This window comes from Mustela erminea, chromosome 9 (genome assembly GCF_009829155.1).
Source record: "Mustela erminea isolate mMusErm1 chromosome 9, mMusErm1.Pri, whole genome shotgun sequence".
In the NCBI taxonomy this organism is placed as follows: domain Eukaryota; kingdom Metazoa; phylum Chordata; class Mammalia; order Carnivora; family Mustelidae; genus Mustela; species Mustela erminea.
Window position 1 is genome coordinate 109,988,705 of NC_045622.1, and position 67,713 is coordinate 110,056,417.

At 61.8% G+C, this 67,713-nt stretch overlaps 1 protein-coding gene across 12 annotated transcripts; it reads left to right on the plus strand.

Annotated features, from left to right (window-relative positions):
• Window positions 1-7,798: 7,798 nt before the first annotated feature.
• TPCN2 (two pore segment channel 2) lies at window positions 7,799-43,023 on the plus strand. 12 transcript variants are annotated; one of them, XR_004289137.1, is made up of 27 exons: window positions 8,255-8,768; window positions 11,123-11,187; window positions 11,898-11,974; window positions 12,344-12,521; window positions 14,303-14,419; window positions 18,448-18,554; window positions 19,109-19,181; window positions 20,357-20,459; window positions 21,371-21,436; window positions 22,050-22,198; window positions 22,581-22,681; window positions 23,245-23,326; window positions 23,526-23,612; window positions 24,369-24,488; window positions 24,611-24,670; window positions 26,550-26,678; window positions 27,445-27,494; window positions 28,860-28,959; window positions 30,769-30,840; window positions 31,179-31,252; window positions 31,738-31,819; window positions 31,908-31,990; window positions 32,436-32,517; window positions 32,880-32,974; window positions 40,916-41,483; window positions 41,828-41,993; window positions 42,079-42,935. XR_004289137.1 is itself a non-coding variant. In XM_032357865.1 (26 exons), exons 1-26 carry the CDS (start codon window positions 8,444-8,446, stop codon window positions 33,812-33,814), a joined length of 2,682 nt encoding a protein of 893 aa, XP_032213756.1. In that variant the 5' UTR covers window positions 8,254-8,443; the 3' UTR covers window positions 33,815-34,247. The 12 variants fall into 12 exon arrangements, 10 of the variants coding, with proteins under 10 accessions (XP_032213760.1, XP_032213761.1, XP_032213756.1 ...); XM_032357865.1 differs by lacking the exons at window positions 40,916-41,483; window positions 41,828-41,993; window positions 42,079-42,935 and adding exons at window positions 33,455-33,622; window positions 33,778-34,247 and having other exon boundaries at window positions 8,254-8,768; XM_032357863.1 differs by lacking the exons at window positions 40,916-41,483; window positions 41,828-41,993; window positions 42,079-42,935 and adding exons at window positions 33,455-33,611; window positions 33,778-34,247 and having other exon boundaries at window positions 8,254-8,768.
• The last annotated feature ends 24,690 nt before the right edge of the window (window positions 43,024-67,713 follow it).

Sequence of the window (67,713 nt, forward strand, 5' to 3'; positions counted from 1 at the left end):
CTCGTCTGTGCTACTTGTTGGCTCATCTCGGTTCCTTTCTGATTCAGCTCTCACTTCTTAGATTCCTCTCTGGTTTTAATTCTTTTTGGTTCTGCCACCTCCTTCCAGATTTTCCTATTTCCACTTGCTTCACTTTTGCGTTTGTTCTCATTCTTGCTCAGGCTGTCTGTCCATCACAATATTTCTTTCTCTCTAAAATAACAGACATTGTTCAGCCATAAAACAAAACAAAAAAACAAAGCGGAATCCTGCCAGTTACGACAGTGTGGATGGACCTGGAGGACGTTAGGCTGAGTGACATCAGTCAGGCAGAGAGAGACAAATTAAGATGTGATCTCGTCTACCTGCAGAATTGTAAGAACAACAAAGTCGCAGAAACCGAACGGAATGATGGTCGCCAGAGGTGGGGGAAGGAGGGCAGGGGACATGGCAGAAGGGGTTAAAGTAGAGACTTCCAGTGAGAAGATCAGCTAAGCTCTGGGCATGTAAAACTTTTGAAATAGCAAATGTATAGTTTTTATCTGTTCAGAGGGCATGTGTTTGCAGCGTGTCTTCCGGGGGTTATCACTTTTCCTCACCCTCTCTTTAATACAGTGTTTTTCTGTGTGTGTTTTAAAGACTTTATTTATTTATTTGAGAGAGAGGGTGAGAGAGAGAGAGAGAGAACAGTGGGAGAGAGAGAGGCAGACTCCCTGCTGAGCAGGGAGCCCGAGGTGGGGCTCGATCTCAGGACCCCGGGATCCTGACCTGAGCCAAAGGCAGACGCTTAACCGACTGAGCCCCCCAGGCGTTCCCCGTGTGGGTTTTGACTACAGTTCTTTTCTGCTGCTCAGGTTTCTCCCAGGGAGATGAGTTTTTATGAATATTCAGAAGAGGTGGGCTGTAAACTGTGCCTCTTCTCTGGGCCTCTGCTTCACTCTCCCCCATCCCTGTCCGTTGGAAGCTTTCCCTGGCAGTTTCTTCTCAGTGCAGGGCTTTGTCCTGTAAGGAGGTTTCACTTCATTAGCCCCAGAGTTCACGGGGCCCGGACTGCTCCAGCACCGGGCCCCTGCTCCTGCTTCCTTGCACTCACTGCAGATGGAAGCCTGTGTGTCCGCCTCTAGTTACTGACTCCTCTCCTGCAGCTGATGGGGCCACCAAGCTCGCCAGTGAGTATCTCTCAGGGACCCGGAGGTCCTCCACTTCTCAGGCCCAGCAGGCCTGGCTGACCCCCCTCCCTGGCCTCTCCTGCCATGGCTGATGGCACGTCGGGTTGCGGCCCTTGGCGCTCTGTCCCTACCCACTTGCACGTTCTGGGTGCCTAGCTGCCTAGTTGCACTGCGGCTGGTGTCCGTGAGTTTTGAGTTTTGCTATCTTAGGCGCTCTGTGCATTTTTAATGGGGCATTTTGGGAGATCAGAATACTATAGCCTCAGCATTCCTTCTTCCCCAAAATGCCTTCAGGCCCTACTGGCTAAGCAGCAGCAGAAACATCTGCTCGGGAGTCAAAGGGTTGACGATAGCTCCCAGCCGATCATTCTTTAAGGCGAACAAGCAGAGCCAAAGATCAGAAAAACGAAATGCTTGGGGGTCTTGGTCTTTCTAGGCCCCCATTGCCAGACTGCAGAGGCCAGAAGAGAGCAGCAAGGAGGACCACCATGTACTGTTGCTGGGTTGTACACTGCTTCACTGTTTGATGCAGGGTGAGTGTCTCCAGGGTGGCACGCCCAGCCAGCTCTGAGCCACTGCTTGGGTCCAGCTGCCGGGATGCTGCTGACTTTCTGAGGGGCTTGTACGGTCCATTGATTGGTCACTGGAGATGGATGAGGGCTTCTCCTCTACCCCACAAAGCAAATCTTGACCATGAACCTCCAGGTCCTCTAGCCTGGCTTGGATTCTTGCAGGTCAAGGCAGGACCAGCCCTCTCCAGCCTGGATGACCGCAAGTGCCTCCTTGGCCTGGAGTCCAGGGACCTGCCCTTCGAGACCCCAAGCATTGGGTTTCCTGGTTCTGGGCTCCGCCCCTTGGTCCTGGGACCAGCTGAGGCTGGCCTGGCTGCGAGCTGAGTCCAAGCTGTTTTCCAGGTGGTTGTGGGGTCTGCCTCCACCCCTGCCCCACGGTCTCTTGCTCATCCACTTTCGCCTTCCCTGCAGCCCCGAGGTGGGCTTCTGCAGCGCTCCATTTCTGTGCTGTGGCACCCCCAGCCTTTTCTCTCTCTGCCTAGGATTCATCATCGAAGGGCAGGGATGCAGATGTCCACCCAGAACGGGGTTTCCCACCCACAGCCCTCTTAAGGCCCAGGAGTGAGAACACATTCGTGCCAGGAAGCCCCCAGCACTAGTCCCAAGTGATTCCCAGGAGGCCTCTGGTCTCCTGATGTTGGTTGTGGGGGGCCTGCCTCCTGCTCCCTCTAATCCACCACCCCAACGCCAGCCCACCACCCTTCAAAAGCACAAACCCCATGGAGTCTCTCTCCCCTGCTTAGATCCTCCAGCAGCCTGCCTTGCTTTTAGAGTGAGATCTGTACCCCTCAGTATGGACGCCCGGCCAGGCGGGTCTGCTGCTTCCCCCTCACTTTGCCTCAGACCCCTCCTCTCAAGGTCCCTGTCCTCAGCCTGCTGTCACCTACGTGCTGCGCCACCTCCTGCCCCACTCTGTGACCAGCTCCTTCTCCTTCAGAACTCAACTAAAATGTCACCTCCCAGAAGCCCTCCCTGATCATCTCATCTAAAGATGGCCCCACTATGGGTGTGCTTTCTAGAATGGAGATATAATTCACCTACTCTAAAATTGACCCTTTAATTTATTTCTTTTGAGAGGGAGAGAGCAAGAGCAGGGGGAGGGTTGCAGAGGGAGGGAGAGAATCTCAGGTGCGGGGCTTGATCTCCTGATCCCAAGACCATGACCAGAGCCCAGACCAAGAGTCAGATGCTTAACTGATTGAGCCACCACCAAGCACCCTTTTAAAGGCATAGAGTTTGGCGGTTTTTAGTATATTCACACGGTTGAGCAGCTACCACAGCTGACTGGTTCCGGAACGCTTTCATCGCCCCAAAAGAAACTTCGAGCCCATTAGCAGTCCGTGTCCACCCTCCCTCTTCCAGGCTTTGACTCCCCTAACCTGTCTCCGTGCACTTTCCTGTCCTGGGCATTCCCACAAGTGGACCTGGCTTCTTGCCCTGAGCGGGCTTGGCATTTCATCTCCTCCTACGGCTGAGGCCCATCCCCCGGCTCCCGCACGCTCCTGTGTGTTCTCCGTCCTTCGCCCCTTTGTGCAGAATGCCCTGTGGGCTCCTGACATCCCCGGGCTCTCCTCGTTGCCCATCTCCTTGATGGGACACCCCTCCGGGAGAGAGAGGGCCTGGCCTGGGTGCTGCTGGCTGCACCCGGAGCCGGCACACGGGGTGCCCAGCGAGCAGGGGTGTGCGTGCCCATCACAGCGGCTGCCAGTGGGGTGGTAGCATCCGGGCTCCCGGATCTAAGCAGGCTGGTGCCTCCAGGACCGCGCCCTCGAGCGGCCCCAGCCAACGGCCAGTGTTGCGGGGCAGTTGTGGGAACACCCGGCTTCCTCACCCCTAGAGGGGCTTCTGGTTCGAGGTTCCCACCGGAACCGAGCCCGTTGCTGTCAGCTGGGAATGTGCCTTCTATGGCTTCTTTCCCGTCCCCGACCTGCTTCTCCACTCGCATCTGGACAAGCTACTCCAACTCCATGCCAGGGACTGCACCCCGGGCTCCCCTCAGGCCTTCACTGCAACCCTGCGCTCCAGGCGTGGCCTTCAGCTCCACGCTCGCCTGCCCCTGCCCCTGCCCCACTGACCCTCAGCCCCCCCCCCATCCCTCCCTTGGCTGCCACCCCAGGCAATTCAGTTCCCAACAGGACAGATGATCTGGGTCTCCCCGGATTCTTGTTGCTTGGGTCACATGTGAGAGAACTGAAAATAGCAGGGGCAGCCTGGCCTGGGAAGTATCTGGTTTTTCCAGAGGGGGTTGTCCCCAGGGCGCTGCGGAGGGGTTAGCTCACCAGCGCCCCTGCAGATGGCCCCAGGCTCGGCTCTCCCTGGCTCTGGCCAGCCTTGGCAGCCCCTGTGTCCCACCCACCGTGTGACCGCGGACGGAACGCGTGGCCTCTCTGAGCCTCAGTTTCCCCACGTACACCAGGGAGATAATTGCTGCCTTGTCCTCAGCGGTAGTTTTGAGACGAAGAGCGACACGGGCCTTGGGAGTCCTTCGTGACCTTCCGACGCTGTCGTTTCTCACAGACGTGCACTACAGGGACGTTGGGGGAAGAGGAGGAACGGGGCCTGAGGCCCTGTTGTGCGTCCCTTCTCCCTGCACTCCTGGGAGCCTGCACTGTCTCGCTGACCCCACGTTACGCGTGCAGAAACCGAGGCCCAGCAAGGCGCCACTGAGCTCACGAGGTCGGAGCTGTGGAGGGATTCGAGGTCAGACGTGAACGAGCGCCGAGCACCTTCGGTGTTCCTGGATGGTGCCCAGGCCCGTCCTGCATGTGTCCGTGCTCCGTAGGAGGGATGAGTGAACGGATGCAGCAAAGCCACCTCTAGAAAGACTGATGTGGGCGCATGCTCACTGCCCGTGTGGCTAATGGGGAGCCCCGCCCCGTGGTGGGTGGTGGGCCGGAGGTAGCCAGGAAAGCAAGGAACATGACTCAGAAGCATCTAGAGCAGGCCCAGGGAGTCCGACCTGTGATGGAGGGTGTCTCCAGGCTGCAAGGACATTTGGGCCCCTCTTGGGATCTCCCCTACACCCCTGCAGCCTCACCAGGAAGTTCCCATTAATCTCCCTGTGAAATCAGTTGCCTGACACCTTGCCCAAAGTCACAGAGCACCCCCTCTACTCCCCGGCACGTGTTTGGGAACCGAGGGGACATTTCTGACATTCAAACCAAGTTTCAAGCCACCCCCGGTTGGGGGTCTTGGGAGAAAATGCTCTCTGTTGTTGGCGTAAGCCTCCAACAGCGGCCCTGGTGTGAGAGGCGTGAAGCGATCCTTGGGCTGAGCCCGAGTCAGTGTCCCCACCAAGAGGACGCTTTCTCCACTGCAGCTTCCGGGGAGCACTGGCAACAAAGAGACGTTGGAAACACAGCTGTGTGCTGGTGGGTGGGCTTTTCAACTCCGTGAGTGGACGGGGAGCAGGGAGTGAGGAGGCCGCTGTCCTGGTGAATCTCAGGTTTGTTTTCTTGCCTGGAGTTGGGCCAGGCCCTCCGTTTCTCCTCTACTCTGCACACTACCGGCTCTGACTTTGCCCGGTGCTGCCTCGGGGTAGGTCTCGTTTTACAATCCCAGCCGTGCCAGGGCCCAGCACAGCCTTGCCCCAGGCCTGGTGTGCTGTGGCCTGCCCACCCGCTACTCCTTCCTCTCCTGCCTGGGGTTCCTGTGCTCAGGGACGGAGTGAATGGCTGGTCAGGGCTGTGTTCAGACATGGAGCTTCTAGCCCACTGGGTGAAGCCACCTCAGGAGGAATGCCACTGGGCACCCCCCCTTCATCCGCCAGCGAGGGGCAGTGACAGCTGTCTTGGCGCACAGGATGGACATGAGGACAGATAATTGTGGTGTGGGAGATGACCTTACGGGCACAGGAATTAATGTTAAAGCCTTGTCACCTATTGCGGCAGGCATCCTTATTTTTAGAGAGAGAGAGAGGGAGCGTGAGAGTGAGCGGAGGGGCAGAGGAGAGGGAGAGAATCTCTAAGAAGACTCTGCGCTGAGCCAGAGCCCAGCTTGGGGCTTGCTCCCAGGCCCTCAAGACCACAACCCCAGCTGAAGTCAAGAGTCAGTCACTTAACTGAGTGAGACAGCCAGGCACCCCGGCAGGCATCCATCTAAGATGACCCCCACAGAGCCCCTCCCCTTGAAGGTGGGCTGACCCCGGTGACTCGCATCTCAGCAGTGAACACGGCAAGGGTGAAGGGACTGGGCTAGACGGGATATGACTTCTACCTGGTTAGTCCTCTCTCTCTCTCTCTTTCTCCGGCTTTTCTCTCTTGCCTGCTCTGATGAAGCTGGCTGCCCTGGCGTGAGCTGCCCCAGGGAGAGGACCATATGGCAGGGAACCAAGGCCCTCGGTCCAACAGCTCCCGAGGAACTGAATCCAGCTGACAGCCACTGACTGAGCCTCGAGATGGGTGCAGCCCTGACGGACCCCTCAACTGCAGCCTGCAGGAGACTCAGTCTTGGAGGCCCCTGGCCAAGCTGCATTTAGGTTCCAGTCTAAGAAAAAGTGAGAGGTCACTGATGTTCTTTTAAATCAAGAAGTTTGGGGATTATTTGTTACGCAGCAGTAGACGACCAACACGTATTTACTTTAAAGGGCTTTAGAAAAAAAGCGTAAGTAGCCCATCGTTTGGGTTTGCAGACATTTATTGATTGATTGCAATGAAACTCAGGAAATGGGTCTGTTTTAATCAGCTGGAAGAAAACCCAAGATAAATAAAAGAGTAAAAATAATAGATAAGAGTGAATGGAGGGGATAGACAATGACCAAATTTTGACAAGAATTAAGATACTGATGGGACAATAATTTCAAGTCCCACCTAAGAAGGATGTAATCTTTTTCTTAAAAAATTTTTTTTAAAAAATAATGATTTTATTTATTTATTTTCTAGAGAGAGCGAGCGAGCGCACAAGCTCAAGCAAAGGGAGAGGCAGGCAGAAGGAGTAGCAGGCTCCCTGCTGAGCAAGGAGCTCGATGTGGGACTCGATCCCAGGACCCTGGGATCATGACCTGAGCTGAGCCACCGATCAGCTTTTCTTCCTGATTTTTAAGAGCTCTGTGGGAGGCCGAATTCTGGTTCCTGGTACCTTCAACCTCCCAGCATTGCACGGGTGGTTAAGGTACGATAGCTGGCAAAAGGGATTTGCAGATGTAACCAAAGTTACTAATCAGCTGATCTTAAAATAAGAGTGTCCTGGGTAATCTGATGCATCCAGTATACTCACAGGAGCCCTTACAGGGCAAGAGATATGGCGGAGGGAGAAGCTGGAGAGGTTGGAAGCATCTGGCTGCCTTTTGAAGAGTCTCACTGGAAGCAGGAGAGAGGTTCAGTGCGCCCTTGCTGGCTTTGATGAGGGACGGGGCCACGAGGGAAGGAATGTGGTGGTCTCTAGGAGCTGAGAAACAGGGACTGCAGCCCTAGCCAGCCCATGAGTGAGCCTGGCCCTGACAACTTGACTTTGGCCTTGTGAGGCCCCGATGTGAGGACCCAGTCTAGCCGCTGGACTTCTGACCCCCGGGACTGAGAGATGATACGTCGAGGGTGTTTTTGATAAATTTGCGGTAATGCGTTACTGCAGCAATGGAAAACAGCTGTTTATGTGCTAATGTTGGAAACACTTCATGTGAATGTTGCAAATATTTCTTTTTCAATTGTGTGTGTGTCAATTGTCTTTAAACCTTACCCTTAATTATATTGACTCTTACATAGTTCATTACCAGAGGGTAAACTCAAGTTCCATTTTTTGGGGGGTGTCCTTTGATCGTGACCCCCATGTACCTAGTGCTTACAAGCAAAACACAGATTCCTGGGCTCTGTCCGGAGTTCCTGATTCAGCAGGGCGGGGAGGGCCCAGGAATCTGCCTTTCTAACCAGGACCCAGGAGCTGCTGACGCGGGTCTTTGAGAAGGCGGTCCTCCCACCCCCACCGAGTCCTTAGAACCCCTCCCTGCCGGTACGAACCTGAGCCCCACCCCTTGGGAGGCAGGGCCCGGAGAGCCCCGCCTCCGCGCGAACCCTCCGTTCTTATTGGCTGGTGGAGAGGGGGCATTCCCTAACGTCACAGCGCCGTCAGCTCCTCCTCCGACCTCCAGGGGCGGGGCCGCCACGCCTGCGCAGTGGAGCTCGTGCTGGGCATCCGGCGCTCCCGGCCGGGTCCGAGCGGCGCGCGGCGGTTCCATGGCGGACCCCCGCGCCGAGTCGGAGCCCCTTCTGAGCCGGGCCCGGGGCGACGGCGGCCGCGACTGCCCGGCGGGCTCAGCCTCTTGCCGCCCTGGTGAGCGGCTGCCTGGGAAGGGGAGCGGGCCGCGGGGGTGGCGCACGGGGTCCTGTCGGCTCCGCGCCGTTCGCCGTCGCCGCTGCGGTCGCGCCCCACGGGCCAGGGTCCGAGCGGGCGCGGGGAGCGAGGGCAGCCGTGCTCCGGGGGACGGGGGCTGCGCCCTGCGGAGTAGCGGGCGCCCGGGCCGGCCACGCGCCGCAGGGTCGCGCCCTGCCTCCGACCCGCCGGCCCGAGAGGCGTCGCCTAGCCGGCCGGCCGCGCCCCGCAGAACCTCGGGCGGACCCAGGCCTCGGTGATCGCCTTGGGGGCCCCTAGGAGGCTGCACTTCCGTTTTCTTCCCGGTTATGATGGGGGAAACTGAGGCACAGAGCGGGGCGCTCCCCTGCCCCAGCAAGGTCACACAGCCGGAAAGTGGCTGGGCCCGGGTTCGAGCCCTCCTGGGGGTAGACTGGGCAGATGTGGCAGTCTCCTCTCTCAGTCTCGGTGCTGGACTGTCCCCAGAGGCTGGTCCCCCTTCAGCTTGGGGTTCGAGGGTGGGGGCAGGCCTCCCCAGCCCAGCCCAGCCCAGGGAAGCTTCCTCCCTTTGCCCTCCGCAGCTCCCTCTTGCCCTTCCTGTTTACCACGGGCGCTGCTGAATCCCGAGGCGGCTGGGCCCGAGGGAGGAGTCCATCTGTCTCCTGCAGAAGTCCGGGGTTGGGTGCTCTGTTAGGGGTGGAAGGGCCTCAGCCTCATTTGCTGAGGAGAAAACCAAGGCTCAGAGCATCTCTGGGACCTGTCCAAGGTCAGCGCTGGGCTGCCCTGGGGCTGCTGCTGGTATATTACTGGGTGTTCCTTCCGGGAGAACTTTCCTTTTCTGGCTTGCGTGCTTTCTCTGTCCTGGAGGGGCCCATAGCGTGGGGGCCGGGAATGGCTGGCCTGCCCTCACCTCCCACGGGGGCTCTTAGGTGGGGCTCTGTGCACCGGGTGTTCGAGCCCTGCAGTTGGATCCTCCTCCTCACGGGTCGGGGCACTGTGCTGCAGTCAGGTCCTTCTGACCCAGCCTCTCCTCATCTGCCCCAGGGGACAGTCGCTGTTTCCTCTTCTCATTCCTGGTCGGGGAGTCACCCTCTTTCTGGTCATGGAGAAGTTAAGGACGAGGGAACGCCACACTGTGGAAGGGGCTTCTGGAGTAAAAGCATCGGGAGCTACAGCGGCCCAAGCAGTCTGCACAGCCGTCAGGTTGTGTCTGACCTGGGAGGGGGAACTGAGGCCCAGAGGGGAAGCGGCCTGCCCAGAGTCATCAGGGAGCTCGTCTGGGCTCCAGGCAGGTCGTGCAGGGTGGAGTCTGGAACAGGAAGGAGAGGGGGCTCGGGGCAGAGACTGGGCTGCTGGGAGACACAGTGTTTGAACCCCTGTTGTCCTCTGCTGTCTTCGGCAGACGTTCTGCCCTGATGCTCTGACCGGGTGTGCCCGCTGATCCCTGCTTAGGGGACATAGTCCTCCTGGTAGGGCCACCAGCCTGAGCCAGGGCTTGGGGTCTTGGGAGAACTTGGCCTTGGCAGAGCCACGTGGAGGGCTTAGGGTGAGGCTTCAGCAGAACGAGCCGTGGGTGGGTGAGGTGGGCACCGTAGTGCCAGCTGGAGGCAGTGTGGACTTTGTCCAGGAGCACTGGGGACTTGTGGGAAGCTGTGACGTGCTCACGACTGAGGGTTTGTGACAGGGTTCCTCTGGCCTGCTGCTGTCAGAGTGTGCGAAGCAGGTAGGGAGGCCTTTCTGAGGTTTGGGGCCCCGAGGCCCAGGCCAGAGGTTTGATGTGTGCGGGCAGTTCCCAGGGCGCCTGACACCCCTGGCCGGCTACGGCTTGCCTGGACCTGGGCCCCTTCAGCAGCACCCTGGGTCTGCGCCTAGAGCGAGCCCACAGGCTTTTCTTGTCCAAGAAGCTTGTGTGCTTAGATCTCTCCAGGTGGCGATCTCATCTTATCATCTGGGGTTTGGGTAACTCCAGGCCCCTTCTGGGCCCTCAGACCACCCTGCCCTGTAGCCTCCCCTCAGGGCCATTCACTCACACCATAAGGAAGCTTTGAGGACACTCTGTGCTGACCCCTGCATGGTCCCGGGTTCTGTGGGTACAGCAGGGAGTGGACCAGTGGGCCGACGGATCCCAGTTCCCGGGATGCTGTCAGGGGAAGCAGGGTTCGCATCCTCACAGCCTCCCTGGGAAAACTTATGGGGCTCCTCAGGGTGAGTGCGGGGGTTGTACGTGGGGGGAAACTGAGGCATATAGAGGTGGGTGTTTGCTGTGATGGCAGAGCCAGGCTGGAGTCATGCCTCCTACTTCTGTCCAGGGTCCCCTGTCTCCTGATTGCCAACTCCCCCACCCCCCTCCGCCAGGAGCCCTGAGGATGGGGGCAGCTGCTTCCCCGGGGATGGGGGCGGAGTAGATAGTGGCCTGCCGCCTGCCCTGCGTCTGGCTTCAGTAGCTCTGCTCTAGAGGCGTGCATGAAGCTGCTTCTCCCTGTCCAGAGCTGCTGGCGCAGAAGGACCAGAGGCGACAGGAGGATGTTCAACAGAAACAGATGCCTGGTTTCGAAGCCCCGCCCTGGGAGCTGCTGGGGGCTGTGTGCTGGCTCCCCTGACCTCCCCCAGGGCCTGGGCTGTCTGGGTTGCCCCCTCTCTCCTGGACCGCAGGCCGTGTGGGGTTCTTCTGTTGCAGAGGTGGCACTTGGCCGTGAGCAGTGGCTGCATCCCAAGGCTGCAAGGACTGACCTCGCAGCCTTTGGCTCCTTGATGGGCCAGGGGTGGGGATGCTGGGATGAGGCTTCAAGCCGCCCAACTTGTCCCAAAGGCTTCTCGTAGTCGGGAGCCTGTGGGGGCCCCTGTGGGGCACATCCATCCTCCTGTGCCCTGACACCCCCCCGCTGCTGGGGGGTGAAGACGGCAGGAGGGGGCCACAGTGGCCCGCTCACGGAGCACGCTGTGTGTGCTGGGCCAGGCCTGGGGCCGCTCCTGTGCGGACTTGCTGCTGGGCGAAAGGCGTCTCACTGCAGATTCTGGGGAAAGAATGCCTGGAGGTTCTTTCCTCGGTCTCCGTGGTCTTGTAGCAGGCGAGCATCCTGTGGTCCACGTTGTCACCCAGTGTGGCTTCTCTGCCCGCAGGTGCTGCGTCTTGGCGGGACCTCTGCTTTGACCAGGCTGCTGTCTTCATCGAAGATGCGATCCAGGTGGGCGGCACCCGCTCCCAGTGGCTGGGTCTGGGCTGGTCTCCAGGTGTTTGTGGGCACTGGGTGATGGCCGCCCTGCTGATTCCCACCTTGCTGTCCTGGGGCAGGGACCTTGGTGGCTGAACCATGTGGTCATCATAGCCGTGACAATGGGGCCTTTGGGGATGGGTCGCTTGGAATCCTCCCTAAAGTAGGTGGGCGCCAGGTCCTAGAAACGATCACTTGTTTTGTTGAGTTCCCTCCTGCTGAGAGCCTGGCCTGTGCCAGCCTCTCCCAGGGCCTACAGAAGACGCCCAGGGGTGGTCAGACCATGCCCCCTGCTGGAAAACAACATCCAGGCTCGATTTCGGAAATAGGATATGGAAGGGGCCATGTGGGGGGCTAGGCGGGTGGGGGGGGCAGCCTGGAGAGTGACACAGCGGGGGGCCTTGCAGAGCAGAGTGGGGACCCTCACAGGCAGGCAGCGGGCGCAGCTGTACGTTAGGAAGTGGGCGTCTGGGCGGGGCCGTGGGGCTTCGGGTGCCCTGCGGGGTCACGAGACAGCCCTTTGTCCACGCGTGCCACTGAAGTAGACTCTGGCCTGCAGCACGTCTCTCTGCCTCAGGGCTTGTCGTGGGGCCAGTGGGCGCCCAGTCTGTGGCTGGCCATGCGTGCGGCTCCGAGGGGACCCCCGCTCACGCCCCCCACCCCCATGTGATGTTCACTTTCAGTATCGCTCCATTAACCACCGCATGGATGTCAGGTCGATGTGGCTTTACCGGTTGTATTACTCGAACGCGTGCCAATGGTGAGAAGGCCCACGCGTGCGGCCTGGCCGGGTGCGGGGAGGCCGGTCTCAGGGTCCACGCGGGTTCCCCTCCCTATGGTGGAAAAGGAGCCGCTTTCCCCACCTTCTGGGAACAGACCCCCGCCCGGGGAAAGAGGGGCTCTCCCGGGGGTGAGCTCCAGGCCTGGCCTTCGAGCTGTGACCCGAGCACTGGATGTGACCGTGTGAGAGCGGGCACAGACCGGGAGGCGTGGGCTCTGCCTGTTGAAGCTGTGGAGTCTGTCCTTGCTTCCCAGGCATCCTGCCTGCAGATCTAGTTTTGGCCCAGAGCCCTGCTGGTGCACGCATTTTAATTAGTTTTTGTTGGTTTTTCTTCTGTTTTTTTTTCAGGATATTGAGCTTCACCATTTTCTTGATCCTGTTTTTGGCCTTTATCGAGAGCCCTTCCTCGCTCACTAGCACCGCGGACGTCCGCTACCGCTCGGCCCCCTGGGATCCACCCTGCGGCCTGACCGAGGGCGTCGAGGTGCTCTGCCTGCTGGTCTTTGTGGCCGACGTCTCTGTGAAGGTGAGGTGGGCGCCGTCAGGGGCCAAAGCCCAGGGGTCAGCGCCCTCCCGGCCTGTCCGCTGCTTTCCTGGTTCATTTACCCTCCAGCTGCCTTTTTATCCGACGGCACTTTGACCCCCTGAGCGGAGGCCTGGGTGGTGGAGAGTTCTGGTCGCTGAAACAGGGGCTCTGTCTGCTTCCGCCCTCTCCAGACCAGACTTAGTCTGGGCTCTGCCTGTCGGGCGCACAATCTTGCAGGACCTCCGGGGGTGGCCGAGGGTCTGGCGGTGCCCTTGTGAGGAGAGACTCCAGTAGAGCGAGGCAGGGCCAGTGGTCTCTCTCTTGCCCAGCCTCCCACCCCCAAGAGAAGAGGAACACGGGAGGAGGTGGGCGTGGGGCGGAAGGGGGCCTGTTGCCACGTGGTGTGGGTCTGAGTCTAGATTCTGTCTGACCCGAGTCCTTCCAGAAGCTGGAGGTGGGCCCAGCCTCGCTCCTTTGAGGTTCTGAGCCGTGTCGAAGGGTGAGAGCCCTAATGGTTTCCCTGTGAGAGGACAGGGGCCGGGAGGCCAGGTCTGGCTGCGGGTCTCGTGCTGCTTTTATCAGACAGCTCTGGGGCTGGGCCCTCGGGACACCGCTGGCCACACAGTGCGTGGGGCTGTCCCCAGAGGCCGGGCTGCCTTTGCCTGGCCCCTGCTGGGCTGTCCCACAGCTGACGCTGAGGCCGTGGGCAGCTTTGCCTTGTTTCTTCAGCCCGTGATGTGTTGAGGGAGCTTGGGGGGTTTTTAAAGCTGGAACTGAAAGTGGTGAGACATTCTCATTAGTGTTTTTGAACGGCTGGTGCGTTTGGGAAGTCTCAAAAGTCAGAGCAAGCGTACATTTTCATCTGCGCGCAGTGACATCTGGGTGGCCTGCCGCCCGTGACGCGGCTGGCCAGTTGGCCACAGAGAGAGACCTCCGGCCTGGTTGATTTTTACTGGTTTATTTAACATTTTTTAAAGAAATATTTTATTTATTTGTGAGAGGAAGTGAGTGCACAAACAGGGAGGGGCAGAGGGAGATGCAGGCTCCCTGCCGAGTGGGGAGCCTGATGTGGGGCTCAATCCCAGGACCCAGGATCGTGACCTGAGTCGAAGAAGACAGGTGTGACCGACTGAGCCGCCCAGGTGCCCCTCAGGCCTGGTTTACAGACGGTTCTGGGTGTGGGCTGGCTCTAACCAGAAGTGGACCATGGGTGGTGTTACAGCCCCTTTTTCAGAATGGTTCTTTTTTTTTTTTTTTTTTTTTTAAAGATTTTGTTTATTTATTTGACAGAGATCACAAGCAGGCAGAGAGGCAGGTAGAGAGACAGAGGAGGAAGCAGGCTCCCCGCTGAGCAGAGAGCCTATACGGGGCTCGATCCCAGAACCCCAGGACCATGACCTGAGCTGAAGGCAGAGGCTTTAACCCACTGAGCCACCCAGGCGCCCCACCAGAATAGTTCTTTTCCAGAGTGGCTCTTGGGCATAAGCTAAGCTGACGGTTGGGATGGGCAGGACGGCTCGGCTCCCGTTACCGACGTGGAAGCAGGCAGGCGTGGTTAATTGCTGAGCCCAGGATCACTGGCTGTCCGAGGTCACCGGCAGGCTGGGCGGGAAGCTCAGCTTCTTGCTCCCTGCGTCACGTGGAGGCCACACTGGCCGCCAAAGCGCCCCTGCTCTGGCTGCCCCGGCCTCACCTGTGTGTGCCGGCAGGCTGGGGCTGGCTGCGGGGCTGGTGTCTGCGGGGCCGCCTGCTCGCCCGCTCACCCCCTGCCCCTCTTGCAGAGCTACCTGGTTGGGTGGGCCCAGTTCCGGACGAACCCCTGGCTGCTGGCCTACCTCGTGGTGCTGGTCGTGTCTCTCACGGACTGGATCGTGTCGCTGAGTCTGCTTTGCCAGGAGGTAGGTGGTGCGGTGGCTCGGGGTGGGGAGCGGGGAGCTCTGGGCGGCCTGCTCCCTGCCCAGCTCTGCCCGCCCTCGCAGCCCTCCAGTCAGCCATCGGGCCATGGGGCCGTGTCCCATCTTGCAGAAGGAGGCACTGAGGCCTGGGGAGGGCACAAGGACCCCTGATTCCTGCCTCGCCATTTTCCAGCTCAGCTCCTCCACTGGCTGGGTCCCCTGCCGCCCCGGGGCCTTGCCCTGGCCACGTGCCCAGACCTCTGGGAGTGCCGCAGTGGGAGAGTCCATGTAGCCGAGTGCCCCATCCTGCCCCCACCCAGATGCACTGCCCGGTGACCGGATAGGACAGAAGCCGGGACACTTGGTATGGGGACACCCGTGTCCATCAGGAACAGTTGGGCACACGAGCCTGTCAGGTGCTTTAGCCAAGAGAGTTTGTATAGAAGCTTACACAGGCGTTGAGTAACCGACAGAGCAGAACGGGGGTGGGGCGGAAGCTGCAGGAAGCTCAGGGGAGGGGCCCCCAGAACTGGGGCCCCGCCCTCCAGGCCCTGGAGCCGGGCAGAACACCCAGACCCTTCCGGAGACTGCAGGAAAGGGAGGCTGGCAGCCCCCGGCATGGGCACTGCCCTAGGGCCAGCAAGGAGACGGAGGGCAGTGGCGTGTTCCCCTCTGGCCTCCCAGCCTCTCCCTGGTGCCCTCACTGGCAGGAGTGAGCGGGCTGCCGAAGGGGAACAGAGCTGCCGGCAGGATGGCCGCTCAGTGTCCGCCTCCCACTTCCTCGCAGGAAAGAGCTCCGTGAACGTGCAAACCCACGTCTGTGCAACAGGCAGGGGAGGCCGCGTGCAGCCTCTCGGGTTTGTGTTGTTGCTGGTTGTGGCCCTGACGGATCCTTCTGGGTTCCTCCTGCTCAGGCTCCCCGTGCCCTTGGCTGCAGCCAGCTCCCTGCTCCTGTGGCTTCTTCCCCTCGAACAGGGACCCAGACCTTCGTACCTGGCCGGTCTGTGGCTTCAGGGGTCCTGTTTTTGGAGTCCTGGAGTTTTCCGATAGTCTTTCTCCTGGCTGTGCCTCGAGCCCCGACCCAGACCTCCCCGCGCCTCATGCAGCCGCACTGTCCTTGGCAGTGGGAGTGGTGCTCCCCCCGCCACCGGCATCCCACCGTGCTTTTCGTGACTCTTACGGCACGTCTGTCCACGGGGTGGCCATTTCCAGAGCAGCAGGGCACTGGACTGTGGCTGCGGAGTGGAGGATGGCCGTTCTGTTCTGTCCTGGTGCTCGGAGCCTCTGGTGCACATCCTGGGGCCACCGGGCACTGCCTCCCAGGGCTGGTGTCCCTGAGCCCACCTCATGCCATCAAACCCTTCGGGGTGGGGCGGTGTAAGCCGGGGAGTGCCGTGGGCTGGTCAGAAGCCGCATGGCCCCTGAGACTCAAGTAGTGGTCTTGGGGCACTCCCAGGCAGGGCCCTAACCCGCATGCCTGGCTGTGCAGTGAGGACAGATCGGCGCCCTGCCCAGGGAAGGGGCCCATTGCGGTCACCTGCCCAGCTGCCGCGGCCACATCGGGGTGGGTGAGCAGAACTGGGCTCTGCTTCTAGAGGGCAGGCCGTCCGTGGTGGCCTTCGGGGCAAAGGCTCGGACATTACAGGACATGTCGTTCTGTCTTGTGGGCGTTCCCTCTGTCCGTCCACGCACACACTTCTCAGACCTTTCCCCACTGTTCAGGTCTGTTCTTTCTGTGCCCTGACCACCCCACGGGAGTTGTTATCTTTCTCAGTACAGACAGGCTGGACCCCAACCCGCTGAAATGCTTTCTCTTCAGCACCCCCTGTGGCGGTTTCTCCTGATGGAGGCCATAGCGCCACACACGGTCCCCTTCTGGGTGGGGTCAGCATGTCACCCAGAACCGTCCATGGACCAGGTCTGCGGTCCTTCCCTGTGGCCAGCTGGCCGGTCCTAAGGAACTCATCACGGGCACCAGGGGAGGGAGGGTGCAGACGGACTGGGGGCCTCCCCCCGGCTCCAGCCTAGTCTCTCTGTTTCTACCTTGTGGCCCGGAGGTCAGATCACGTGGGGTCTACCGGTCACTGGGTAGGCCGTGGTCACGACTCTTTTCTCGTGGGAGGCGAGGCATTTGCCGGTTCGTTGGCGGGCTGTGACTCTGGAGGCCTCGTCAGGGGCTTCCCTGGCGCTGGGCCAGCTGCTCATCAGTGTTGAGTCCTGCGGCTGTCCCTCCCCGTCCTTCATAAAGGTCACACATCCCTGTGTCCGTGACCCTGATGTGGCTCCAGCATGGGGAGGGCTGTTGGGAGGTGCGAGCTGCACCCTGGTCTGTGATTACAGGCGAGGGTCCAAGACCTTGGGTGCGGGTGCCAGTAGGACCTTCAGCTGCCGCTTGGCCTAGGGAGGTGGCCGAGACTCAGGATATGGGTGCTGAGACAAGGTTCCGTCCAGGGGCCGTGCGCAGGTCATGGGTGAGCTGGGGACGCTGGTTCCTCAGCCCACGGGCACAGGGGGGCAGTGGCCGGAGCCCGGAGTGTCCGTTTATTGATGTTTCCTGGGGCTTTCTGGTCCTGTGCTGAGAGTGGGGCCCCCTTCTGACCATGTGTGTAGCGCAGGGAGGTTGAGTCAGGCCTCGGGCTCCCGTATCCTGTGGACGACCTGGAGGGTCTGCCATGTGCCCGTGCTGGTGCGACCTCGTTCTCTTGAGAGAGAGCCCTCTAGAATGAGGAAACCCCGGGTACGTCGTGGCATCTGGAGGGCCATGGGTGCCATGCTGGAGGGTGTGGCGTTTGCGCTGGCCTGGGACGGACGAGGACAGTCCGCTCGCTGAGCAGGGGGTGGCCCGAGGGCCGCAGGCAGCGGGATGGCGGTGGCGGCCCCGGACGGGCCAGAGTGGGCCTGTGGGCCAGTCCTTCGGCCTTGGGCAGGGAGGGGACGCGGTCAGCTGGGCTTCTACGACAAGATGCGCGGAGATTTAATGTGACACTTAAAACCACGTGGCCGAGGCGATGGGGTGATTGCGAGAGAGGTGTTAACGCCTTCGTATGGAAGGGACGAATCGCCAAAAAATCACAAAAAGCAAATAACCACGTGGCTTGACAAGTTCCCCAAGGCGAGAGGCCACAGAGGGGAGGAAGGGGCGCTGGGGGTCAGCACTCGGGGGTCAGGTATGGGGAGCCGGCCGGAGGCATAGGGCAGACCCAGGCCCAGAGGTCACTGAGGCTGGGGCCAGCTTCCCGGACAGGAGGACCGGCTGCGGCAGGGGTGGGGGCGTGGGGGGCAGGGTCTTAGAATGGGTGCTGTTTTGGCTGGTGGAGGAGGAGGGGCGCCCGAGGGAAGCGCCTGAGAGGGCTGGGGTGTCCTGCGGACAGTGGGCGTGGGAGGGCCTCCCCTGCTTCTGACCGGAAGGAGGCCACCGGGGCGTGTGCGTGTGTGTGTGCGTGAGCGTGTGCGTGTGCCTGCCTGCGTGTGCGTCCGTGCGTGTGCGCGTGTGCGTGCGTGTGCCTGCGTGCGTGTGCGTGTGCCTGCCTGCGTGTGCGTGTGCGCCCGGGCGTGTGTGTGTGTGTGCCTGCATGCGTGTGCGTGTGCGTGGAGGTGTGTGCGTGCAGGGCATGCCCGCAGGGCGTGTGTGCTTGTGGAGGGCGTGTGTGTGTGTGTGTGTGTGTGTGTGTGCTGGGGCTGCAGGGTGCAGGGTGCAGCCTGGTGGCCGTGTGTGCGGGAGGGAGCGGGGCCGCAGAGCGGGGGTGGGGCGGGGGAGGAGCCAGGAGCGTGGAGCAGTCCCCCACCTCCACCCCGTGGGACAGACAGCTTTGTGGGGCGGTGTGGAGCCCCCCATGGCGCTGCAGGGCTGATGGGAGCTGGGTGGCCCGTTGGCAGGGGTGGGGGGAGGCTGCGAAGTGGGAGTTGGGGAGCACGGAGGCGGGGGGCTGGGGCCTGGAGCGGCTGGCCGGGGGGTCCGAGCGGGTCCGGGGGGCCCCTCGGCAGGTCGGGTCTCGGGCCTGGGTGCAGAGCCGCTTCCCGCTGTCTTGCAGCGGCTGCGGGTCCGCAGGCTCCTGCGGCCGTTCTTCCTGATGCAGAACTCGTCCATGATGAAGAAGACGCTCAAGTGTATCCGGTCGTCGCTGCCAGAGGTGGCCAGGTGGGCGCTCCGAGCCGGCGCTCCCGGTGCTGCCGTCGGGGGCGCTGGGACTGCGGCCTGGGGCACGACTGGCCCCAGCCTTAGAGCCGGGGGTGGGGTGTCTGGGGGCCTCCTGGCAGCCCCTCCGCGGTCTGGGACCCTCTGCCTGACGGCTGCAGGGCCCTGCGGGTGCTCCCCGGCCATCCCCGCTGGGGCCGTGACCACCTCCCCCCAACTCTCTTCCCATCCCCCCCGCCCACAACCTGCCTCCGTTCTCTGTCCCCTGGCCTCTCTCTGCCTCCGGTCCGCTTCCCCCGGTGGCTGGCCCTCGCTCTCCAGCCCAGATGGCTGGATGTGGCCGTCCCCTCTGAGAGTCCAGGGGTCCTTGGATCCCCAGACCCGAGGGTACCGATGGTCCCTGCCGGGGAAAGCGCTCCCTAAGGACAGGACTGGTAGTGAGCACAGGTCAGGCTCCGGGGCAGGGAGCTCCCTGAGTGCTCGGGCGGCTGTCCCTAGACCCCGGCCCGCTGGGTGTGCGGGGCGTGGGTCCCGTCTGAGTGCCTGCGCCTCCCCAGTGTCCTGCTGCTGCTGGCGCTGCACCTGTGCGTCTTCACCATGTCCGGGATGCTGCTCTTCACAGGCGAGAAGGTACCGTGTTCCGCTCTGTCCGCGCCGGGATCCCAGGGCTTTGATGGACGGGTTGGCCTTGTCCTCCAGGTAGCTGTTGGGCCTGCAGAGCTGGTGGACTGGTTAGGCCGCCTGCCCTGGCCTCGTAACGGGGGTCGGTGGTGGTCCACCTAGACCCCAGGTGTCTCTTCAAAGGGCCAGTCTTCAAGTGCCTGTCCCCATGGCCTCACGGGCTCAGGGCTGGATGGCCTGGCTGCTGCTCCCTCTCTCCTCTCTCCTCCCCTCCCTGCCCTGTTGCTGACCCAGACTTCTCTATACCCGTTAGGTGGAGGCCCCCTCAGACTGGTGCTGGGGGCCACTGGGTGGACTGTGCCACCGTCCGCCCCACGGCGCCCGTCTCCCTTCTCCGGCTGCGGGCTTTTGTCCACCCCCAGACCCCCTTCCCTTCCCACTGCTGCTTCTCGGCCCCCCAGTGGCTTGTTGCCGTGTGGAGGTGTCTGCCGCCTCCCACCCCGGTCCCCGCACGCCGTGCGTCTGTGGTCCAGTGTGTCTTTCCTCATGGCCTGGCTAGGGTCACGGTCGTCCTCGGGGTGGAGCTGTGCCGCATCTCTGTCCTGGGTGTGGCCGAGGGTCAGCTAAGGCCAGTTTCTGTGGAGTTTGTGGCGGTATTCAGGGGCTCAGACTGTCCTGTCCGTGAGGACTGGAGACTGTCCTGCTTCTGGGAGAGCTGGAGCTCCTGTGTGTGCGCACGCGCGTGTGTGCGTGTTTGCACGCGCCTGTGTCCATAAGTATCTTTTGAGTGTGTCTGTGTTTGTGTAATTGTGTGTGCTGTGTGTCTATCTGGTGTGTGCTGTGTGTGTGTGTGTGTGTGTGTGTGTGTGTGGTCATGTCGTTAACCAGGTGTGCCGTGTCTCTGTGTGTGCTCCAGCCGGGGTGGCTGAAGGCTTTTCCCCGTGGTTCTGAGCAGCCCGGCTTCGTGGGCCCATGGCCTGTGGATATGCAGCCGCCCTGGGCACTGGCTCTTGGGCCCAGAGGCCCTGAGTTAGGCTCCGTCTGGCCACGAGTGCAGAGTCTGCTGGGAGATGACGGGAGGTGCAGGTCAGGGTGCACCCCAGGTGGAGCTCTGCCGGCCGCAGGCCGTGGCTTTTGGGGGACAGAGGCCCGACGGCCCACACAGCTGCCCCGTTTGCTCTCAGCAGGGCGATGGGCAGGACCGGGAGAGGCTGATCTACTTTCGCAACCTGCCGGAGGCTCTGACCTCCCTCCTGGTGCTGCTGACCACGGCCAACAACCCCGACGGTGTGTGGGGGGGCGCGGCCGGGGGGATGAGGTGAACCCGGAGCCTCGGCGCGGGGCTCTGCGAGGCCGGAGCGCATCGGGCTTCTCTGACGCTGGGCGGAGCGTGGAAGGGTCGTCGGGTTCTGTCTCTCGCTCATGCCTGGTTTTTCTTTCCGTTTGTCTTTCCTTCTCCTTCCGTCTCTTCCCTCCTCCTCCCACTTCAGCTCCTTGCTCGCTCCCTCTGCCTCCCGCTCTGCTCCCTGCACCTTGTCTTCCCCGACTCCTGTCTCCACGGAGAAGCTGAGAATGAGCGCGGTGACAAGTGCCGTGCTTGGCGGGTTCCCTGGTGGCTTCCTCTTTGAGGCCCAGCCACTGTCCCTGTCGCCACTCAGGCGTGGCTCTGGGGTACAGCTCATCCCTGAGGTGACAGGCCCTGGGTGTTTGGTGGCTGTGGTGCTCACGTTTGGGGCTGCTGCTGGGGCACGGGCGGTGGCCAGGATGGGGTGCTGCGGGCCTCTAGGGCCTGGCTGTGGCCTGGCCGCCCTGGCCGGTGACTTCCGTCTTGAGCTGATGCCCCTGTCACGGAGCCCTTCCCGGGAGGGCAGCCCCCAGCTTCCACGCCCAGGGAGAGCTGTGCGGCGGGACCCTGAGCGTTGTCCCCCCATGTCCTGTGAGTCGTAGCAAGTCACCCAAGGGAGAGCTGAGCTTCCGCGAGTGGGGAGTTCCCAGGGAAGCGGGTTTCAGCTTCGTGGAGGGGAGGAGCAGCCTCGGAAAGGAGCGCGGTCCCCGCTGCAGCGGTGTGTGCGCAGAGGTTGGCGTTCGGAGGGGAGCCAGAGCCCCCCGTCTGCTGAGGGCATGTGGTGGGGCCGTGATGGGGTCAGAGCGGAGGCCGAGCTTGTGAGCGTGTTTCTGTTTCTCCGTTTTCTTCCCAGTTATGATTCCTGCATATTCCAAGAACCGGGCCTACGCCATCTTTTTCATAGTCTTCACCCTGATAGGTGAGTTCGGACAGATCTGCGGGGTCACTCGGGATGAGATCCTGTCCCTCGTGGCAAGATCCCGAGTGCCCTCCCGAGTGTAGCATTCCCAGCCCTGTGTGCCCTCCCGACCCTGAGTCTTCGCCTCAGTGTGTCGTCTCTGACCACGTGACTTCACCTGAGCGTGTCCTCCTGTGACTTCTCTTCAGCCGCCTTCATTGCTGACCTTGCTTTAGTTTGCCTTCCCGACCCTGTGACTTTACCTCAGCCCTCCCTGCTGACCGCACTTCAGCGCCCTCCCGACCCTGTGACCCTGTGCTCTCTGACCTGTGACTTCTCCTCAGCGTGGCCCACCTCGTGGTTTTCAGTCGTGACCATGGATGGCCTCTGTCCTCGGTGCCCGTGGCTGGGCAGGCCCGATGGCTGCATGTTCATTAGACGGGGACGGGGAGGCCCGCGTGTTGACTGGCGCGCCCCAGGCCCCTGGCAGGAGTGGTGGCCTCTCCCTGCCCTGGGCCCCTGGGTGTCACCCCCCCCCCCCGCCGCCCTGGGCGGCAGCTGCAGCTGCTGCTCCTTCCAGACTCGCCACCCCCGTCGGTGGTGGTCCCCACTGACTGGCTTTTTCCACTCGAAGGGAGCTTGTTTCTGATGAACCTGCTGACGGCCATCATCTACAATCAGTTCCGGGGCTACCTCATGGTGAGCCGGGCTGCTGTCCCTGCGGCTCCGGGAGGAGCGGCCCCCGGAGGCCAGGCAGGCCACGACCAGCAGGGTGGCCCCGCGGTGAGGGGTGGCCGGGTGGCGGCCGGGCCCCTGGGGTGCCGGGGTGCGCTGTGGTGTCCAGTGGTGTCCGGCTCCCTCCTGTGGGGGGAGCCGGAGCCGCGGCCCGTCCTCCGTCCCCGGGGCCTCGCTGTCGCCGCAGCCCTCCAGGGCCACTTCCCTGCTGTAGCCGCTCCAGGGCAGGCGGCCCCGAGCCCCCCGTGCGGGAGAGCAGGGGTCCCCGGCATGCAGAGAGGAAACACATCCCAGCGAGGCCCTGGGCCGTGAAGCGTCGGGCTGTTCCCCTGGGGCCTGCGGGGGCGAGGGCTGCTCCCTCGGGGCACGGGGCGGGGGTGAGTGGCCAGGGCTGGCCCGGCCCCGCCGCTCAGAGCCCTTGTCCTCGCAGAAGTCCTTCCAGACCTCGCTGTTCCGGAGGCGGCTGGGAGCGCGGGCCGCCTACGAGGTGCTCTCCTCCGTGACGGCAGAGGGAGAAGCCCACCCCCGAGAGTGAGTGCCGCGGCTCCCGGGCGCCCCGCCTGAGCCGGGGTGAGGGGGCTGCTGGGAGGGGCCGCCGGCTGCTCCGCACGGCGTTTCCGGGCAGCGCGTCTGCCGAGGCCCCCGCGGCCGCTGCCTGACGCGAGCGCTGCCTCGGACTCGCGAGGACGCCGCATCCCTGGTGCTGCAGGGCTCTGTCGCCCTCCGGGGTGACTCGCTTGTGCTCCCGACCCCTGGAGACTGTGGGCTGCCGAGGGCCGCAGGGCCTGCGCCGGGGGCGGAACCGGTGGGGCCTGTCAGTGGACGGCGGCCGCCTGCGTGGCCCGTGAGCCACCCCGGCCTGTCGCTGTCATGCCCTGCACCTTTGCTGAGCACCAGCACGCTCCTCTGGAAGGCGGGACAGGGTCGCCTGGGCACTGCAGATGACGCGACGACTGATGCGCGCGTGGCAGGACGACTGATGCTCACAGAGGCCCTCGTCCGTGCCGCCTGCTGCGCGGCTCCGGCCAGAGTTGGGGGCACCGCGGCCTGCTGAGCTGGTGGGGCTCACTGGGGTGCGGGTGTCTTTTCCCCAGAGTCGGGGTGCGGCCCCGGGACTTCCTGCAGGTGCTTCAGCGAGTCCAGCTGGACGGCTCCCACACACAGGCCGTCGTGGAGGTATTCGGTCCCCCCCTTCCCCCGGCCCTCCCTAGTCTGTGCTTCCGGGCTCCGCCCAGAGGTCCCCTCGGCCACCAGCCCCCTTTCACCACCAGGGTGTCGTTTCAGATCCGCCGGGGCTGGGGACGCGGCATCGTCCTGTCCCGGGCCCGCCCTCCCCTCGGCCCGGCTGACTGGGGTGCGTTTCCCTCCTCTGCAGAAGGTGCGCTCCTACGGTGGCGACCTGCTGTCAGCCGGCGAGTTTCAGAAACTCTTTAATGAGTTTGACAAAAGAGTGATTAAAGAGGTAACCGGGGCCAGGCCACGTGGGGTGAGTGGGGAAGGTTGCAGAACCTGTTGGCTTCGATCCCTTGGGTGACTCTTAGTGACCAGTGCCAGGACCTGCCTCCCCAGGAATTCCAGCCCCTGGGATGGTAAACGGCTCTTGGAAGCCGGGCGGTCTTGTCAACCTTATGCACTTCACAGACCACAGGGACTACCTGGGCCAAGTCTGACCCAGAGGAACTGTCCACACGGTTTTCCCTGTCTTCACAACAGACTCTTACCTCCTTCCGTGTGTCCTTCCCCAGGACGGTCCGAGTTTGTCTAAAGCCTTTGTTTTGGTCCTTGACGCCGATTTGTCAAGTCCCCAGGTGGCCCTTGGCATCCAGCTCAGCCCTGTGTCCACCGAGAGCCCTGTTCCGGGTTAAGCTTTCAGGGCGTCACTGTCCCATACTCCTTCACAAACGCTTTGTGTCGTGTGGGAAATGCTTGGCATATATTCAGATGGTGGCCGCGTGTTCTGTTGTGGTTTACGTGGCGGTCCGTGGCCAGTTAGAGTCTCTCTAGTTCTCTTTGACGTTAAAAGATGACCGTGATGGACATCTTAGCGTGTGCGGCGAGTTCCGTGTTTGAGATTATTTTGTTGGGTTGGAAGACAGGGATAAGGGAGGAGGCAGGAAAGACGGAGTCCCAGAGTAAAGGTGGACGGGCCCTGCTGGGCAGCGGCCGCCGTGGCCCCCGCAGGCGCGCGCTGCTGAGCCCGTGTGCGTTTCCTCCCCAGCCCCCGCCGCGGCCCGAGTACCCGTCTCCCTTCCTGCAGAGGGCCCAGATCGTCTTCAGCCACCGCTACTTTGACTACCTGGGGAACTTCATCGCCCTTGGGAACCTCGTGTCCATTTCTGTGAGTGCAGGCCCACCCTCGTGAGGACGTGGGAGGCGCCTCGTTGCCCCTGCCCTGACCGTGGCCTTGGCACCGGGGTGCCGGGTCGGTCTGGTGAGCCGCCTCCCGCTCTGGCTCTGCAGGTGTTCCTGGTGATAGATGCAGACGTGCTGCCCGAGGACCGAGACGACTTCGTGCTGGGGGTGAGCTCTGGGGACGTGTGGCTGGCCGGCGTTCGCCAGGGTGACGGGGAGTCAGCGGCAGCGAGAGGGCACAGCCTCCCCCTCCCCGGGGCCCTTGTGGTGCAGAGCCGCTCCTTCCACTGTGGGGGAACCCCACAGGACGGTGGAAGAGGTGGCCGGGCCCGGGAGGGGCTGGTGCGGCAGAGGCAGCAGGTGGGGCTGCTGGTGTCTTCCGGCTTTGTGTGGCCCTGGGATGGGGGCTCCCCCACCCGGTTGCTGCTGAGCCGGTTCTCAGCCCTTTCTGGAATGGCGAGCGCCCCTCCTAATGCTACATAGTCTTTTCAAACTCTGTGAGAATGTAAAAACAGTGCTTTCATGTTGAATTTTAAGCAAGACAGCCCCAGTACCCCCACAGTACTCAGTGCCAGCACTCTAACAAAGCAGGTGTTTTATATATATATATATATATATATATATATATATATATATATATTTATTTATTTTAAAAGATTTTATTTATTTATTTGACACAGACAGAAATCACAAGTAGGCAGAGAGGCAGACAGACAGAGAGAGAGAGGGAAGCAGGCTCCCCGCCGAGCAGAGAGCCTGATGCGGGGCTCGATCCCAGGACCCTGAGATCATGACCTGAGCCGAAGGCAGAGGCTTAACCCACTGAGCCACCCAGGCACCCCCAAAGCAGGTGTTTTAAAGTTTACTTTGACGAAAGATCTTGTGAACAATTTTAAAACTGAAGAAAGTGAGTAAACGTTCTCTGATTACGTAGGGAAAAGCTTTTATCTGGTATAGAGCTGACCCAGTGCGTCGTGCATATTAAACAGAGACTAGACTTCATTGTGGCTTCGAAATGGGAAAAATGCCTTTCCTGACCTGACGCTTGAAATTCCTTTGTCTTATTCTTCAAGTCCGGTTCTCAGCTTTCTTATTTCCATTATATTTCCTTCCTGGACGACACCGGGGGGCTTCTCAGGCACTGGAGAGGCGACTGGTTTTTATTCCTGATGAAGTCAAGTTGGATACAGTTGACTTGTATCTTAGCTGCTTTAACAATAGTGGCTAAGCGCGGGGGTCAGCGTGATTGTGAGAGGCGTGAATGCCGTGGGGGGTGTTGGGGTGCCTGCGCGGTTCCATCCTTTTCTGCCCCTGATAATAGCTCGTGATACGGGGTCAGGAATGTTCTTCCTGCCTTAATGGTGACCTTGTCACGGGTGTGAGTGAGGCCGCGCGGAGAATGTGGAGTTGAGGCCGGACAGCGGGGCGAGGTGACTGCAGCGGCCGTCTGAGCCCACGTGGCCCTCCCATGGCTCTGTGCTCGCTGGGGGAGGGTTCCCGGAGGCTCCCAGGAAGGAGGGAGCCCCTCTGTATTTTACTGACTGGCTTCAAAGGGGACAGTGACACAGTGGTCTGGGGTGACCTTCGAAGCTAAGACCTCCTCTGTCTCCCCCCCCCCCCCACCACCAGGGGCTGGGAGGACCCTGCTGAGAGCCAGGCACACCCACCAGGGAGGCCACTGCCCATGTGCGCTGTTAGAGGTTGCCCCGATGTTCCCATGGAGAGTGGCCAAGAGGGGTCAGGACAGAGAACTGGGGGCATGGGCTCAGGTGGCAGCCGTAGGCAGGGAGAGATGTGGCCACACAGGGGCTGGTGGGGTGGGGTGGCGGGGGTGACCAGGCTCTGCAGGCCCAGAGGGGATGGAGGGCCAGGAGAGCGGCTGTGCCAGCGTGGGGTCACCGAGGGGAGGTTGGGGGCAGGGAGAGGTGGGTGCTGGAGACGCCCCGTGGCGGGGGGGCGCGTGGGAGGAGCAGCCCTAGGCACCCCGAGGAGCCGTGAGGGGCACGCGGGGGCCGGGCTGCCTGCTAGGTCCCTGTCTTTCTCTCAGATTCTCAACTGCGTCTTCATCCTTTACTACGTGCTGGAGTTGCTGCTGAAGGTGTTCGCGCTGGGCCTGCCGGGCTACCTGGCCCACTCCAGCAACGTGTTCGATGGCCTGCTCACTGTCGTCCTGCTGGTAAAGTCGGGGGCCGGCCGGGCCGCTGGCCTCCCCAGGCGGGCGGTGTGCTCTCCGTGGCTGGCTCTGCGCTGTGTCCATCTCAGGCTGTCCCTCGGGAGTGGAGGCCGCCAGGGATTTGGGCTCCTGCCTCCAGGGACAAGGGGCTTTCCCCAGTGTGAGCTGCGTGGTAGGCCGCCAGCGGGGGCCTGCAGGAGGCTGGGTTTCCGCGGCATCTGAACGCGGTGGGGGCAGGCTGCCTGTCCTGCCCTGGAGCGGGGCCTGGAAGGAGCCCGGGGTCCTCACCTGCTAGCCAGCCCCAGCCACAGACCTAAGGATGGTGGGACCTTGGGGAGGGTGGAGGGCGGGGTGGGGGTGGGTCTTGGGCACCCCCAGAACCACGGGAGTGGAGGGTCACGTGCGGTGTGTGTGTCACGGCAGCCATCCTGATACGGTGTTTATTCGCGTTTGCTGTGGGCCCTTCGGGACAGGAGCAAAGACAGTCTGAGAGAAGAGCCTTCCGTTTGCCCTTGACCTGGGTCTCCACCAGCCTTTCCGGTGTCGTGCCCTCGGGTGTGCGGGCCGCTGGGTCCCGAGACCTCGGTGTCTTTCTCAGCCACAGGAAGCCCCACATTTGGAACCAACCCATGGGGACAAGAACGGAGCTCTGACTTCTTCCCAGAGCCCTCTGGTGGGGAGTGTGTTACACACGAGCTGTAGAGTTTGATCGAAAGCCGCCCAGATAGGTGTTGCTGTAGCGATGCCTTCTTTTCTTTTGTAATTAAAGGTTTTGGAGATCTCAACTCTGGCTGTGTACCGATTCCCACACCCGGGCTGGTATGTGACTGGAGAGAACCGAGGGAGGCTGCAGCAACCAGCACCCCACCGAGGCCGCAGGGGAGGGTGGCCCGCGGCCCGGGCGCCCCGGTCTGCCTGCTTGTGCCGCTCGGCTCCAGGGCGAAGCCCCCGGGTGTTAGGAGGGCATACAGCTGGGCGCCTGGCCGGCTGAGGACTGTGGGAGCTGTCCCCTCCCCTTGCTCTTGGGAACAGGTCCTAAGTCGCCGTCAGAATGATAGCGTTCGCAGAGCTGGGACAGGCCTTTAGAGGGCAGCGGGCTCAGCCCCAGAACCAGGATGGAACGTGCGACCCCGTGTCCGGGGCCGTGGAGACCCGCATCTTAGAGCCGGGGTGACTCCTGAGCGCTGGAACAGGGTGGAGGCTGCGTGACTGACGTTGGTGTGTCCTCTCCCACTCTGGGTTTGGGTTTAGTGCCCTGGAAGTTGGCAGGGACGGGGCTGCTGCGTGAGCCGCATTGCCCCCGCTTCTGGCCGCAGAGCAGTGCGGATGTCTGGGCCGGGGTCCCAGAGCACCTCGAAGTGTGGCTTGTGGAGGCTGTCGGGGGCGTTGCCCAGAACGCGGTGGTGCCAGCCAGTGGCCTTGCCGGCCCCGGGCGTCCTGGCAGCCCTGGTGTCTTGGCAGGTCTGTGGGCTGCTTTCCTCCTAGTGGAGCAGCTGGAAAGTGCTGGAGACGGGGAGTGGAGCCAAGAGACTTGCTTTAGGGTCAGCTGGGTCTACGTGGGGCAGACAGGTCGGGCTGGACCTGCCCTCGATGGTGTGGGGGGGCATGGCGGCCGCAGGGCCACCCTCCCGCATTTCTGAAACGCACAGGGAACCCGCCGGGCGCATGCGGGAGTCCCAGGGGAGTGTTGAGCCAGGGGTGGGGGGCGGGAGTGGGTTTCCAGCTGGATGGAAACGAGAGCCCGCCGAGCCCCTGCGGGACACCCGGAGGGGCCGGGTACAGGATGGGGTCACGGGATAGGGGATGCGGCTCAGGAGCCAGGGTCAGGCGACAGGGATAGGAGATGAGGTCAGAGGAGAGGACCGTGGCTAGGGTCAGGGGTCAGCGCACCGGCTCCGGGACCAGCAGGACCTGGCACAAGCAGGACCTGAGCTGGGTGTCGCAGCGTTTGGAGCCTGAGTGCTCTCCTGGGTAAGACGAGGGGTGTGACAGCCTGTGCCATCCTGGGCCGGCAGGGGTGGCCGTCCAGGCTCTGTCCTGTGCCCGCGACAGAGGCCCGCCCCACCCCCACCCCCGCCCGCCACTTGCTCTCTGCATCTATCTTTGTCTGAACACGCATCTCCCTGTCTTCCTATTGCCGGCGTCTCGAGGCTCTCCCAACCCGTGTCCCGTGTGTCTCTCCAGGAAGCCAGAGACGCTGGGCCTGCTGTCACTGTGGGACATGGCCCGGCTGGTGAACTCACTCATCGTGGTCCGGTTCCTGCGCATCATCCCGAGCCTGAAGGTATGTGGGCGTCTGACCTCCCGGCTCCCACCCCTGCATTGCTCTGGAGAGTGGCTGGGCCTGGGCAGGGCCGAACTGAGACCAGGACGGTCCCCCTGGGCACCCTGGTCCCCTTGGGCTGTGTCCCCAGCCGTGTGCTGCTGCTGGGCGGTGCTGGAGGGCAGTGTGAGCCTGCGAACGGCCCAGCCCTGCTTGCCTGGACCAGGACAGGGAGGGCCGGCACGGGTGGGTGGGTGTGGGTCACCTTGGGCCGCCGTAGGGATAGCTCTGTGCTTTGAGGCCATCGGTGTTTGTGAGGGGTGGGGGCTGGAGCCCTTGGAGCCAGTGTGTTCCTGGGTGTCCTGAGGTTTCCAGGAGGCCACTGGTGTGGGCCTTTCATGGCTTCTGGTACTGAGGGCCAAAGGCGAGATTGGCCCAGGCGCTCCCCTCCAGGTCCCCCAGTACAGGAGTGGGCGTGTGATTGGCTGGTGCCAGTCTGCTCGACTCCCAGTCCTGGTGGCTCGGGACTGTCTGTAGACCTCGTTGCCTCCTCACGTGTCCACAGGGAGGGACACCAGCCTGAGGGGAGGGAGCTCGGTGAGCAGGGCCTTTGGGCCCGGAGCCCACCCAGCACAGAGGGAGAGTTCGCTCCTCCTGTCTGTTTTCCCAAGAACTTTTCTGGAGAGAGAAAGCCAAGGACATCAGACATTTCTGTGTGTCCAGGTCCTTCCCCCGGGCTCGTCTGTCCTTCCTGGGAAGCTGCCCGCCTGTGCCACTGGGGCTCCCTGTTAGCTAGTGGGTCCTCCCGTCGCAGGGTGGCCTGGCGGCCCTGGGTGTGGATGGGGGTGCCGTGCCCAGTGGTCGTGCACGCCACACCCCATGTGGTCACACATAAACACACGCGGACGCACGTTCTCAGACGGCACCTGTCGCTGCGCGGACGTGAGCACACCTGCAGCGTCATCATAGACTCCAGCCTCATGCACACGCTGAACACGCACGTGAGCGTGTGCACAGTCCCACATGTACACACATGCAGAGTGTACACGCGCGCTGCCGTGCCCACACGCTACATGGACACACACGCACGTGGCTGTACGCACACACGGTGACCCGCACGTCCACGTGCACGGCTGTACGCACACACGGTGACCCGCACGTCCACGTGCATGGCTGTACGCACACACGGTGACCCGCACGTCCACGTGCATGGCTGTACGCGCACACGGTGACCCGCACGTCCACACGCACGTGCACACACGCTGGTTCCGGGTGTTGGCGTCTGGGGCAGTGGGCTGACGGGAAGGCCATTCTGGGGCTCAGGTTCCCGTGTCCGGGGAGCGGCCCTCGATAGCCGGGGTGCCTGGCTGGGTGTCTGAGCCCCTTCCCAGGCCTGACCGCGGGTGAGCTGCACACCTCAGGTCTGCACTTCTTTGGAGTCTCCGGGCCCGGGAGGCGCTAACCCAGCCTTCGCGGGCGCTTGGCAGTGTGACCTGAGCTCCCGCGTGTGCGGGCTTCGCCGAAGGGGCTGAGATTGAGACCGTCTGTGTCTGGGTGGACGGCGGTGTCTGTGTGTGGTGCATGTGAGTGTGTGCGGTGTGTGTCTGTGCCTCTGGAGGGATGGATGTGGGTGTGCAAGTGTGCAGGCGTGTTTGTGGGGGGCCGTGGGGTGTGCCTACATGTGTGAACGGGCGGCGGCTGACTGGCGAATGTGTACGGGTGTGTGGGTTGTTAGTTCACTGGTGCTTTTCCGGGTCAGGGTAGTGGGCAGGGTTGGTGTCCCCTCAGTGGGGCCAGGAAGAGTAGGGCCTGCCATCCTTCTGTCCTCAGCTAATGGCTGTGGTGGCCAGTACCATCCTGGACCTGATCAGAAACATGCGGGCTTTTGGCGGGATCCTGGTGGTGAGTCTGGCTGGTGGGCTCTGGCCAGTGGGGGGGTGCGGGCACGAGTGGAGCCGCCTGTGGGTTCCGGTGAGTCTGAGCCCGAGGCTGGCTGGCCGCTCTGGAGGCCCTGTGTTAGGGCCCCTGGGTCCTTCCCCCTGGCCCCCGTTGTTCTCCGGCTTGCTTGGTGGTGGTGGCTCCTCCCTCCTTCCCTCTGGGGCTGGAGAGGGTACTGGGGAAGAGAAGCCCCAGCGTTCCCTTGAGGGGAGCGGGGCGGGGCACAGCGTCGAGGGCTGGGAACATGCTGCCCTGCGGGTCCACCTGCGGGGGCTGCTGAGCAGGCCCGGCCCGCCCCCCAGGTGGTGTACTACGTCTTCGCCATCCTGGGCATCAGCCTGTTCCGCGGCGTCATCGTGGCTCCTGGAAACGGCAGGTGAGGTGGGGCCTGAACGTCCCAAGGGGAGAAGTGCCTCTTGGGGGTGTGGAGGGGCGTGGGGCGGGGTGGCGGTGTGGGGGTGTGGGGGTGGCTCCCTGGGAGTGGGGGTGTCTCCTAGTTCCTCCTCCTCCGTCTCCCCTCCCCCACCCCGCCAGATGCCCTCACCCAGCATCTCTACCAAGTGTTTCTGAAGCCTGTGGCGGCTCCCAGCCCTGCACACCCCAGGCCAGGCCACACGCTGGTGGAGGGGGGCCCGGAGCCAGACGTGGACCCCGCTGTCCCGAAGCTCTGTTTCCCACGCACGTCTGCAGCTCTCGGCTCCTGGCTGCTCTCACAGCACCTCCGGACGGGGGCCCCCTTTCCTCTCCGGCTTCTCCGGGCCCAGAGGGCTTCCAGCTGGGCAGGGGCTCAGGCAGGGCTGGGGCGCTGCGGGGTCCGTGTCCTGGTCCCCATCCCCGACCCAGCTTGCCGTGTCCCCGCAGCCTGAGCCCTGACAACAGCTCGGCACCCTGCGGAAGCTTCGAGCAGCTGGAGTACTGGCCCAACAATTTCGATGACTTTGCGGTGAGCCCTGCACCCCCGGTCCTCGGCGCCCTCGCCCTCCCGTCGCCCTGTCCCGGCCCCCCTGGACCCCGTGTCTGCCGCCCCACAGGCCGCCCTCATCACTCTGTGGGACGTGATGGTGGTGAACAACTGGCAGGTGTTCCTGGATGCCTATCGGCGCTACTCGGGCCCGTGAGTGGCCCCGCCCCGACCCTGCGCAGTGTGACTGACCCCGGCCGGCACGGCCCTGCCCCGTCCCCGCTCAGTGTGACCCTGGCTGGCACGGCCCTGCCCCGTCCCCGCTCAGTGTGACCCTGGCTGGCATGCTCCACCCTCTCCTCTGCACAGTGTGACCCCACCCGGCACTGCCCTGCCCTGTCCCTGCGCAGTGTCACCCCAGCCGGCATGGCCCTGCCCCATCCTTACGCAGTGTGACCCCGGCCGGCACTCCCCTGTGCTGTCTCTGTGCAGTGTGACCCCGGCTGGCATGGCCCTGCCCCGTCCCTGCGCAGTGTGACCCCGGCCGGCACGGCCCCACCCTGTCTCTGCACAGTGGGACCCCAGCCGGCATGCCCCTGTCCCCTGTCCCATTGGCACCGCTCCCGGTGGCCCACGGCTGGCCTTCTTGTCTCCATAGGTGGTCGAAGATCTACTTTGTGTTGTGGTGGCTGGTGTCGTCTGTTGTGTGGGTCAACCTGTTTTTGGCTCTGATCCTGGAGGTACCCGAGATCCCTGCCCGGCTGTCTCAGGGGCGGTTGCTGACTCGCCACAGACGGCTTGAGGCTGTTGGCCGGGCCTGTCCAGAACCGGGCGGGAAGGGGGCTGTGCTGGGTCCAGGCGTGGTGCTGCTTGAGCTGGCTGCTGAGAGCCTCCTAGGATGTCCTTGACATTGAGCCTGTGGTGGGGGCTGGGGGAGACCTGTCAGGCTCCAGGAGTGGATGGCCGTGTGGGGCCCTGGATCCCAGCGTCCGGGAGGGGTTCGGATCCCTGCACTGGACGCCTGGCCCACACTGGGGGGCAAAAGGCTGGGTCGCACGGGGCTTACACCCACTGGCCACCCTTTCCGCCTCCTGTTTGTCAGAATTTTCTTCACAAGTGGGACCGCCGCAGTCACCTGCAGTCCCTTGCTGGGGACCCGGACAGCACCTATCAGACGAGTGCAGAGCTCTTGTTCAGGTGTGTGGGTCAGGAAGGGTCTCTGGGGAGGGGAGGAAGGGAGGGAGGCAGGCAGTGGGCGGGGGGTGTCCTCTGTGACAGCAGCATTTCTCCTGCCAGTTCTGCATTGGGACCAGGGTCTGGGCTTCCTGTTCTCCTGGCGCTGGGGCTGGGACCTCTGTCTTGCTCTCCGATGAAGTAGTTTAAGACAGCATTCTCCGGTTCTGTTAGTCTCCAGGGGATGCTGTTGGTGGGTGGGTGGCCCTTACCTCCCCGTGCTGCAGGACAGCGGGGTTGCCCAGAGAGCTGCGGGCACGCCTTCCCTCCCTGCACCTGCGCTGTGTCTCGCAGCCCCTCTGCGCGGCCACTGGCCAGCCTGGAGGGCCACCCCCCCCGCCCCGGCTTCCAACCCCGGGCTTTTAGGAACGCCCTGCACACGTCCTGGAGTTGGGTCTAAGTCCCCATGCTCACTTGGGCGCGTGTCTGATGATCCTAAATGAGGAGCAAGGCGGCCCACCCTCCTGGAGCTACCCGAGTCCGCCCTCTCCAGAGCTCCCTGCACAGCTTCTCCCCGATTCCCCAGGGAGGTCCTGGAGGAGCCGACCGAGGACGAGCTCATGGAGAAGCTGAGCGGCCATCCGCACCTGCGGCTGTGCAGGTGATGTCCAGGTGCGCCGTCCCGGCGAGGGCGGCGGGGGGCCCCGTGGCCTCAGGCCTGACGCCGTTGTGGGAGGAGGCGGCCGCCCTGAAGGAGAGGAAGGAGAGACTTTCCATGGATGGACTAACGGACTGAGGGACGGACGGAACTCCTCCACCTGCCCTAGGCTGGGGCTGAGAGCAGAGGCCCCGGGTCGCTGCTGATCCGAACCACTAACCACCACCAGCTTTTCTCGGTGGCTCCCGGGTGGGCTGCTTGAGCTTCGTGGGGCGTCTGGGCCGCGCCGCTCTCTTCGTAAGCTGGCTTCGGCAGGACTCCGGCTTCTCTGAGTCCCGGAAGAAGGGGACTCCTCAGGGACTCTCAAGACTGAGCAGCGGGAAGCTGCGGCCTGCCTTCCAGAGCCTGTGATTCCCGTGGTGCCTTCACTGCTGGTGGCTTGCAGGGACCAGAGGCCTACCTGGGGCCCGTGCAGGCCAGCCAGCAGCTTCCCAGGGCATTAGGTTTGGGATCCTGGTGGTTTTACGTGAGGAGGATCTTAACCGTTTTATTATTTAATGGTTCGTGTGAGTGTGATTGGGTGTTATTTCTTTATGGGTCAGAACGCCAATAATTTTTATCCTGAAGTCTTGCAAAGAATGAGGTTGTCATTCTTTACTGGGACACAACTCTGTTCCTACTTCTCTGGAACAGGGTGGCCAGGTGAGGTGGTTCAGGTTGTGCACTACAAACCTGGGGCAAGGGTGTGTCCAGCCACGGGCACACCTACCGATGGTGAGGGCTCTCTTTTTCTAATTTGTGTAATGGCTTGTGTGAGCCAGTGGGGGCTCCCCTTTACGTGTCCACAGGGGTGTGGCAGAAGAGGCTAGTAGGCCAGGGAGGAGGGAGAGTGAGTGATGTGTGGCTGGCTGCTTGTCCCTTGAGCCACCGTGGGTCCGGACTAAGAAGTGGTTTTCTCATTTCGAGGGCCGACTCGAGTGATGGGTGGGAGCTGCTGGAGGTCTGTGGAGAAGGACTGGGGTCCTTGCCGGCCGTGGCGCTGGGAGTGGTTAGCCGTGTCTGCTGTGGGTGCGGACCCCGTGGGGGCGGGGCGACAAGAGCGTGGTGCAGACTTCGCGGCGGGCAGCGATCGCCTCCGTCTGCCCAGCTGCTCTGGGAGATGGGATTGGAGGAGAGTAGCTAGAAAAAGGAGCTTCTAAGATGTCCAGAAACCCCAGCGCTCTGGGCTGTGTCTCAGGGGCCCAAGAACGTCATAGTTTCTGATCTTGGAGTTGGTCTGAGATCTGGCGCGTTGACGTTGCTGCCCCTCAGGTTTGGGGGCTCTTTGGGCGCTGTGAGGACTCTCCCAGACCTGTGCCCTCTGCAGGCTGCCTTCTGGGAGAGCTGGTTTTGGGCGGGGGCACCTTGTGGAGCAGTGGGTTAGAAGTGTGCCCCCAGCCTGTCTCGGCAGAGCCCTGCTGGCCCTGGGGACGAGGGTGAGGCCCCCTGGTCAGCTGCTGTGCGCACCTGCGGTGGGGTCATTCCTCTGCCCCTGCCCTGAGGTCTGAGCGCCATCTGGTGGCAGGATCTGGTTCACATTTAATGCAAGCTGGACCCCATGACCCTCAGGGGGAGCTCACGGCGTTCCCGGGGCCAGCGGGCGTCAGGGAGCCCAGCCTCACTGTCCGAGCAGGAGTTGTCTCCTGTTCTGGATGACCCATGTTGGACCCTGGCAGACCGTGCTGTTCCGAGCTGGCGCTGCCCTCAGGGTGGGGTGACCGGTGCTGGGGCCAACGGGCTGGTGTCTCTGAGATGTTCTGGGTCAGGGGCACTGACTGTCCCATCTGTCAGTTTCAAGTGGCCTCGGCTGCCAGGCCTTTGTCCCCCTGAGACTCGGGGCTGAATTCACAGTTGAGCTGGGGCTCCGGTTTTGGTTAAGGGAGCAGGGCTGGTGGGGGTCTCCTGGTCTGCAGTGGTCCCGGTGGCCCCCCACCCCAATCCTGTCCCCAGCTTGGGTGCTGCACTGGGTAAAACCCATATGAGAGAGGGCATGTGCTCGTGTGTCTCAGATGAGCCCTTGAAGCTCTCGTGGGGCTCGTGGTGGCTTTTGTGGCTGTGGGGGCTCCGGGCCACTGGTCCCTGGAGTCCCCCAGGGCCATGCAGGAGTCTGGGACACCTGGAGTGGTATCCCTGCCCCGGGGAGGTGGGAGGAGGCAGGAGCGGGAGGCCGCTGTGCCCAGAGGAGCCCTGTGGCTCGGGTCAGGCTCTGAGGAGGGCCCTGTGTGTCCGCAGGCTGGGGAGCCCTGGGCTGGGTGGCAGCGAGAGGCGCCATGGAGGCAGCTGGCCTGGTGGAGGGGGGCAGGCCCGGGGGGAGAAGGGCACAGGCTGGGGTGCCCGCTGGGGAGGGGTCGTGGGTGGGGTAGGGTGGTGGGTGTGGGTGTCTGTGGGCCCGGAGCTGCACACACCAGGGCCTTAGCTCCTAGTCATTGATGGCCCCGGAGTGTGGGCAACGCTGGGACCTGGGTGGGCACCCAAGCCACAGCCTGCCTGGGAGCCCTGGGTCCTGCCCAGCAAGCACTTGCAGCCTCCACGTTTTGTGGGGGTGGGGGGGGGTGTCTCACGTTCCCCCTGCCCAGCTCAGGGCCATCAGCTGCCCCGGGCCCCTGAAGGTGAGCTGCTTCCAGGTCCTGCACTGACTAGGAGGGCTGCGACGCTCTCGTGCTGAGCTTCCCCGTGGAGGCCCTGCCCTCTCTGGGGAGCTCTGGAAGGACACAGTTGCCATTTCTGGGGCGGGGGTGGAGGTGGCAGGCAGAGCAGGAGTTGTCTCCTGTTTAACAGCAGCACGGAGGGAGCTGCGACTCAGGAGAAAGTTGCAAGTAGAGCTTTCTTCCGGAGTCCGCGGAGGGGAAGCTGTGGTTCCGGTGCCCTTTACCCTCCCTGCTTCAGTGAGGGCCTCCCGCAGACGGCCGCGCGGGGACAGGGTCGCCGTGGGTTCCTGCCGGCCGGCGCTCACTGAGTTCATGGCCGTTCTGAGCCTCCAGTCCTGTCCTCGGGCCCCCAGGGTGGCCAGTAATCTTGCCAGACAGGTGACCTCGGCCCTCGTGAAGGCCGCCCAGTGACTGTGTGGGAAGGTCCCCAGGCTGGGTTTACGCAAGCTGTCCTCATGAGCTTGATTCTGCGGTTTTTGCAGGAATAGCCCAGAAGCGCATCCTGGCGGGCGGTGTGAAGTTTCCGTTTGCCCCGTGGCTGTGCCTTCCCTGTCACTTGTGGCGGCAGCCTGCCGGGCTGCCCAGCGTCAAGCTGCTCCTTCTCCCTTTGCGGTGAAGGGGGTGCTTTGAAGCTCCGAGTGTCCACCGCCCCAGACTTCGCCTAGTTCCTCCTCCTCCTCCCGTGCTCCTCTGCGCGCACCCTGCTTCCTTCTGCTCGGTGGGTCGTGTGGAGGCTGTTGCTGGATTTTACTTCATGCCCAGATTCTCCCTCAGCCAGTGGGAACCACTTCTTCTGGCTTTCGTGTCCATTTGTGTCTTTGGAGCGCTGCTTTGCTTTGTGGCCTGAAAGGATGTTCCGGGCTCATGTTGCGTCTTCTCCGGCCCAGCCCCGGAAGCAGCCGTTGCTCCAAGGGGCCCTGCTCCTTTCGGCGGGAATAGCACCGAGGAGCCAAGATGTCGGTGTGAGCTGTGCCTGCTGCTATTGGGGTGTCGCTGTACGCGGGCTCTCTTGGTACACGGAGCTAGGGAACGTGTGCGCGCATCTCTCTGACTGTCTCTCCGTCCGTCTCTTGGTTCGTCTGTCCAACTGTCCATATGTCCATCCATCTTATGGTCCATCATCCATCCGTCCATCTACCCATCTGTCCGTTGGTGTGTGTGTCCATCTGTCCATCCATTCATCCGTCCATCTGTCGTCCATCCGTCCATCCATGCATTGGTCCATCCATCCGTCCGTCCATTCATTCATTCATCCATCCATCCATCCATCCATCTGTCCATCTGTCCATCCATCTGTCCGTCCGTCCATCCATCTGTCCGTCCGTCCATCCATGCATCCACCCATCCAGTCTATTAACAGCTACAAGATCACACTAATACCTCCATTTTCAAACCAACACCACAGGTTGCACCTGGTTTTCTCTCTGCAGGTTTGTAAGCCCTTTATTTCTGAATGGTTCCCGTCCATCTGTGCACTCACTTGATTATTCTGTAACTACTCCTCTCCCCTCGCCGCTGCCGCCTCTTCCCCACAGAGATGCCCTCCTCGCCGCATGTGGGTGCCCTTCAGATGCCCTCCAACCACAGACCTCCGGGAGAGAGCTTTCTAGATGGAGATGGTACTGGCAGGCTTTTTAAAACTAGGAATAGTAAAATTAGAACCTGGCCATCTCATTAAAACCAAGTAAGTTAAAAAAGTAAACATTAGAAGAAATATTTCTGTATTTTTTTAAAGATTTTATTTATTTATTTGACAGAGATCACAAGTAGGCAGAGAGGCAGGCAGAGAGAGAGGGAAGCAGGCTCCCTGCTGAGCAGAGAGCCCGATGCGGGACTTGATCCCAGGACCCTGGGATCATGACCTGAGCCGAAGGCAGAGGCTTTAACCCACTGAGCCACCCAGGCACCCAATGTTTCTCTCTATTCACAAATAAACATGATTGTCCAAATAGAAAGGCTAAAATTATTGAAGAGTAAGAATTCAGCAAAATAGCTTGCTGTAAGAGTAATACACTGAAATCAGCCGCTTTTCGAAACATGAGCAACAAACTCATAAGTCTCCTTTAAAAGATACCAAAAAAGGTACTAGGGTACTATCTACCCGAGAGTAAGGCCTTCGGGGTCCTTAAAGATACACTGAACGTGGGATATTCAAGGTCTGCACACAGGGAACTGTAAAGTGTCCTTCACGTCCAGGGCTGTGGACTCTTGCGAGGGGCGTGTGCTGGGTCTCGTAACCGCCCGATCGCGGCTCTGCGGGCCCAGCTGCGCTGGCGCTCTTCACGGTGGGGCAGGGGCTGTGCCCCACCTGGCTTCTCGGGGAAGAGCCCTTGCCTACGCTCGTTCAGGTCGTCAGCCAGTCTGTTTCCGAGGCAAGAGGGCTGAGGCTGTAGGTAATAGCACTTGGCGTGACCCCGTTTCCTCGTTGGCTGTCCGCGGAGGGTGGCTCTTAGGAATTGGAGGCTGCCTGTGCCCCCTGCCCCACGGCCTCCAAACCTCAGTCAACAACAGAGGGCCTGCTGCGAGTCCAGTCTCTCCCCCCGCGCGCCCCTTCTCAAGGAAGAGCCCTGACCCCTTACGCACTCACCTGATTAGGTCAGGCTCACCAGGGTGCGCTCCCTTCCCCGAAGTGCGCGGTGCCGCAGATCAGCACCCAACCCTAGGGGTGAGTCACGGGTCCACCCACGCCCGGCGGGAGGAGCATGTCCAGGGGTGAGGGTCACGGGGCGGGGGTCATCTCAGAGTTCTGCTTACCGCAGCTGCCCTCTTCATGGCTGGAAAGCGTTGATACTGTCAACATGCCCGTTTCCCCCCAGTTAACCCATGGACCTGTTAAAATTCTAAACAATGCTGATTTTTTTGACAAAGTTTGAGAAGCTGTTTGGAAAATTTACATGAAACTGAACATGCAAAAATAGCCATGTTGCTTCTATAGGACAGTATGGTTGAGGCCCAGGGCCCCTGGGTGGCTCAGTGGCTTAAAGCCTCTGCCTTCGGCTCAGGTCATGATCTCAGGGTCCTGGGATCGAGCCCCGCATCGGGCTCTCCGCTCAGCAGGGAGCCTGCTTCTCCCTACTTGTGATCTCTGTCTCTGTCAAATAAATAAATAAAATCTTTTTTAAAAAATGTGGTTGAGGACCTTTGCCAGTGTTCCGGACTCACTGTGAAGCTATGGTGACCCGGACAGCCCGACCCCGGTGTGGGGGCCAATGGAGGGAGGGGATGAGGAGCACAGAGTTGCCAGCAGCGAGGGGCTGGGGCAGCTGGGAGCCCGTGCACCCCCGGGGGCTGGAGTGGCCTCGGTCAGTGTGTGCTGGGCCGGCAGGTGCAGAGCCGTGGTGGCCGTGGCTGGGCCGGCGGCTGGATGGGGTCCAAGGCCCTGGGCGGGGTCTGCTGCCGGGACCTGGGAGTGGGGTCTCAGCAAGCGGTTTGGGGCCTTTCATGTGGTCTTGTCCGCTTGGCACAGCAGGGACGAATCCTGTCTTTCACCAAAACAGCCAGGTTTGGGTTTTCTGCCTCAGAGATAATTGGTGGTTCTTATTATTAAAAGGTTAGAACAATCCTTTTTTTTTTTTTTTTTTTTTTTAAGTGGAAGGCAGGCACACTCTGCTGCTCTTAAATTTTAAGAAGGGGGCGTGGGGCTCGACAATGCCCTTCACATCAAAGTGGCCCCCAGACGCCAAGGGCAGGGCGCGGGCAGCTCAGCCCCAGCCCACTGATCACACTGGAGGCCGCAGCCATTCTGGTACCACAATTGGAGCCGCACCAGGGCGGCGGGCCCGCACCTGCGGGAACCTGTGCGGCCTGGCGGCTGCCCTGGGTTTAACAGCAGTTGGCTAATCCGTGTCTGGGCCCCGGCAACACCTGTCGCCAGGTGAGCCAGACCTGCCTTCCCCGCCTCCCTGGCCTTCCCCTGCCCCTCTCAGCTAACGGGCAGGTGGACGGGGCTCCCTAACACCGGACTCCGGGGCCAGCAGCTCTCAGAATCCCCTGGAGGTGGCTCGCTCTGACAGAGCTGTGAGCCACAGCCCCGGTGATCTGATTGGGGTGACCGGCGTGGGGGTGCTAGGAACCTGCGCTGCTGATACATTCCTAGGGGATGCTGCTACGGCTCCAGAGACCAGAGTTGGAGAACAGCCGGCTCAGGCAGTTAGCTTTTCTCCCTGCTTGTTTGCTTGGTTTCCCCACTGTTGTCAGTGAATTATAAAACAGTACGTTGTGGGGGCAGTTACAGAAAGGACGCCTTTCTGAGTGGTCCTCTCTGGGCAGAGGAGTCAGGAAAGGTGCTGGCTTCTGTCCTGGCAGGCAGAGTCCAGGCAGCACGATGTCCTCCCTGCCAACCCCCCCCCCCCCCCCGCCTTTTCTGTTGCCTGGGTTCCGGGTCTGTGCGCAAACAGCACAACTGGACATGGAGAACCTGGCTGGACCCCAGGCTGGACGACAGCCCTGCCCGGGTTTGGGGGAGTGGGTGGTGCGGCGGGCAGGGACACAGACCAGGGCCCTGGTCCTGCCTCCGTGGGGGTCCTACCACCCTCCCCCAGCAGCATGATCGTATGCTCTCCGTGCTGTTCCCTCGCCCTGTGGGGCAGTGGGTGTTTTCATTCCTTCCTCTGTCCCCAGGGCCTGGTGGTGTCTGTGTGCTGCTGATGCTCAGTGAGTATCTGTGAGGGGAAGAATCTGGATCTCTTGCTGCCGTCGAATGCCGGGAAGAACAGACGGTGTTTTACCTCCGACACTAGCGTTGTCTAGGCATATGCGCTGCGGGGCTGGGATCTGTCAGGTGTGGATGCAAAGTGGGATGAGAGAGGAAAAGGCTGAGGGCCAGGAGCAGGAGGAAGCGGCTGCACGTATGCCCGAGGAGGACCCACACCTGCCCCAGGCCTGCGAGGAGCTCCCCGGCAGCCTTGGGGAAAAAGGGAACAGGTTTCTGCCGGAGGCAGCGGCGGGTGGCTGGTTAGTGCGAGGCCCAGTGTGGGTGGAGGCTTGCCGGGTGGGGCTGGGGCCCGCGGCCTCGCTGTCCTCGGCTTGTTTCCAGGTCTTCGTGGGGGGCCCACGACAGGAAGGTTGTGAAAGCCGCGAGCACGTAAAGGGATTCTCAAGAGACCAAAGCAGTGATGATAATTAAGATGAAGAACCGCGATTTGGGCGGCGGCTTCCCACGTGCTTTTCTGAGCCCTTCACGAGGCAGGTGTGGGCTTGTTTCGTCCCATGGAGTCCTGGGCTAGGGCGGCACTGACAGATGGGTAAACCGAGGCACGGAGTACAAAGAGGCGGAGGCCCCCTGGCTGTTCACAGCACTGCCTCCCCCTGGCCCGGCCTCCACCTTACCCCCTCCATCCCTCCGCACGACAGCGCCGCGCGTGCCCGAGACAAAAGTCTGTGATGTTTGTAGAGACACACGTGTGGCGTCAGACGGTCCTTTCCTGCACGCGGAAGGGTCCCGACAGTCCCCACGGGGTGCGGGAAATGACAGGCATGATCAGGGGCGCTTTGGGGGGCAGGCTGGGCTCCTTGTGACTTCCTCCTACTTAGCCACCATCCGGAGAGGCTCCCGGCACCCGGTCTGGGCCCCGCCTGCCGCGCGCCGTGACCTTGACGTGCAGTTAGCCTTCCTGAGCACTCGCTCCCTCGACTGGAAAGGAGGTGGGGGGCTGCGGACTGGAATAATGACGCTGAAGGAGCCGGTGTGCTGACCCCGGTGGGTTTTCGAGCTTCAGACCTCCGCGCTCCTTTTAAGTGGGGAAACTGAGGCACAAGGTTTTTTTTTTTTTTTTTTCTTTTAGGAGCCTGTGCCGACAGGTGGCCAGGCGGAGTGTGTGCCCAAGGCTGTCATGAAGGCAGATTCGCTCAGCCCTGAGCAGCCTGTGACAGGGCCTGTGCCTGCCCACGGGTATGACACTTGCTGCTGGACCCCGGACAGGCCTGCACACATCTCCATCGCAGTGGCCTCTCACCCCCCCACGCGGCTCGCCTCTGGCCCTGGGAAGCCTGTGGTGGTCCTTGCCCCATCGACTAGAGGCTGGGGTTGCTGTCCTGCTGCACTGGCCTCCATCACTGTCCCCAGAGGCCCTCGAGGTGACCCCGAGCCCAGCACATCGTGTTGGCAGCTGGGGGGCGCACCATGGTGGCAAAAGCCGTGCCCCTTCCCCTCTGGGCACTTTCGGTCTCCTGCGAGCGAGAGGGCTTCCGAGACGGGGCTGGTTTGTATCCGTTTCCTTGGCCACTTCCGTTCCCGTCGGCAGAGCTCCATCTCGGGTAGTCTTGCCGCCCGGGTTCAGATGGAAGGTCCCTGATAGCGTCCCCCTGTGCTGTGTTTGCCTAGAAGCAAAGCCAGCAATGCCCCAACCCGTTACTCTGTCCTCTCGATGGTTCCGAGGTGGGCGGCTTGTCCCTTTGACCGTGTTGCAGTCGGACCCTCCTACACTGACTTCTCCCCTGAGAAGGGTGTTTAAGGGAAGGACAGGACGTCTACTGGGCGTCCCCCAGGCCCAGGAGAAAGTCGGCACGAGCAGCTTTAGAAGAAACCGGAAAGTTCCTGATTGGACCGACAGTGGACGTTGGTTGCCCTTGCGGGGCCCAGGGTTTGTCAGGCAGCTGCCGAGTCTGTGGCCCCTTCTTAGCAAAAGGTCTTAGAACTGTAAATACAAGGAGAGTGATTATATGGAGAAACTGCTAATGGGACATTAACAAATCCAAACGTGGGACACAGGAGAGCCACAGCCTGCCCCCAGTTCACAACATTTTGAGATGTGGGCCCGGGTGGCCACGTCACGGGAAGGTACCTGTGATTTCTGCTCGGGAGGGCAGGAGCTCTCCTGATCCCTGAGGTCTGGTTTTGCCACCCAAGTCCCCAGGTCCCCGGAACCATGGAGGTTCCGGAACCATGGAGGTCCCCATTGATTTCCTGCTGGGACTCCCCCTGCCCCCACCTTCCCTGAGTTATGGGGACACAAGTGACTTAGTTCTGATTTCGGCCAAGGCTGAGGGCGGTGGCCCCACCCCGCTGCCAGGAGGCCTCCCCGGCGCCCCCATCGGAATGAACCCCCTCCTGCTCCCACCATGTTTTCTGTCTGGTCCAGCAGGTGGCGGGGGGCCTGTGAGCACCCAGGGTCCCGGAGGGTCTCACGCCTCCTCCATCCCCATAAATGAAGTAAATCCCGACGGATGTGACTCCTGACCCAACCCAAACTGAGTCTGAGTCAAGAACAGACGTTCTGTGGTCTCATTTCAGTGGCTTCCAAACGTGAGCTGCATCAGGACCTCCGGGGGGTGCTTGTGGAACCCAGTTCGCTGGGCCCCACTGGAGGGTCTGATACAGCAAGGCTGGGGAGACCAGCTGGGGAACGTGCATTCGGAGCCTGTTCCCAGGCGATGCTCACACGGCTGGCTACGGCCAGGCACTCAGTGGGGGTGCCCCTTCCCCTGTGCCATGAGGATCAGTGGAAGCCCCCCAAAGTCCAAGTCCTGACCCCCGCCCCCCTGTAACTGTGCATGTGAGCTCACGTGGAAATAAGGTTTGGCAGGTGTAACTGTGTGAAGGCTCTTGAGACGAGATCCTACTGTCTTTCGAGTGGGCGCTAGATAGAATGACAAGCATCGGTGTAAGGAAAGATCACAGATGTGGGAGGGGCCATGTGACCACGGAAGCAGTGGTGGGAGGGAAGGGGCCACAAGTCCAGGGATGCCTGGAGGCTCCAGATGCTGGGGCAGGAGGGACCCTGCCCCAGAGCCTCTGGAGACAGCACCCTGCCCACACCTTGATTTCTGACTTCTGCCCAAAAGTGGGAGGAAATTCTTTTGTTGTTTATGGTCACAGTGGCCACAGGACACTTGCACAGCCCTGGACAAGAGCTAATGAATGGTGGTTCTTGTGTTTGCTGAGCTCCATGAGGCTTCAGATGATGAAGGGGGGACCAGTGCTCAAGGAAAGAAGCAGTGTGGACAATGTCCTGCTCCTGCTTCCCACCCCTCTCCTGGAGGTGACCCAGAGTACCCTTGAGAACACGCCTAGGCCTGCACTGCGTTGGTCCAGGGCTCTCGTTAGGGCTGCGACCCAGGGACTGCCAGAGAGGGCATCTCCTTGGTCTTGTTTGGAAGCGGAGTCTCCAAGGTGAGGCCTGGCTGAGGAGACCGGCTGGGCGGGGTTTGTGCTGCGGGGACTTTCCTTGGGGCTGTGGCAGGATCCTAACAGCTTGCTCTGGGCCCAAAGGCGGGGATCCGTGGGGAGGCATGTGGCCACAGGGCTCTGTGGTGGCCCCTTCTCCCCGCTGCCCGTGGTGTCATTAGTGTGGCCTGGGGTGGAAGTAGCCTCAAGGGGCTGTGGGACTCAGGTTGGGCAAGGAGACGGGCCTCGGGCCGCGCCTGGCATTTCCCCTCGATGCCGCTGGGGCAGAGGGAGGAGTGGGCACTGCGGACACCCTCCCCGCATCGCCGTGGCCCGTGAGCTGCTCTCCGGCCCCTCCCCTGGCTCCCGACAGGCCGGTCTCCCTCTGCACTAGGTGCCGGGCCCGAGGCTCCCCTTGTTTCCAGGGTGGGGGGCACCTTCTGAGGAAGCCGAGCAGCAACCCCTCCCCCCCGGAGGAGGTGTGTGCAGAGAAGCAGCACCAGCGCGCAGACCCAGGACCGGAGGATGGGCTTGGGTGTCCTGGCTGGGGCAGGGCTTCCTGTGGTCGGGGCTGGGCCACCTTGTCAGTCCCCTGGACACCTGCGAGCCAGCTTCGGTGACAGGAAACGCAGGTTCTTCATGCTGCCCCTGCTGGCAGTGGGCTGGGGGCCCCAGGTGTGATTTGCATACAGGTGAAGGCCCAAGACAAGGCCCCGGGCGCCCAGCGGCAGGGCCAGGTAGGACGCACACACCTGGAGGGAGGTGGGGCGGCACACACGCAGTACTGAGGCTGGCCAGCGGGGGGCAGCAGAGCTCCAACAGCAGGTGTCCCCTCGGGCTGGGCCAGGACCCAGCCTCCCTCCCTAACTCTAACCCCAGGCCAGGGGGAACAGGGGCAGCTACCCTGTCTGGAACTTCTTTCCCTCCATTCTCTGCAAAGGTGTGTCTTCCCACAGACATCCTCGACCCCCAGGCCCATGCTGGGGATGTCCCCGGCTGCCCCAGGCTCGGCTGCCTCTGCAACGTGCTCTCATCACTGTTTCAAGTGGCCTAAGGGACGCGTGGGACCTGTGTGCCGGCAGTGTCCTAGGGCTGCCGAGTCCGTACAGACATCTGCTGAGCTGTGGGTTCCGGTATGGAGGGCAGCCTGGCCCTCTGGAGGGCAGGCAGTGCGGCTGCGTGAGCACGGAGGGCAGGGTGTGCCACGGAGCTCACGGACCCTGAGCAGGCGGGGCGCTGGCTCTGCGCTCTCCGGCAGAGCTGATGCTTCTGGCTGGGTCTGGAGGGGTCTCGGTGCCCGCCCCGCCCACCGGCCCGCGGCCCACCCACGGAGGCAGCTTGGACTCCCTTCTCCCCGGGTGGGGACATTTCTGTGATGTGCCCACATCTGATGTCCCCAGAGGGAATCTGGGTGCTGAGGGGTGGGTGGCGTGGGTTTTGCTGGGTGCTCTGTCGCGGCTCAGAAGACCTGGCACTTCTGTGGGTTCTCTGTTCACGCGGCCTGGTTTGCCCAGAAGTCTGCCTCCTCAGCATGAGCCCTCCCCACAGATCCTCGAGCCTGTGCCCCAGGGCCTTTACACATGACACCACCCCCACCCTGACAGGATGACACACCCTCCCCTCCCCCATCGGCCTTGACTTTCTCCTTGTCCTGTTGCCATCGGCGGATTGTCAGGTGCGGAATAGACTCTGTTTACAGTTTCCGTGTCCTGGAATGTCAGCTCCACCAGAGCAAGGACAGTATCTTAGTCACCGCTGAGTCCCGAGTGCTCAGAATATCACCTGGCACTTTGTAGGTGCTCCCCAGATTCCTGGGGGCTAAGGGAACAGATGAATGAATGAGTGGACACCGGAGCCTGGGCCCAGCCCCCGAGACCTCCCTGCTCTGCCTCTGAGCAGCCAGATGTAGGGGTGAGAGGGCAGAGCACTACCTGCCTTGGGCTCAAACACCATCACGCCTGGTTAGCAGAGGGGCAGGGGCTGAGAGGTGAGTGTGGCCACTCTGGTCCCCCAGGTGCCAGACAGCAGGTGATCCGGGAGACCCCGAGGTGGGGGTGCCTGGCTCAGCTCCTGGGGGTGGGAGGGGGCGCTGTGCGGTGCACCCAGGCCCTGGAGGAGTGGGCTCAGGGGCACCTAGGACAGAGCTAGGGCGACAGGCCCTGAGGAGACAAGGGGGCAGATCCCATCTCTCTGCCCAGAGCCAGGCCCTCCTGAGGCCAGGTGCCGCGGGGACAAGGACAGGAGGGGAGTGGAGGGGACCTAAAACCGCATCCTTGGAAAAAATGACCAAGTAAGCTTCTGGGTGCTGGGCCAGCCTCAGAGCAGACCTAGAGGGACCCCTGGCTTCCCCTTCCTCTGGGGGACAGTGCGCCAGGCATGCCCCTGCATTCTCATTTCTGTCTCACGGGGGCAACTGAAGCTCCGAACATTCTGGAAGAGCCCCGTCCTGCCCCGTTCCCCGTGCATGTCTAGGCTGCCTGCTTCCAGAAACCAAAGTGCCGGCCGCTGTTAAGGGCAAAAGGAATTAGAATCATGTCAGGGTCTGCCTGGGGTAAGGGCCACCCCAGGGAGAACAGGGAGACTGGGTTCGCGCAGAACGAGGGGCCTCTTGTCATCCTTGAGTGTCTCAGGCGGCGTGTGGCCATGGGCTTGTGGAAAGCGGGCGGATTCTTGTTCCAGAGCCCCAGGCAGGCTGGCCAAAGGCAGGGGACAGGCCCGATACGTGGCCAGCTCTAGGGCTCCGGGAGGGCATTGCAGGCCCCTCGCTCTGATCAGATGCCTTTGGCATTGTTTTGAGATGCAAAGAATGTGTTCCGGGGCACCGGGGACCCACGGTCTTGCTTTCCACTGGCCACATAGTTTCGTCGCATAACTAAAGGGCAGTGACTTTTCTTGACCACAAGGCAGTGAAGGTATGCAGGACCGGCTCTCTGCTTCGGCCTGGTGGCGGTGGGGGTGGCGGCCAGGGGAGGGGAACTCCAGGCCGGACACAGGGAGGGGTGCGGGAGGAGAGAAGGGCCCCTCCTGGCCAGGACCAAGCTCCGCCGGCTGCAAGCAGGGAACCCGCCCCGGAGCGGCCATCCTTCAAGGCTCCAGGATCCGTGCTTCTGGGTGGAACCTTCTGGCACCCATTTTTCTCTTTTTTCCCTCCGGGATCAAAATTCAGCCACATCCCCGGTTTATAGATAACGTGGCAGGAAGAGGATGGACGCGTGTTGGGGTTGGGGAGGGAATGAGCGGCGTGGCTGCTCCCCCCGGCGCGGGGGCTGCGGTGTCGTTCCAACTTCCCGGGGCACCGTGACAAGGTACCGCTGACGGGCTGATTTGAAGCAAAAGAAATTGGGGGTCCCCGCCTCTGGAGGCCAGAGAGAAGTCTGGGATCCGGGGGTCCGTAGGGCCGTCTCCCTCTGGAGGCCCTAGCAGAGGGTTCTTCCGACTTCTTCCAGCTTCGGGGAGCCCCGTCCCCACAACCCCCACCCCTGTGGCCACACAGCCCCCTCCCCTGCGTGTGTCTTTCTTCTTCTTGTAAGAACACCAGTCATCAGACTAAGGGCCCCCCCCTCCAGTGGGAAGACCCTGCTCCCACAGAAGTTCACACTCTGAGCTTAGGTGACGTGAATTTGGGGGGACATGATTCAACCCGAAAGAGGAGCTTTCTCTTGGACAAGCATTCGCCGGCGGCAGCTCCGCCCCGGCTTCCCCTGGTGGGCGCCCCAGCCCAGCCACGTCTCCAGCGGCCCCGCGCTAGGTGTCGGGAGGACAGAGGGCCGGAAGGGTGCAGGGAGCCAGGGATGGCGGCAGGGGTGGACCATGGAGTCCCATCGGGTTCCAGGCCTGGTCTTGCCAGTTGGTGGTGGTTTGGCCTGTGGGTTGCAGAACCCACTCGGGCCTCGGTGTCTGCATCTGTGAAATGGGTCTGTTGCTCCTCCTCCGGACGGGTGTCACTTGCTGACTCCCTGAAGTAAATGGAAAGGACAGAGAACAGATCGTTCGCGTGGGACCGGGAGCAGGGTCTTTGGGAACAGCCGAGGGTCCCCATGCTGCCGTCCACTTGCTGCACAAACCCTTTGCACCTTGGTTGCTTTCTCTGTAGCAGGGGGTCATCACCTGTGCAGTGAGGACAGGTAAGAGGGGGCGGGAAGGCGAGTGTGGGGCTAACCGTCCACACAGCTCAGCCGCGCTGGGGGGGAGATGGTCGAGGACAGTCTTACGACTGTTTCTCCCTTCCCCCTGCTGACTTTGGTTCTAAAGCAGGTTTTGTTGGCATTGTTCCTGCAAGTGCCATCAAGACAGATCTGGGGGACGATTCTAATTATCAGCCACATCCCGAGATGAAATTGGTCCTAGATGGACCGTGGGTGAGTCTGGAGCGGCAGAGGCCGGGCTGCCAGGATGCTGGGCCATGCGGCGACCACGGCCGCGGAGCCCCCGGCAGGGTTGTCTGCAGCCAGGAGACAAATGCGGGCCGTGTGACGGGCGGGCCACCCTGCGTCCACCGCCCCACGAAAAGCATGCGTTCACTCGGGACGGCGCTCCTCCTTCCAGAAAGTGGATCCCAGGGAAGGGGATTAACTTCTGGTCTTTTCTCTTGTAACTTCACTTTTCCACGGGGATCCCTTGTCCCCGCACTGGCCAGACTTCCTTCTGGAGGCTGCCACCATGTCCGCTGGCCAGGCCTCCGGTCCCCCTGGCTCTGTGCGTCCTTGCTCTGGGCCTCTCTGTCCAACAGCTACTGAACCCCACACAAACTCCAGTGTCCTGGGGGTGCTCCTGTTGGAACGGGCCCCGCCACGGATCTTCTGTGATGTGGGGCTCAGTGGGGCATGCCCGTGGTCGGCCCCCCGCTGCCAGGACATCGTCTGGGTGAGCAGCCCCGGCCTCACCCAGCCGCCGGGGCCCCCACGGCTCGCTCACCTGGCACAGAGAAGCAAGGATAACCAGGAGAGGGACTTTTGATCTCGGGATGGCTGGCACCTTTGCCAAGAGCCCCCAGATGTCTCTGCCTGGCTCAGGCCCAAGCCAGCTTCGCAAAGGGCAGCTCCTTCCAGAGAAGCTTTTGGGAAACACCTTTGACAAATGGCTTCACGCAGCGGCCTGGAGCGTCGGGGACCCAGCCACAGGGCTCCTCCTTGGCTCCCAGCCTGGGTCCCAGGACGCGGGGCCATATGGCAGGTTCAGAATGTGAGCCAGGCCCCAACATTCCTGCGTGGCGGCCCGGAGGCCCCCCACGGCCACAGCCCACTCCCCGTCTCTGCCAGCCTGGAGTTGTCCTGAGTTTCCAGTGCACTTGGGGCGGGACGGGGCGGGCGGGGGCGGGAGGGGGCCGGAGGGCTCCCACACTTAGAGGCGAGCGCAAGCCGTCAGGGCGTGCAAAGTGCCACAGGGACCCCCCTGACCCCCACGGCCGCCGCGCAGCAATGCTCCCCCAGCCTCTGACACGGCTCTCGGAGTCAGGGACGCGGCCGGGGCCCGAAGTTATTTTCGTCCGGCTCAGCCAGGCCGATGGTCTTTAATGAGGCCATCACGAACATTTCCTTGTAAAGCTCGTTTTAAGGAAATGTTTGCGCACTGAGCACTTTCCCACAGCTGTGGGACAATGTGCTGTCCCTTGCCAAGGATCACTTTTGCCATCCTCGTCTTTCCTGTAGCTGGAGGTGGGCCTGGAGGCCCGCCAGGCCCGCACTGCCAAGCCGCCTCCATTGATCATTATCAGGATGCGTTTGATTCATATCTGACGGAGCGAGAGGCCGGCGCTCGGCCGGCAGTCGGAGGCCCTGCTCTGCCTGCGGGGTCTGGGGGGCTGCGGCTGGCGGCGGGACGGGCGCCCGGGCTTGGGGGGGTGGGGGGTGTGGGTGACCGCGCTGGCTTGGCCACGGCCGTGTGAACCGGCAGCCCGGCCGTGCGCCCGGGTCTTTGAAGCCCTTCCAGTTAGCCCGGCTCCGTACGCCCAGTGCAGACCTTTGCCGTTCCAGTTCATCCAGATTCACGGAGCGAAACCAACTGCCCGGTCCCCCTGAGGCCTGCTGGCCCTGCCTCCCGGGCCTGTGCGCCTAGGGAGGCGTTTGTGGGAAGGTGCCTCGGGGCTATCCTCTGAGCCTGTCCCAGGCTCCTGCCTGCCGTGGGGACCGGCTTCCTTCTCAACATCTTCCTGCTTGGGGCCACTTGGAGGCCACAGCCCTTGGGCCGGCCCTCTGCCGAGCTGTCAGGATGGGGACCTGCCATGGGACAGGGACACCGCATGGCAGCTTGGGGGTTTCCAGGCATCACAGCCTCTGGGCAGAAGAAAGGGGGTCTGGAGCACACAGACGTCCAGGCAGAGGCAAGGAAGCCGCGTCTGGTGTGCGTGTGGCTGGGGTGGTGACGTGGAGAGGTGGAAGCGGGCTGCTGCCGACGGAGGGGTGGGCAGGCCAGGGGCACCTGCTGTCCAGTGAGCGAATGACCAGCAGGGTAAAGTGTCGAGCAGGCGTTCTAGATGGGGAGTCCCTCATGTTTTTGGAAATGGAGAACTTTACACAGGAACGGCCTCTGGAGGCCTTCACGTCAGACCCTGTTGTCTTGGGAAAGCTAAGACCCACTGAGACAAGGAGCAGCCTGGGCCGTACAGGGAGAGGCCCCCCCAGGCCCACTTGGAAGGGGTCCTCAGATCTTTCACAGAGCATACCTCAGGGCCTGGGGTACTGTTTTTGTGCTGAGGAATACTGAGGAAGGCCCTGCCATTTATGCCACTGTGTTTGCTGAACACCAGGGTTTGCTGAGCACCATATCGGCCCAGGGATGTGTAGTGAGCATGGCAGGTGCCGCCCCTGCCTGAATGCTGCCCCAGATCACCTCTTCCGTCTCAGCTCACATCTATGAAGTGGGGTACCTATGACCCCCACTCCTCAGTGCTGTGGGATGGTCATAGCTGGTCACAGCCACACCTTCCTCATCAGGGCTTTGCCTGGGGTGTTTGTCATGGCTCCAAAAAGGTATGTCTAAGTCCCAAACCCCAGAACCTGTGAATGTGACCTTATTCAGGGAAGAGTGTTCTTTGCAGATGTAATCAAGTTAAGGGATCACAAGATGTGACCATCTTCGACGATCCGCGTGGGCCCCAAGTCCACTGACCAGTGTCCTTATAAAAGACAGAAGAGAAGAGAAGATACAGAGAGGAGGAACCACGGGACCATGGGGTCGGGGTGTGTCCAGACACCCTGGCGTGCTGGAGTCCCAGGAGCTGGACGAGAAGGCAGGACCCTCCCCCAGGGCCTGCAGAGGAGCGCAGCCCTGCCCAAACCTGGATCTTGGGCTTCTGGGCTCCACACTGGGAGAGAATATATTTGCTATTTTGGGTCGCCCAGTCTGTGATCACGCACACATTCTCTCTCCCCGACACGCGGCCCACACCCTCAGACCTCTCAGGTGGCAGCTTGGCTTCCTGAGAGGAGGCCCTGGTGCCCATCAGAGCACCTGCTCCTGTCCCTTTAGGAGCCCCACTGCAACCCATAGCCACGCACTTATTGATCCTTTAATGATCAGTGCGTAGTCACTTATTGGTTACTCTGATGACTGTTAATTATTATTAAGTGAGTGGATACCTCCTCAGCCACCCACCCACCCGTCCATCCATCCATCCATGATCCATCTGACTGTCTGTCCATCCACCCATCCATCCATCCAATCATCCACCCACTCAGTCACCACTTACTGAGCGCCCACTGTGCACCAAGAATGAGAGAACAGAGCCCAGGTGGGGGAAGTGGCGAGAACCAGGGAGCATCTGTTGTGCCCGATGGTGGTGGTGTGCAGTGAGGGTTTGGGTTGGGCCAGGGGTGCTGCTCCATTTCTGGTGAGTCAGGGAAGTCCTCTTGAATGAAGGGCCATTTCAGCAGAGACCTGTAGGAAGGAAGGAGTGGGGAAGCCATGCAGTGATCTGAAGGAAAAGCCTTCCAGGCAGAATGTGCAGCTAGTGCAAAGGGCCTGAGGAAAGCCTGGTCTAGGTGCTGAGGCTTATGCAGGAGGCTACACCAGGGAGCAAGATCTTAGGGGAGGAGGCACGTGGCCAGACCCTGTGGGCCTCATAGACCAGTGCAGGGACTTCACTTGTGTGTGAATGAGTCCAACCCCTGCAGGCGTGAGCGGAGGCGGGATTGGAGAAGATGCCCATTACTAAAGCTCGCCCTGACGGCTGTGGCATCTGTGGCCTTTGAGCTGGACAGTCTGGAAATGAGCACTCCCAGGAGCCATCCTGGCCTTGGGCTCCAGAATGGAGAAATTTGTGGGAATTTCCGGGAGACACCAGGAAACTGAGGCTCGGAGAGCAAAGTTCTGCCTCCGGGTTCCTGTGCTGGCAGAGCCTAGAACCTGGTCCTACATGAGCGTAAGGGTAGAGCTGTGACCTGTCTCTGTGCACCCCTCCCCCACAGTCTCTGCACCTGACGTAGAAGGGAAGATTGAGGAGCCGGGACATCCCAACCTCTGCTCTGGGGGTGGGGAGTGGAGGTTAGGGTCCCTGGGCAAGAGGGCTTTGAGCTAGAGGTGGGGTTTGGATGTGGGACATGGAGGTGTAGGTATTCTAAGGGGGGGAACTATGTGAGCAATGCCCAGTGCTGGAAAAAGGAGGCCAAGAGGGTGGCCTCGGGGAGTCTTTGCGTCTAAGACGAGGTGAGGGAGATAGGGCCTACCAGGGCCTGCTGAACTGAGGTACTCGCTTGGCCCTAGAAAATGCAGATTATTCTACTAAGACAATTGTCTTTTTGGAAGATAACGAATGTTACCCACCCACCCACCCATCCATGCACCCACCCACCCACCCATCCAAACCCCCTCTCTCCCTCTCTCTCCACGCGCCTCCAACCCTGCATTCTGTGGCAAGCATTCTTCTAGACTGGGGATGTAGGCTAGACCGCTCTCTGCTCTCAGCACTGACCGGTAGCCACAGACACTGAGCGAATCATTCTACAGCTAATTCCACTAGAATGGCGAGGGGCACCAGGAAGGAAAATGCAGCGGCCCCTGAGCGGAGAGCTGGGGTCTTGTCTCATGGGATGGTCATGGTGGGCTTCTCTCCGCTGAGATGAGTTGGGGTAACCTGGTCAAGGGAGTTGAGAAGAGCCATCCTGGCAGGGGGAAGCAGAAGATGCCCAGGCCCCGGGAGCAGGAAGGTCTTGGTGAGGTAGGAGGACCATCCCGAAAGCCAGTGCGTTTGGGGGAACAGTGCGGGGCCACGTGGAGGCTGCCCAGGAGTCCGGGGACCTAGGTCTTGGGTCAGGGGATGATCTGATGACGCCGACATTGTCTGAGCCCCTCAACCGCTCTGCGGGGGGGCGGCAGGCTCGGTGTGGACCCCTCTACTTTCTTCTACGCTGTTTGCTTTCTCAGAAGGTGACTCTGAAAGGGGACCTCAAGGTCAAGATGGGCACTTGGAGGCTTTGGATGCCGAAGCAGTTTTACTTTGACCGAGTCAGCTGAAGGAGCACGTGGGCCTAAAATGAGGCGAGTGTGTGTGTGCTGGAAGCGAGTTCACACGCTCAGAACTCCTGTGGCAGGATCCACGCGGCTTTTCCCTGTCTGCTAATGGTACAGTCTGTTCGGACCTTTGGAACATTCCTCAGCTTTTATTTAATGTAGGAAGAATCATTTCTGGAATTAGCATATAAATTGGCCAAAGTCAGCAGCTCTGGAGAAGGCACTTTCCCCGGGTGTCGGGGCGGGATGGCGGGGCCGGGGTGGGGGGCGTGAGGATGAACCCGTTCTCCTTCAAGGGGCAAAGACAAGTTCTGTTTACAAGCCTCTAGGCTGTCTCCCAGAATATGCAACTGGGGAAAGGGTACCTGTCCCCTCAGCGATGGCCTCCGAGAGGCGGGGGAGGGGGATGGGCTCGGCCGTGAGGCAGGAGGTGTGACCCGGTGCGTGGGAATCTTTTCCAGATAGATGGCTTGCTGAGGGAAACTTTTCCCACGAACTGCCTCATAGAACAAGGTTATCGAAAGGGGAAACCCAGAAATGTTCCCTCCCCGGTTGTCATGTCTGGTCTGGTCGGGGGCAGATATTTGACACATTTTATAGCGCTAGTAGTTCTCGGGCTTTTGGATAGGGGTGACCAGTTGATCATTAACTGTTTGCTACGTGTGGCATTCCAAATGCTGGCCCGAGAGAGCTCTGTGCCGCGTGCCGATTCCGCCTACGCATTGGGCCATGGCCGGGCGGGCGGGCTGCTCCCCGAGGCCAGGGGCTGGGGCCCGGCAGGGACGCTCGCTGGTCCTCTCGATGGCCCCGGCGCCCCCTCCCCGGACCGGGTGCCCTCTCCTCCTGGGCCTTCCCCGCGGCCAGTGTTTTGGGGTTTCTCTCCCTACAGGAGATTCCTGCCCAAGGGCAGTGCTTGGCCTGGTCGAAAGTCTCCCAAACGGCTCCTCGCACTGCAGAGTCGGGCCCCTCGGCCGGGGTGGGAGCCGGGAGGTGGCACTTGCGACCAGATGCTCATTTTTTACATTCACTGGATTTTTCTACCGAACTTCCAGAAACGTCCTTTTCTTGCAGAATCCAAAGGCAATTGCGAGGCATTAAAAAAACCCGCTCCCCGGCCCACGACCAGAGCCTCTCCCCGGCCCACGACCCCTCACTCGGCTCAGCTCGCTGTCCTGCCTCCCTGCCCTGCCTTGGGCCCCCGGGCCCCGCCTCCGAGCCTTCCTGGGCACCGAGGTCTCCGGGGGACACTTTCAGATGGCAAATCTGGTCCCTCACCAGGGGCTTAGAACCTTCTGTGGCTCCTCGAGAAAAAGCTCTAACAGAAAAGCTCCAACCCCTGGTTTGCTCCTCGGAGGTCCCACCCAGCTCGCTTGCCTCCTTTCCCCGCTCTGTGGCAAGGGGGCTCCGGGGACACCCCCGGGCGTGGCGTGGCCGTCCCTGCCCTCCACCTGTGCACCTGCAGCTCCCACGTGCAGACGCTCCCGCTCAGGCTTACAGGTGCCGCGTCCCACGGGGAGATGGATCCAAAGGCAGCCGGAGCTGGGACCCAAGGGTGCACGGGCACGGCCAGCGGGGAGCAGCCTGACCTGGGCTTGGGCCTGGGCCAGCGGCTGTGTGACCTTGAGCAAGTTACCTGGCCTCTCTGAACCTGGCTTCTTAGGCCCGGAAACAGGAGACGCAGTTGCATGTGCCTGCCACGGGCCTGGCAAGCGCTCAGTGACCAGGTTTTCAATGCGGTGGCCGGACCTTGGCAGGTGGAGCCCAGAGCCCAGACTGGGAGTAAAAAAGCCAAACTTGGTGCCAGGAGGGGCGTTGTGGGAAGATGCTGTTTCGTTTCTCTGCAGCCCGCATTCAGGATGGGAATTGCGGGGGGTGGGGGCATGCGTCGGGCAAGGGGTCCCATTCAGCTCTGCCCCCCTCCTGCTGGGTGACTTGGGGCCAGAACCTGGCCTCTCTGGGCCTCTGTCCTCACTTCTCAAGTAGGGGGCTGCTTCCACGCCTTCTGGGGCTCCCTTGGAGCTGCCCATGGTGATACGGTGGGGTCCTCTGGGGTGTCAGGCGGACTATCCCTCGGCCACTCTGTGACCTCCAGCTCCCCTGCAAGGCCGGCCTGATCACAGAGGGCCTGCGGCCTAGAGCCGAGACAGACCTAAAGCACGATTTCCTTTCATGGGCAGCAGACTCGGGGTAGGAGAGAAAGTGCTAGAAACAGAAGGGCCCTGAGGCAGGACTGCTCCACGGTGAATGCTCGAAGCTGCCTTTCCTTCCCCGGACCCTGACTCTGCGAGGGCCCACCTGCTCGAGACGCGGGCGGAGGCTGTGACCAGCTCAGTCCGATGGGGCCGGGGAGCCGCCGGGCACACAGCCACGGCTCGGACCAAACAGGGGAGGCAGTGCTCGCTTATCGAGGCTTCACCCCGGGGCACCTGGGCCGAGAACGTCCTTATCTAAGTAGAGCCTGCCCCCAAAGTCCTGGCAACACCCCCCATCCCGCGTCCCTGCGAGATGTCCCCCAGAAAAGGGAAGAGAGTGTCCCTGTTTCGATGAGAAGAACACGGTCTCCTTGGGTGCGAGCCCAGGCCGGGGCCCATGGAACATTCCCATTTCTTGGATGAACAGCCTGAGGCCCAGAGCGGGAGAGCTTGGCCCAGGTCAGCCGCTGACGTCTAGGATTCCGAATCTCGGGTGGGATCTGAAGCCGGCGGGGGCTGACTCTCCAGCTCGCCTGTGACCCTGACCCTCCCACCTTCCCCAGCCAGGGGATGCCTCCAAGGGCACAGGGGGAAGGCCGGGGAAGGGGGGGGACAGGGGTCCCCGCAGAGGACACCCCCCACCCCGGTCTCAGGATCCTTCCCCAGCGGCTAGGAGCCGGGGTCCCAGAAGGAATTCTGCCGAGAGAGAGCTTTTTCCCCTTGAAGGAATCAGAAGCACACACACACACATTCCTCCGAATCAGGGGTGTGCCAAGCAGGCAGGGAGGGCAGGGCCCCTGGACCGGCCCGCCGCCAGCAGTGCGGGCACATGACGGCCCTGAATGCTGCTGGCAGGAGCTCAGGCCGGGCGTTTGCAGTGGGCGGCGGTGCCAGGGGCGGGGGTGGGGGGGTGGCCTTTCACCAGCTTGGCACCTTGGACATGTGACGGTCGGGGCAGCCCGAGGGGTGCCTGTGTTTGCTGAACCTTCCGGGCCTGGCCTCTGCGCCCACACTCGCCGGTCCGGGGAGCTGGGGGAGGCGGCATGAGGGGGGAACGCGCGGGCTTCGGCATAGCCAGGACACGGGATCCCAAGTGGCTTTTTCTAACTGCCCCGATTTCGCCGGGAGAGGCTCTTGGCAGTTTCCACAGCGGGGTCACCGCCACCGTCCAGCTCCACGTTAGCGAAGGGGCAGCGTGGGGCTGTGGGGATCGCGTGACCCCCCCCAGCGTCACACGGTTTCCTAGGCGCCGTGGTCCGGATTCCTGGCCGCACCCCTGTGTGTGCCGCGGTTCCTTTAGGAATCGTACAAGAAATGAGCCGGCATTTATGTGTGCTGGGGGAGGTATCAGTGTCCTGGTGGCAGCCGTAACACAGGACCATAGACGGGGAGGCTTAGAGCAACAGAAATCTCTCTCTCCGGGTTCCGGGGGCCGCAGGTCCGGCCGGCAGGGCCGTGCTCTCCCTGAAGGCTCTGCAGTGGGGTGAGGGGATCCTTCCTGCCTCTTCCAGCTCCTGATGGTGGCCTCACCCCTGCACTCCCTGCCGCCATGCGCTCGTGATCTCTCCTCCACTTTCTCCTTCCCCTTAGACACAGAAACCTTACGGGGTCTTCGTGGCCCTGTTAACGGGCTGTTTCCCAGCCTCCCTCAGCTGGAGGAGTGTCAGCTCCCTTCTGCTGTGTAACGAAGCACTGCAAACCGCGGGCCTTCACACAGCCAGGATTTAGGATTTCTTGTCATTCTGCGTGGGCTGGACGACTTTTCGGGTGACCCAGCTGGCCTGGCTGGGGCCGTGTGATCCGGGATGGCCTCACTCCTATTTCGGGGCCTCGGCGGGGACGGCTGGGCTGCCGGAGGTGGCTGATGCTCCTCTCCCTGTGCTCTCACCTCTCGGAACACTAGCCTGGGCTTGTTCCCACGCCAGCTGGGGGTCCCAGCACCCAGAGAACAAGCCTGAAGTGGAAGCTCTTTTCCAGCCTCTGCTTGTGTACCTCCTTCTGTATGGGGATGGCGCACAAGGCAGGTCACAGGGCCAAGCCGAGATTCCGGCGTGGAGAAATAGACTTCACCCCTTGCCAGGAGGCGCGACAAGGTCAAACTTTTGGGCATACAGGGGCGTGTGTAGAGGGAAGCATGAGCAAATTGGGAGTCACTACCGCCACGAACTGCTCCTGAGTTTGTGCTTCAGTTTTGGCCAAGGAGGTCTAAGCAGCGTGGGTCTTCCAGAATGTGTCCTTAAAGGGAAACCCCTTTCTTCCCTTCTTCCGTCCTGCTGCTTGGAATGTGCGTGTGAGGGCTGGAGCTCCTGCAGCCATATTGGACCGAGGATGATCACCACACCCTAGAGCTGGTGAATCAGCAAGTTGAAAGGAGGCTGGGATCTGGCTAACTCCTCGGAGTCTTGGACTGCCCAGACTTGGACTTGTCTCACATGGCAGCAAAGTCACCTGTGATCACACTTCATGCCTCTAAGAGGTCTGGGCTTCTTGGGGCTAACAGTCTGGGTGCCTCTGGGCTTGGGTGCTAGGGGCAGGACTGAGGGAAGATGGGCTTTGAGGACCCGAGACCCAGTGGCGCAGGTGGAGCCCTGGGTCTTGGGTCCTGCCCATCTAACATGACGCAGTGGCTCTGATGCATCCTTGCTCTACGACCGGAGGATCCGAGGCCTGTATGACTCAGGCCATCCAACCGTGGAGCCAAGTTCAAAAGCACAGAGCTGGTGTGGGTTGCAGTCTGGGGCCAGTGGACCAGCCTGTCATTTATACCTCTTGGTCATTCCGTCCTTCATTCATTCACCCACCCCTGGGCTCACTCCCTTGTTCATTTGACACTTTGTGAACCCGTCCCCTGGGCCAGGCCCTGCCCCCAGCGCCGCGGACAGCACGAGCCTGCAGACCTGGCCTCCCCCGCTTGCTGCTCCAGGTTTGTGGGCTCAGAGACCTGTCAGTCATTGGCCTCACGAGATAAAGCTGTCTCTTGGGGATGTGACCCCTGCCCAGAGGCAGCGCTGGGCGAGGGAGGGCAGCCTCCCGGGGAAGGCCCGGGGGTCTCCCAGGGTCGGCGTGGGCACGAGCGGCTGTGACTTGTTCTCTGCGTAAGCCGGCTCTGGATGCGGGGTCTCATCTGTAGAGCAGGGACCCTGGTGCCCCGACCGGGGGGCTGGTGAGAGGATGTGGCTGTCCCACGTTCAGAACGTCATGCTGGGGCCGCTCCCCTGCACGACTCGTGCTTCAGCCAGTGCCTTGTGGGCACCGCCCGGGGCTGCGGGCCGGGGCTGCAGCCGGGTGTCCTCCTCTGGCTGCCGTGGCGGCTCACGGGCCCCGCAGCCAGCTCAGGCAGCCGTAGCAAACTCCCCAAACCCGCGGGCTTGCACAACTCCTAGGATGCACGGTCCCCTGGTCCTGGGGCCTGAAGCCTAAGACGCAGGTATGGGCAGGGCGGGGTCCCCTCTCCTCGTATGTGGACAGCCGACCTCTCCCTGGGTCCCCCTGGGGTCGTCCCTCCGTGCGTGTCTGTGTCCTGATCTCTTGTCATAAGGGGGAGGGCGCCCCTCCCCCCATGGCCCCACTGTAACTTAATTTCCTTTCTAGAGACTGTCTCATCAGAGGCTCTAGGGCTTAGGGCTTCAACGTATGAAATTTTGGGGAAACCCAGTTCAGCCCATAACACGTCCCTGGGGCGGAAGGTGCCCGGCTGGGGACGGGGAGACACCGGCTCTCCGAACATGGTCTGGGAGACCCCTACCTGCTTGGGCCAGGACGGCGAGCGCTGGGCACAGCGGGTGCTGCCCGGGGAAGCAGACAGACTGAAGCTAGTAGACGGAGACTCTCGAATTCTGCCATCGGTGTCTTCTCCCTCGGCTCACTGCCTCACCAGGCATCCTGGGAGTCCCCACTGCGTGCTGGACAAGGCCTGAGACCCCCGGGGTCGGAGCGCTGGGTGGAGGGGGCCTGCAGGCGGGGGGTGTGCCGCGGTCTGGCGGGGCCTCGGGACTCAGGACTCCGGGCTCCAGTCCTGACTGGCCGCTTCCCGGCTCTGAATGGCAAACTCCAGACCTCCCTTCGCCTCAGTGTCCTTGTCTGCGGGGTGAGTCACCGTGGAGCCTCCCGGGGTGGCTGGGGTGATCTCCATGGGCCCGAGAATGGGGTTTATCCTCAGGTCGCTGGCGGCGGCGAGTAACAAGGATGTGCCTGGGGGTCACCAGACCTCACGTGACTGTGTGGGCTTTGGCCCCACAAAGTGTTCTGCTATGTTTATTTTCTCGACCCTCAAAAGGACGCTCCGGATGGCAGGAGGGCCCCGCTCTTCCGGTGGCTTAGCAGGGCTGGGGGAGACCAAGGTCTGGACCGGTGAAGTGGCCGGGCACGGTGCCCTCCGCCCTACCCTTCCGTCGGTGGCAGCCCCACCCCGTCTCCTGTTCCTGCCCATGTTTGTTGGGTCCAGCGTGTCTCCCGAGGAGTGCCCCCCGCCGGGCTTCTCCCCAGAGGCGTGGTGGCCACCCTGCCTGACAGCGGCCTCCTTGTCCTCGAAGGGAAGAAGCAGAAAGGGCCTTTGGGCGAGTCGTGAGGACCCTGCCTGTCTCTGCAGATGGCCCTCTGGCGTGGCCTGGGTCCCCAGCGCCCTCCCTGCCCTAGGCACCCCTTGTCCAACCCCTCCCTCGCCAGCAGGAACTCCCAGGTCTTCCGCCCTTGCCTGTTCCCCACACTGGTGGGGCCTTCTGCCCTTGGCCCATCTCCACCGGCCCAAACCTCACAGTCTCATCTCTGCCCTCTCGGGGACATTTAGGGACATCCTTGTCTCAGGTCCCTATGCCCTGGTTTTTCCAAACCCCCTGTTCCCCAAAGCTTCTCTCTGTGTCCTTGGCTCTTGGTCCTGGGTGTGGTCTGCCTTCTGCCCTTTGCCCTTTGCTGGCCTTGACCTTTGTCCAGCATGGGGCAAGGTGGGCTGACAGAGGCGCGGCCAAGGCAGGAGCCAAGAGACGGCTGGTGGGAAGTGCGGCCCCGCCCATCTGTCTCCCTGGCATCCCTGGAGACCCTGGGGAGAGCCAGGACAGACGGCAGGGCTCAGAGGGCAGCTGGGCCAGCCGTGGATTGTTAGGGAGGAGGAGGATTCCAAGTGGCGGGAGCATTTGCAGTCAAGGGCAGCATGCCCAGGACACCAGAGGACACAGCCCCCGGTTCTGTCAGGGCTTGAGATGGTAGCGGGAGATCAGGGAAGGCTCCCAGGAGGAGGTGACTTTGAGGCTTTGAGAATTACATAGGCGTTCACTAGGGAGACTAGAGGTGGGTTTAGGGAACAGATAGACACCCAACTGGGGGGCCCTTTTGGAGCCCAGCAGTGGCAGAAGGGTCTCCGACCTGGTGGGCCCTGGGCACCTGTCGGCCCCGGGTCATGCAGCCGGTTTGAGGCCGAGCCAGGACTGGAACCAGGTTTATCTGCCCCCACATCTGGCACGCATTGTTCTGCAGCCTGACACTGCCTCTGAGCAGCCAGCCCAGCCCTCCTGGGCAGTTAAAATGCAGTTGAATGTACAAAGTTCAGTTTACATACAAAGATGGCCATGCCTGGGCAGATGGCTGAGGGAGAGCACTGTTCGAGGAGCCCGGAATCCCTCCCTGAGTCCCCAAGTGACCTTGGGCCAGTGAGTGCCTTCCCCTCCCGGCGTGTGCACGTCCTCCTCTGGGCGCTGCTCTGACAGCTCCAACGGGACCTGGCTGGGCTGTGGACGATGGTGCCCGGGGGCTGGTTCCAGGCTGCTGTTTACTCGGGTTCTGCATGGAGGGTTTGACCTCACGCCCGCTCCCCACCCTCCGGTCCAGCTGAGCCCGCCTCCTCTCTGCTTAGCTGACTCACAGCTCTGCTATGTGTCCTGCAAACACTCTGAACCCTCGCCCCGCAGCAGGGCGCTCCGTGCCGGCCGATGCAGGCCACACTCTGGGCTCCAAGGAGGACACGTTTGGGTCCCCCAAGAAACACCCGCCATCCTCCATGTGCCTCTCCCTGGTGACGGCGTGCTCCCACATCTGGGACCTTACAGCGCGGGGTGTGCCTCTGGGTCTCCTGTGGAAGTTCTCCTTCATTCTTATCCTGACCCGTGGTGGGCTAGGGCGGAGGGACCCAGAACGCCTGGGTCCTGTCCCTGACCGGCTCCTGCTGGCCCGGGTCCTGGGGCAAATCAAGCCACCTCCCTGGGAGAGAAACCAGTGGTTTACAGAGACAGTGGCCACGGAGCCCTGCTCCTGCTGACCTCTTCTGTGTGACCCCAATCTAGATGGGCCGAGGAGGAGGCTCTGTTTGAATTCAGGGGGGCTGGAGAGCGGAGGTGGCTTTTGAACTCCCATACCCCTGGGGCCCTTGGATCCCCACCAGTGGGAAGTCACACTCAGGGTCCCCGTAATCTTCGAGGTCACTCCTTATGCGAATCTTCTGCACCCCAGTCCAGTCCAAAGTCAAGGTTGGGCCTCGGTGGGGATTTGAACCTGGGGATCAGGACCCCAGATTCTACAAGCATTCCAGCTACGCCCTGAGGTTGGTTGGCACCTGTGACCTCTGCTGGAAGCCAGCTTGGTGGCGTTGGGGACGCGAGGGCAGAGCCTGGTTCTAGTCAGGCATTCGAGAATCCTTGCTGAGTGAGGGCGGACATGTGGGGTCCACGGTCGTTCTCCTGCCGTCTCTCCCGTCTTTCCTGCGGAAGCGTCGAGCTCCGGGCTCCCTCTGGAGACACTTGCCCTCCCCCCCGCTACTTCCCGGGTCAGCTCACAGTCACCCACACTTCCTGTCGCTTTCTCCCCATCCCAAAGGACTCCAGGGGCCCCTTTGTCCCACTGCTGGGCTCCCGTGCTCTGTGGAGAGTGGCCCGAGGAGACTGTCCTGGGTTGGGATGTGCTGTGGGTTAGGGGAACAGAGATGGGTACAGACGGTGGCCTGAATGCCAGGGCAGAAGGTGGCTGAGTGGCTGGAGCCAGGACCCACAGCTCCAGGCCTTTTTATGCAAAGCCTGTTGGATTGGACGTCCTGGAAATACAATATGAACTCGAGGGGGATATACATTATTTTTCGTAGCCACATCTGAAAAGTAAAAAGAAAGAGGTAAAATGGATTTTAATCACATTTTTATATCACATGAGCTATCCAAACTATTATTTCAGCATTGTAATCAGATCTAAATTATTAACAAGATATTTTACATTCCTTTGCATGGACTTAATTCTCCGAAATCCGAGGTATCATTTTTATACTGACGAGCACATCTCAGATCAGACCCTAGATGTCCCACATTCTGCCACGGCCATGAAGTTACGTTAAACAGAAAGCCTCCTTTACACGGCCTTGGTTTTTCAATTTAAATTAGTCCAAATGAAATATATTGAAAAAACACATTTTCGGGGTCTGACCCGCCACAGACTATGTGTTCCACAGCCGCACGTGGCCAGGGGCTGCCGTGTCGGACGGCGCTGTTCTGGAAGCTTCTGGGTCCTCCTCCTCCTCTTCCCTGTCCAGTCCCCTTCCCTCTGGCTCGGGTGGGCCCGGGCTCACCTGAGACACTCACCTGTTGGAGGATGGGATTTTGGAGACATTGGACGGGTGATAAGATCGGGGTCTCCAGGCTTGTGGGGGCCCTTCCTCACCGGCTGGATTGTGATGGCGTCTGTCCAGGGGCGCTTGGCGCCTCTCCCATTTAGTCTCTATCTTGTATGAGCATCAGTGTTTACGAGTCAGGGCCAGACATGTCCCTGACAGTGGTTTACATACAGATGGCACTTAATAGTGGCTTGGTGCATGAACAGTGCAGATGGTGGTCTCCCCAGGTGGAGCTGCCTGGCACTGCCTTTTCTTTTTCCTGCTACGGGGGTCTGGCTGACCTTCCTCGGGACCTCTACATTCTAGGGTTGTGCATCCCACGTGTGGGCGACCCTGGCCTGTCACGGGGGCTTGCTTCTCCCCGCACACAGACTGAAGCCCATCCTCCTGATGATGCCCTGGGAAGCCGCTGCTGCGTGAACCCCATTTTGTGCATGGGAAAAACCAGGCCCGGAGCTGCCCAGAGCTGCAGAGTTTGCAGCCGGCTGAGGTGGGCTTTGACCCCAGCTAGGTGGGCTCCCGCCCTCCTGACGACCACTGAGTACTTGTCTGCTCCGACAGCCCAGATCCCGGTTCCAGTCCTGGCTCTGCCGCCTCCTGGCTGTGGCCTCGGTTTCCCTAACGGTTCCCTGAGTGGGCTGGACCCTCTGAAGGCTGAATTCCTCCCAGCTCTGGGGCTCTGCGTCCATTCTTGCGTCTTCTTTTCTAAGTGATTTTATTTTGGTGATGGGGCCGAGGGAGTGTGGGATTGGGGGACATGGGGGGGTGCCGGAAGCCCATCATGCGGCCCAGCCCCGGCGGGAGGAGAGGCCCAGCACACGGCTCCCGGAGGCCAGGCCAGGCAGCCTGCCCAGCCGGATCCTGACACTGGGAGAAGCCCGCGCTGCGTCTTGGCACTCAGGCCTCGCAGCTGCCGGGGGCTGGCCGCGCGCGCGGTCACTGGGCTGGCGCGGGTGGCCGGGCGGTCGGGGCGGGCGGGGGGGTGACGGGGGCCCCCGCATCCATCACTGCCAGCAGCTCCCGCGGGTCCTGCCAAGTCGTGGTGGAACCGGGCCCAGGTGCCAATGTGCTTGGTAACTGGATTGCTATTTGAAAAATCAAAGCGGTGTCCAGAAAATCCAACCTTCGCATTGGTACCGGGAGCCTGGAGCCAGGCGGTGGCGGCCCGCGTGCGGCCGTTTCGGCAGCGTGGCCAGTGGGAAGGTGCCCTCGGACGGAGCAGATGACGGCAGGGAACGCTACCCACCCAGGCTCGGGAGGAGGGCGAGGAGGACGGGGAGCGCGGGCTGCGCCGGACCCCTTTCCAGCTGCGGAGGGAAACACTGTAATTTCCTTAAAAGTCAGAATTTTAAAAAAATGAACTTTCAGGTTGAAGGAGATGTTTTCATATATGTACTGGGTTGAGTCGTGTCCCCCTAAAATTCACGTCCGCTGGGAACCTCAGAAGTGATGTTATTTGGAAATAGGGCCGTTTGCAGAGGTAACTGGTTAAGATGAGGTCACAGTGAACTAGGGTGGGTCCCGAACCAGTGCCGGGCCACGCAAAGACAAGGTCAAGGGGCCGCATGACCACAGAGGCCGGGACTGAGGGGAGCAGCTTCAGCCCAGGGGGTGTCGGGAGCCCCAGAAGTTGGAAGAGCAGGAAGGGTCCCCCCCGCCCCCCCAGAGCGTCCGGAGAGAGTGTGACCCTTCCCACATCTTGACTGCAGACTTCTGGTCTCCAGAACCGGGAGAGAATTCTGCTCTGTGGTAATTTGTTACGACAGCCCCAGGAAGTAAAGCAATATATAATATTAATTTGTTTTCATTGCTGTGCAGTTGTAAATATAAATTATTATTATTGTTAGCAGTAGTATTTTATGGAAGAAGGAACCCTTGGAAGCAAAGGTCCCAAAGGCCCATGACGGTCTTAATTCAAGGTGATAAGACTTGCCCCACTTCCAGGAACTCAGCTCCTGGTCTGGGGGCTGTGCGGGGCCCCGTGGGAGGCTTCCTGAGCGAGGGGACCCCGATATCTGAGTGGGGTTGAGGTTGGCGGGGGAGACGGAGCTCTGGAGCAGGAATCTGGAGTTCCAGTTCCGTCTCTGCCAGGCCCTCCTGTGTGACCTTGAGAGGGGACATGTGACCTTGAGAGGGGACATGGACTCCTGAGCCTCAGCGTCCCTGTCTGGGAGCTGCCCGCTGTAGAGGGCGTGGCGCTGTCCTCGTGGGTCGCGGGGCTTCCGAGCTCAGGGACGGCGAGGGTCCTGCGCGGCGTCTACCACCCGACGGGTCACCCTGGGCTTGCTGCTCCAGGTCTGCGGGCGCGTGAGGCCGGCATGTGCGTAAGGACGTCGCCCGGCGGAGTTTCCGTCGGAGCCGGCAAAGAGCGGCCTCCTTCCCTGGGCGCAGTTCCGGATGGACGCCCGCCTGCCTTCTGCCCAGCGTGGGGTCCCTGTCCCTGCAGGTTTTCCTCCTCACGGTCAGCTCAGTACCGTGCTGGCCCTCCACGGAGGCCCTGGAGGCTGTCCCCGCCGCCTCTCCCACCCAGGCGCCCCTTCCCTCCGGGCTGGCCCTGTGTCTAGGCCAGACCTTGTGTGGGGGCAAAGTGCCGCCCCAGCTGTCCGTGGGGGCCCAGAGGAATTCTGGGCTGGGCTATGGTGGCATCTTGGCCTGGCTGCCCTACCAGGCGGTGGGCTCTGGGCGCAGGGGTGCGTGGCAGTGGGGGCGGGGCAGGCCTCCGTCACTGTCCTGCATGTCTGTCATCGCTGGGAAGCCGTCTGGGGAGACTGGGACGTGGACAGGATTTCAGTTCTCACCGTGCAGAGGAGGAAGCCGAGCCGAGGCAGACTGGTCTGCAGGCAGCACAGCCGGGACGAACGTGCAGGAAGCCATTCTGGGAGTCAGGGAACAGCAGGTCCTGTCCCCCTGGCACGGGCCCTTCTGGGAAAGTGGCAAGGCTGGCCGGGGCCACAGGGACTCCGTGTCATTCCTGCCTCTAGGTGGGGCATTCTACACACGCAGTTCCCAGAGCTTAGAACCCTGAGCTGGGCACGCACAGGGCCTCCTGGCTTCAGAACGGCTACTCGGGACTCTTGCCCCTTCTTGCAGACCCCTCGGCCTCCACGGGACGTAGGTGGACAGATTCTCCAGCCTGGACACACGACACCGCTCGCCCCTCCGCCCTCTCTCTGGGGCCAGGGTTCCTCCCCAGACAGGCCTGAGGCATGGCCGCAGCCCCCTCCTCTCTCTGCTGGTCTCCAGCTCCCTGGGCCCCAGGGGGCAGCTGGCAGGAAGAACGGTGGGAGCGCGTCTGGGCCGCCACGTGCCCCGGTCTAGGACGTGACCTTGGGCCAGAGGGAGTGGTGAGCTTCCCGAGGGCAGAGCCGGCTCAGTGCCCCTGATGCTGCCCCCAGAGGGATGAGTGTTTCTTGACCACTGAGACCTTGCTCCCTCCCGATTCTGCTTCTCTCCTTGTGAGCTTGGGCGGTCAGTTCCCCTGAGGCCTTGTCCCTCCCTGTAGGAAGTGGGCGAAGGTGGCAGCTGGCTTGGAGGTTCCTGGGGAGCCTGCAGGACAGCCTCGGGGGTTTGGGGTGTGGACGCTGGAGTCAGGCTCATCTTTGCCGGTGATGGCAGCTGGTGTTACTTCTCCAGGCCTCAGTTTGCTTTTGTGCAAAATGGAGAGAACACAGGACCCGTTGGATAGGTGACCACTGGGGACACGGCACATCCGTCGTTCGGCGTGTGCCTGCTGTGTAGGACATGGTCATCTTACTGCGACTCTATCACTTTTGTTGATGAAGATGACGAATTTTGAGGGGAGGTTATCAAGCTATGCTTAGCATATGGGAAAAGCCACCCTTTTGACGGTTGGATGCCTTTTGATAAAGGTACACAGCTGTCAGGGGACAGAGCAGCACCATTACCCCCAAAGGTGCAGGCAGTGACTCTCCCCACTTTCCGCAGGTCTGGAAAGCACAGACCTGCTTTCTGTGCCAACGATTTTCCCTTTTCCAGAATGGTGAGCAAGCGGGGCCATGCGGTACATCACCTTCGGTGTCGGGTCCCTGTCGCGTGGCCCTGGTCTGAGGGTCTCTGGTTGGTCCTTTTTACT

What these genes read in the sequence shown, in the direction of transcription:
- TPCN2 (XM_032357860.1), top strand. Translation starts at nt 8,444, where the DNA reads ATGTGGCAGTCTCCTCTCTCAGTCTCGGTGCTGGACTGTCCCCAGAGG. An exon ending in ATCTCTGGGACCTGTCCAAG is followed by an intron (nt 8,769 to 11,122) that starts GTCAGCGCTGGG and finishes CTCTGCCCGCAG; the next exon opens with GTGCTGCGTCTTGGCGGGAC. An exon ending in GTGGCTCCTGGAAACGGCAG is followed by an intron (nt 31,253 to 31,737) that starts GTGAGGTGGGGC and finishes GTGTCCCCGCAG; the next exon opens with CCTGAGCCCTGACAACAGCT.